Raw genomic sequence first — 60,257 nt, 5'->3', positions numbered from 1 at the left:
CTGCAATAACTGGACTGGACTGCACAGTGCACGCACTAACACACACACACACACACATACTCATTCACACACAGACCCTCTCAAGCAGCCACACAACCCCCCCTTGCCCCCTAACAGGCAAAATGCACAATTACACAGCAAACCCCAACATGCTGACTCAAAGCAAGTGGAGACACAGTGCCACTGATACTGTGCACATTAAAGCAACAAGCAAAGTTGTCATGTTGTCAAAAGATCACAAATCATCAGCTGTGATCATGCTCACATATATAAATTAGTGATCTGCAAAGTGTACATGTGCAAACACCACCTAGGCTGCAGGGTAATGCAATTCCTTTACAGACAGTTTGCGCGCGATGACATACCGAGCATATTTTGGAAGCTTGTGCTCATGATGTTTACATTCTGAGTGTGAAAGATCATCTCCGGTTTGTACACCAGACATGAGTGCACATTCTTGCCTGAGTGCTGAGCTGAACCACAAAAGCCAAAGGGAAATGTCCAAATCAGCATCTGGGTGCCTTTCTGTTTTGTTTTTTTCTTAACGAAGCCCTCTAAAAAAAAAAAAAAAAAAAAAATCTCGGCTTTTGTGAAACGGGAAGTTTAGCAGACCCAAATAGTGCAGCGACAAGTGTTCAGATATGAAAAGCAAAGCGAGAGTGAAAAGGACTGCTGAATTAGGAATCGCCGGAAGACGAGACAAAGTCAGCGAAAGTTCAGGCAGGCTGGCGAAGATGCGGTGGATCGAGGTGACATGGACAGACAGCGAGAGGCAGACGGAGACACAGAAACAGAGGGAGAATCGAAAGGAGAGAGGGAGCCACACAGTGACACAGCATTTGTAGTGTCTGTCTGACGCTCTTGTATGGCATGGGAAATCCCCTTTGCTGACGTCACATGGGCCACGTGTGTGTCTGAATGTGTGTGAGTGTGTGTGTTTATGTGCGAGCGCAGGCGTATTTGTGGTAAGCTGGACAGTGAGAGAGCGGCTGCTTGGCTTCATTGTGCTTCGTTACAGGTGGCTGCGGTTGGTGTAGTACTTAAAGCAGTAGTCGTACAAGCAGATCAAGTTTTTTTAGTAAAGTCAGCAGTAATAGAGTAACTGTTTGTTGATACTCTCTAATCTCTAACTGTATGAATAGAGATAGCAACGTAACAAGTCAAGGCTATAGAGAGAGCGAAAGGAGTTGTTAGAGTAGGACGAGGAATAATAACAGTGTTGGTAGAGGGGATAGTAAATCCTCTGTTATGTCTTTATTTTACTCCTATTTAAATGCCAGGCACCACCTCTCAAGGGAGGCATGTTCGAGATATCTACATTGTCTTTACGAAGAAACTACTTTAGAATCAGGAAGAAGAAACATCATCTAGCACACCTCTCAATTGATCAAACCGTCCCTCCTCTTTCAGACTTCAGTGGACACATGGCAGTCACTGACGGAGCGTAATCACACACCCAAATCCCATCTACTCCTCGACAGCGTCATAATCCTGAAGTACATTCCTTCATTCAACCTCCGTTCATTCACAAACATCCTGTCTGCTCTTTTCTACTCACATTTAATAAGAGCTCACAGTCTCCTCAGACCTGCAGACTTCTATCGAAAACACTTCCTCACCTGCTCACTGTGATTTTCAAACACACTCAGGGAGGCTCATTACAGCCGCTCTGATAGAGTGCAGTAAAAATGTTGTAAGAAGATGGGGTTGCTGGGGTTGTTTGCCTGCAATTAGACTAATTAGTCTAATTAGTGCCATTAATCAAGCTAGTCTTTCCTACTCTTTATACTGCACATCCTCCTGTTAACCTCACTCCTCTATCCCACACACATGAACAATTACAGCCACCTGTCTGAAGGGGTGTAACCAGGAAGAAAAGTGTACAACATACTAGGCACATTACTGACTGTGTGGAATCTCAACCAGGCTATGAAGTAATATAAGGTTACGTGAATGTGGAGGCTCGTAAGTAAAACACATTTTACATACATACTGTTCAGCATGAGGTTCAAGCTGCTGCACATATTCTCAGTGAACAACAGTGAGTTGCAGAGGAGTTGTCAGAAAAAGATGGAGGATGTGGTTGCCAGGCAATAAGGGAATCAGCTGCTACATCCATACAGAGGTCAGAGGGCAGGGATGGAGAGATTGTGGGGGATGGATATTTATGTCCTGATGCTCCAACTCACTACACTCATCATTGTCAGTAGAAATAGTGGACAAATGAAGATCTGTAACGGCCAATAGTGTTAACTGTGAACGTATTGAATATCTGACCTTTACACTTGTAGATTGTTTGGGATCTAAGATCAATAAGAAATATGACTGCATGACTAAACAGATCGAGTGAAGCATACTGACTGAACATTTGGTAATGTCCCTTTTTGCTCATGTTAGATTTACATAGTGATTACTTATCTGATATACACAGAGCAACTTGTGACTGCAACAATAGATGATCAGCTCCTATGTTGGTCTAATACAACCCTGATTCTAAAAAAGTTGGGACACTCTGCAAAAAACAAATATAGTAGAGTGTGATCATTAACATATACTCAACTGAAAACAGTGAAAAGACAACATAGTTCATGTTTTACCTCATCAGCTTCATTGCTTTTTTGTAAATGTATGCCTATTCAGAATTCGATGCCAGCAACATGTTTCAAATAAGTTGGGACAGAGGCAACAAAAGACTGAGAACGTTGCGCAATGCTCCAACAACACCTGCTTGGAACATTCCACAGGTAAACAGGTTCATTGGTAACAGGTGATAGTATCATGAATGTGTATGAAAGGGGCATCCCCGAAAGGCTCAGTCGTTCACAAGCAAGGATGAGGCGACGTAGACCACTTTGTGAAAAACATGATCATATAAAGGATATTATTACATGGGCTCAGGAACACTTTGTAAAACCATTCTCAGTGAACTCAGTTTGTTGACAGATGACTGGATTCTGTTTTTATTAATGTTTGACACAGCGTCCCGACTTTTTGGGATTCAGGGGTGTAATAGAAGCATGCAACTGTGCATTTAACCTCGACTAAGGGTCCTGACACACTCTCGGACCCATGAATGTTTGTACAAACTTTTGTGCCAATCCAGTGAGTGGATGTATCTGTGGAGATATTCAGTCTGGATCAAAAAGGTCGACTGACCAAGAGACCCACTGACAGACTTAGCATCCCTAGCTAATAAAAATATTTGTATCTATTATCTATATTATGCATATTATCCATTACAACATTGTGAGAAAAGCCTTTCTTTATGTGAGTTACGATGATGTACTTGAACTAGCGTAGTCACACTTTTTGGCAAATTAAAAAGATAGGTAAACTGAGATGGAGTGGATCTGCCCTAAATCTGATCTATCTTGAAACACACATTTCTGTGTCTCTAGATGATAACAATGAAAGACAGTGTAGAATGAAGAATGAAATGGGTAGAAAAGGTTTGGTTGAATAGGGGAAGAGTTCCCTCTGAGGTCAGGGGGTTTTGAAATATGGAGGCTGTAAACGTCTATTAGCCCTCAGCAACAAGAGAGCTTGTGAAAATGACAATGGTTTCAATTAGGAAACCTCTTAAAACAAGGCTGCTTCCCTCTCAGCGGCCAAAGTCACATGACAAACACATACTCCTAAAATTTCAAACTGGGATGTCCACTGATTGCAAAAGTGTGCATAAATATGTTTAATGATTCTTACTATCATGACATCAATGAGATTATTATTATATGTGTGAGTTTGAGGAGCTCTTTGATGTGCAATAGTCTAAGAGGATGTTAAAAGCGAGACAACTAGTTTTTGATGATTTAACACTGAATTACGTTCCTGCAGCTATTCTCATTTCGCAGGAAGCCCCCATGTCTCACTTGAGAAACCTCTTTGCAGACAGGACATGACAGGCTTCAACTATGCTGATGGAAGCCCTCATTTCCTGTTTGTGGTTATTTAAACAAACCTTGTGCCTTTTCCTCTTGATTTGACTTCTACTCTTCAACGCGAGCATGTCATGTCCTTGTCTGCGAGGTCCTCTACACCTCTGACATACTGAGCCTTGAGGAGGTTTTGTATATTTAATTGTTTAGTTATCGTCATAGTGGATAAAGCATGTGTTAAAACAACAGTAAAAACTATTTCACAGCAAGTTCTCATTTTGCAAATTGAACACAATGGCGAGTCAGGCAGTCAGTGCCTTTTACAAACTTGGACATCTGCCAGGCGATGCTACACTCCAAACACTAATGGACAGATCCCGTTTAATGATCCTTGCATTTACTTGATCAATACCACTCTGACATAAGAAACCCTCAATCTGAATTGATGCTCACAAGAAAATAAATGGATTCCACCCAAGTATGTGAAATATTCAAATATCATAATTATTAGCATATTTTAGCATTTTAGTTTCTTGTGATTGTCTATATGCTATTTCCCCACACTTCAAAGCAGTGAGGAATTAAAAAATCAGAATAATCTATCATGGAAATAGCTTTGCTTTGGAAACGGTTATACATGATATAAGACAAGGAGTTTCATTCAAAAAATCTGTAACAACCCTATTATTATCATATAACAGCTCCTGCACTTTTAGTTCTTGACATTACAAAGAAACATGAGACACTGTTGAGTCATCATGTTGTGTGAGATGGTTGGTTATTATGGGAACGTTGGTAACAGACACAGTGGAGCACTAAGTGTCCCCTCCTTGGTCACACTTGAGAAGCCTAGCTGTTTTTTCCTGCTTCTCCTGCAGTACTGCTGACCATTAGCTGCATCTTCCTGCCCTCCTCCTTGACTTTACAGCCCATCCCCCCTGCTTAAGATGCTGATGCACGTACAAACACAAAGAGCAACACACACGCGCGCACTTCCATTAACACACAACTGCACACTTTAAAAACATTCACTCTTTCTCTTTCTTCACACACCCACACACACACAAATAGAAAATGCCTAAGGTTAACCCCCACCCTCATTCAAGGCCTCAGAGGTCAAAGGACAAAGCCCAGGCAACTGCAGGAATTCTCCACTGCTGCTGTTTGGTAGCCGTCACACTCTCTCAGCCATGCTCACACACACAGTGTCCACTCAAACACACTCAAGCTTTTTCATCGGTTTATCTTGAGGAGAATATTTAATTGGAACATAAAACATTTGCAACATCTAAAACCACGCTGAGTAGAAGGTTACTCATCTCATCAGCACACATGGACAACAAGCAATTTATTAACTACATTAACTACATCTAGAAGGTAGATACAAGTGAACTTTTTAAACGGTTAAAGAGAAAATGCAGGTCTCTGCTTTAAATCATGAGGCTTTAGGTCCAACCTCACTCGCTGCTTTATGATACAGCTGCTACTCTGTTTGAAACGTCCACATGGTTTAGTTGAGTGTTGAGTGTGTGGACTCAAAAACCTTCAGAATATATGTAAAGATCAGTGACAGCACTCAGAGAAGGCTAGGTTAATCTAGAGAAAGGTAAGGTAACTACACTGCCACAACCACTGCTCATGATTCTACTGAGATAGCCCTGAATGTCACTGTGTTACGGAACAATGTGATGTGTTATAGGTGGTAAATGAATGCTGATATTTGGCTTTTTTGCTGAAAACGTCGAAAGAAGAACTCTGTTCCTTCAATAAACGTCCAACATTAGCTGTCTCATCACCAGCATTTGGGATTTTTCTCTACATTTATCAATCACTGATCATCAGACAGACATAAGAATAATCTTTTTTTGCTTGACATGTATGATCACATGTCGAGAGTGTTTCCCTACTTTTTGCTCTATGAATGCTCCCATCAGACAATAAAAGTAGGCACTGACAACAGCCTTGATTACTGGTATTTTTTAGGTTGAACTTCTATTATTTTCAGTGTTGTATTTTATAGTTTCCCTACAACTACAAAGCTCTTTCTTAAAACATAAATAATCCATACTGGTATGGTAGCACTAGTAAAGTATTCCCATAAACAATCACTGTAATATTATCAGACAATACACATATATGTACCTCACTCACCTCCCACTCGTTCCGTCTCTTCTTCAGCTGGTCACATTTGCGCAGCTTGCAGATCTGCTTGCCTGTCTTGCGGTTCAGACAGTTTGCGCAGGTACCGCAGTTCTCTCTGCGGAGGCAGGGGGTGCAGGCGCCGCATTTCTTCCTCCTTTTTTTCTGGAGGTCAAGAGTGGCATCCAGGGAGGCATCCAGGGGTGACAGAGAGAAGAGCCCTGCCTGCTGGTGTTCAGTCTCAATATATTTGCTTAGAGGAGACGTCGTCTCTAAGGGTTTCCTATGCAAGCGGAGAGACTGAGCATCCTCTGCATCCATGGAAAATTCATAAATGTCCTCAGGAGGTGGACCAGGCCCTGCCTTTGGCCTGGGCATGGTCACTGTCCTGCCTTATGCCTATTCTGTCTCCTAATTAGGGATTAAATTAAAAAACCTGGATAAACACAATCAAGTTTAAAAAGTAGAGCTAAAAATCAAGGCCACATACTTTCCAAATGCACCATGAATATTTGGCTGCACTTGGTGTAAGTTTGTCTGGTCCTACCAACAGTTTGGCAGGTTGATAACTCCTCTTGGATCAGACTTTCCTGTTGACTTTGTCTATCTAGATATTAAACCACACTGGAAAAGGCCTCAATTCCCTCAACACTGTAGGCTGTTGCCAAAGAAGTTAGTTTAATGTTCATCTTGTCTTCTAGCCTGAGCTCTCCAGGGACAACTTAATTATTATATTGTGTTCTCGGTCACCCGGGTGGCCTTGGAGAATCCGGGTGGTAACTTTCAGTGTGTAGTCCATCTTTCCCAACTACCATGAGGGATGGTTGGCAGTCCACCACAGTCTGGGCAGCGTAGCTGAAGCCTGGGGTGTCATTGCAATGTCTGCCCAGCCTGGGTGCAGTCTGGAAGCATGCAGAGACAGCAAAGACAAAGAGGGATAACACAAAACAATTAATCCTAGAATGCCAAAAAAAAAGTAAAGACAAAGAGTTATTAGTGGTGAGAGCAAAAACCACACCGGAATCTAACCGAACCGAAATGGCATTTGCAGGTATCTTTACATGCTGTTCAATGTACTCATTAGCCATCTAGCCTGCAAACTGAGGTTCACAGTGTGCTTTTGGCTGGTGAATGTTTTATGTGGTTATTATGGTGTATTTATAAATGTCTGCCTTTTGGTTTCTGATTTTGCTGACCTTTGAGCCGTGTCACATCGTGCAATTTTATACAACCTTGCCAGACCTAATAAGAAGCAACACAAGCAGTGTTTTCCTCTTCATTTCCATTTTCCAATACAAAACTAGCCAAAAGCCACCACACAGGAGTCACTATGCGAGAACTATCAAGCTTCCAATACTACTTATCTTGTAAGGAAATGCAAATACATTTTCTGTTCCACTTGAATCTGTGTCATTAATGTTGGATTTCTAAATTATCAGCAAATTTTGATTATTTCCATCTATATAGGGTTTGTTGGGTTAGCGTGTTGTACAGCCATACTTCTAAAACTGTGTAACTAAGACACAACTAAGACAGGGAGATATTATCAGACTGGGTTCTGATCATGCTGTAGGTATCAGGTACATAATGAAGGGTAATAAGGTCAACTAGGACAAAAAGATTAAGCTCAATACTTTATCGTATTACGTTTATCACCTATTAGACTGGCCAAATATTGTCTTGTTAGATGTCACTTCACAACCCTGCTTGAACTTGTATAGATGGCAAAACTAGCTGTGTAAAATCTTTTTCCCTATATTTGAGTTCACCAGATTGTTGTCTGCACACTGTCTGGTTTCCAAACACAGCTGTCAGTGCCATGCATCCAGTTGGCTCATAGCCACACAGGGCTACGTGAGCAGTTTGAGAAGATACTGTGTTTTAATGGCAGACCCCACACGGACGGGGGGCTTATGACTCCCTGAATGAAAGACGGGGGTTGATAAGTTGACGCCAGAACAGCCCTCTTTGTCTTGTGGTCACACGCTCCAGTCAACCGACAATAAAGTGAATTGTGCTGAGAAAACCCAATGTTTCTTTGCTATTGACTGGTTTCACAGCCTGCACTGAACAGCAACACCATGGAGGGTAAAAGGATCTAAATACAATTTTAAATATGACTTCAGGAAGTTTGTCATAAAACTAATGAAATATAAGGCACATAATTATAACTACACAGTCAACAGTCATATTAGTGACATCATCTCGTTGAATGCTCACCAAAACCCGTAACTTAAACCTTGTAGAGCTGCTCCTGTATATTAGCTCACAAAACTTTCAAACTCTCCTTTCACATAACTGCAGTTATCTCATGTCTGATTTATTGTGATTTTCAACTTTTTTAGTACTTTTTCTGTGTCCAGCTGGCGGCCATGTTGGTGTTGGTGAAGTGTGTTGAGTGAGACGATGTAGTTCACTGAGCGGTTTAACACAAAACTACAGAGAGACTTTCTTGACTTGAAAAATAATCTTCTAAATTAACAAACATCATCTGTGGAGTTCATGGCACAATTGCACATTGACTACTGTACAGTATTTTTTCTAAATGAGGTCCCATGAGGTCCACCAGAAGGGGCATGACTTCAGCTCTCTGTGGTAGTGCCTTTCAAGGCGGGACATTACAAATTAGAATTAACATGCAATACAATTAATTGTTGCCAATGTTTGTGGTAATTTTGCCTTCAAGCCAACAACATCAAAATACATTTTTAAAAAACCTTAATAACGTCCACTACTCAAAACGAGTTAAGGATATTGGGTTTTTGGTGCATATATGCAATAAAAGTCAAATGAAACGTGTTGCATCAACAAAAATGATCACAAAAACACAATAAAAATTCAGATGTCACAGAATAAACAATCAAGTGAAACAGTAAAATATCCCAATATCACTAACTAATTTTGAGTACTGTATATTTCTCCATAGCAATGGGATGTAACCATTTAACATTTAAATGTAACATTATACCCTAACTTTCAAACATTATAGTACCTTAAAATCAAACACTTTAACCACTAGCTTTTTTGCTGCTTTGCTAGCTAACGCACAGCCAACTGTTCAACATTTAAACTTTGAGGGGGGAAAACTCCTTACCACTTGGGGAGCCATGTTGTAGCTTGTAGTTTTATGTATTTAGTGTTAAGTTGAAACTGTCGGTTCCTAGAACACCTGTCCACTGTTTTAGCAAGGTAAATAACCAATATCTCAAGGAAATAGAAGATTATGGTTACAGCCTTGTAATGACACCATCCACCATTTGACTAACTGCTAAACCAAGTGGTGCTGATACAACATTTGACAACAGGTAGCCAGTGATGCTGCTGCAGTGAAATTTAAATACAGTAATGAGGGATTAGCATCAACATTAGCTGCATATTAAACGCAAATCTGGCTCCAGGTAATGTAACTGTGTAGGGACAGCGCGCGCTCTGCAGCTCCGCACGTGGTTTAATCAGCACCTTTTTTCGCGCGACACCAGCGGCTCTACATCCCACCTGCTCCTGTTGTTATTGTAACTGTACGTACACGTGGTCACCGATAGGACTCTCACCTGTATGACTAACAGGCATCCTTAGATAGACATTAAGATAAAGCTCATTATCTACAGCAGAATACACATCACACAGCGGGGCGGCGTGCGAGCACACTGGGCTGATTGCTGTAGGTGGCAAAACCCCCACTTTCACTCAGTGTGAACACAGTTTTGATTTTGCATCCACGCGACGGACCCGAACATCTGATGCAGATGTGAAGAGGCTGCTGTTGATTATCACACCGCCAATAAAAGTCTTATTGTTTTTTTGTTTTTTTTAAGCATTAATGGGTATTTCATATCGTATTTGCATGCAATGATTTATAGCCTAAAAGTCAATAATGCAGCTGAGAAAGTTTTGTTACTGCAAACAAACATAAAAGTGAGTCAACTGATACATTAATATAAAACAATAAAAACAAATTACCTACCTCTCGAGTCTTGAGATGGGTCGATATTCCTCCTCAAGCAAAAATAAGAAGCAAAAAATATAAATTCTAAGAAAAGATCTTGTGCTGCATGATTAAAGACTGCGAAACCTTCAAACTGCGCCAATAATAACTTTTCAACTTAAAGAAAAATACTCATGCACAACAGGGGAGACTGGGGAAAAAGTTGTGGCTCGATGACATAACTCTGACTCCAAGCTGCTGTCTGGTCTGTGGTGAGAGAGAGAGAGAGAGACCCAGAGAGAGAGAGAGGGAGAGAGAGAGGGGGGAAAGGTTGGGTCCTTTGGAGGGGTTAAAGTCCTCAGTAAATTATGGAGTGGAGTCCTGCCAGCTGGAGCAAGGGGGGAGGGTGACGTCACACACGAGGACGTTGGGGTTAAAAAGTGGCCTTTGTGATGCTGACTTTCACAGCCCACGATGGTGTCATGAGATGATTCACAATGCCCTGGAGATGATGGATTTGTGTCAAGGAGTGGGTTATGAACAGATTCCTGTGATGTCATGAGTGGGTTTTAAACCAGATGCTGTGACATCATGAGGGGATGGAGGGTGAGGACATTTTAGGTCTGAAGCCCCATTTCCTTCCTGGACACTTCCAGATTTGACTTGGTCCAGAATCAGTAGTAATTATAGTGGGAGTAATAGCAGTCCTAGGATAAGATGTAACAGTAAAAGTAGTTATTAATTTTAGTGACCCAGTAGTATTTGATTGTTGTCGTAGTAATATCTCACCCGCCAAACTCCGGCAAAAATTAGGGAAATACAGCAAGTTGGAAAACTGGTGCCGTCCGCTGTCCTCCAGAAATGTAGGCTAATAAGAGAAGAAGATGGAGGTGGAGTGGAGTGGCCCCAGCTGACAGAGTTCAGGTGTCTCAGCTGCCTTTTATCACAAGTGTGGGTTAGTCTCATGATCCTCAGCTGCAGAAGAGGATAGTTTAGATAAAGACATGATTCAAACATGAAGAAACAGTGCCTGAAACCTGACTGAGAAATAACTGAAAAATAAATATTTCAACTTTAACTTTATCTTAAAAAAAGACTCCATCATCAGCGATGGCTAACGTCTCTGTCATGCCCTAATTTTTAGATTACGTCATCCTCTTCAGCATTTCCCAGATCCTCCTTCTGTAATATTTATTTGAATCTAAAAACTATGACATCAGAGTCATCAGCCATCGCCACACTTAGCCCTCAAATTACTGCATATAAACTGTTTGGAAATTATTGTAGCAAATATAATCAGATGCAAGAACTAACAGAGTCTAAGTGATTGAATGCTGGCTCAGTTGAGACCCGATGCAGCCGTTGTAATTCACTGTATATGAATTTAACAGTCAGAACGAAATAGAAACAACTTTTGTGGTTTCCCTCTTCCCATCATCATGACTGCACACTAGACATATTTGTAATGCTGCGCTTTATCAAAATTCTCAGATGGACTCCCTAGACCACAATGTAATCTACTGAGGCCTGCAGCCCACTGTGCATATATTTGTGGTTCTTTGACAGGAAAATGTTTGTGCATTTAATCTCTAAAGCATCTCACCATTACTCACCATGTACTTGCAAATGTACATTTACATTTTTAAGTACTAATAAATTACATCTCAATAGGCTGACATCATACATATATTTGCCTATGCCTAAAAAACTTGCAAAAATACATATTACCAATATTCACAACTGTAATGAGTAACATAGTTATTCCTAATGGACCTTTGAGTGTTAACACAGTTTTTAAAGGAGCACTATGTAGTTATGGGGAAGACATTTTAACCGGAAGTGAAAGATCTTCATTGATTGTTTTTTTGTTACTAAACAATCTAAATAAACAAACTCTCTTTGTTTTCATGAGTGAATAAACAAACTGACCTTAAAGGATGACACAGTGTCATACTGTTTTATTTTGTTTATATTTGGTGGACCCTGCCACCTTTCTAGCCTCACACAGTGTTCTGGGACCTTATTTTCCTCTGAGAACAGCTTGTTTATTCAGTTAGGGGGCAAAATAATATTTCTGACTTTGTGTTATTACCTCATATATCTTGTAAATATCAAGATTCTGAGTTGAAATTTTTTCTCCAAAACTACACAGTGGTCCTTAAACTTAAAGCTGCAGTGTGTGGGATTTGGGGCGATTCTTGAGGATCTATTGGCAGAATTGGAATATAATAATCATAATTACGTTTTTATTAGTGTATATTCACCTGTAATAAGAACTGGTGTGTTTTCATTAACTTAGAATACGTTTTTTACAGCTAGCGAGCCAGTCTGCCATGTTTCTACAGTAGCCCAAAGTGGACAAACCAAACACTGGCTCGAGATAGAGCATTTCGTGCTTTTCAAATTTTATGCGGCCACCATAGGGGAGGGTGAGACAAGGGTTACTTTGCTGGTATCAATCTGCGATCTCACCACCAGATGCCACTAAATCCTACACACTGGACCTTTAACAGTATAAAACACATTGAGTAATTGGTAATATCACTTGGTTACAACACATCAAATCTTTATTTTTACACCATTATAACACTCCATTGGAGGCTGTTTAACAAACACACACAAAATGCAAACCTTCAACATTTCTTCTGAGGTACCTGGCCATTAACACAGCATTGATTATAACCTTTTTATCTTGAGTTGGTAAACAGATCTTTAGAAGCACATTATACAGTTTCTCTGATTGTAAGGGCTGTGATGGTGTGAAGAAATCTTATTGGATAATTTGGATCACAGTACTTAGCACCAAATTGCAACAAAACGGATCAATTTTTTCATATATTTTTCTTGGCCACGTGTTTCTATACATTGAGAACAAAAACTGATGAGGAATCAGCCGATGCAGCTCGGTCATAATATAGTTAAATAATGAGCTTCTTTAGAGTTAAAGCTTTTGAGAACTGAACTACAGTATACAGAAATGGGGAAATTGTATGCAAGACATTATCTTAGCAAATGGACCCTTTGTTTTGTTTAATAAATAATAATACAAGTTGAATAAAACAGGTGAAAATAAATGTTCCCAGAAACCTTCATGGTAATAAATAGCCTAAACAGCTTCAGTAACTCCTCATCTATCTCAGGAAATGTTAGTACCAGCAGATGTGAAAGTGCATGATTGAGGACGGCTCGAGTGTCACATTCTCATATGTCAGCGTGCTGACTCCAGTGCTGCAGACAAAATTACAAATCATTGGGACGAGGAGAAGAAGAGCACAAACAGAAAAGCAAACAGAAGAAGGTGCAGGGAAAGGAACCAGAAAAACTGGACAGGAGAAGAAGGAGGATAAGAAATACAGTGAGATTAATTTTCATTGGTAGGTTGCAATGAGGACTCGTTCTTCTTAAGGATTAGAGAAAAGTAATGTAGGACCATGTTCTGAAACATTTAGGAGCACATATTGTGGAAACATGTTTTGTTTCTTGACTCAGGTTGGTCCTACTGCACTGTAAGACTATGCTATTGTTTTATCTTGCAGAGGCCCCTTGACATTTGAAAACAGTGGGTTTCTATCATGCTTTACAGCTCATTTTATCACAATTTATTATTGGGGAGCCTCATTTTAATATAGTATCGGTACAAAATCCAATATCTCTTGTTTGGAGTGTGGAAAACAGTCACCAGCACACAATCCAGACAAACATGCCATAGACAATGACATACTGTGTGGAAGACAGCTCACTCTCAAACCTGATGCCTACAGATGAAACCGAACAGAACCAGATTGTGGCTGGTGTGCTTGTAGAGTTTGAAATGTATGTCTAAACTTGATGGAGCCTGAATTGACACAAACTGGCAAAACGTCTCATGTAGCTGCTTGGGTTTGGTTTGTCCTCAGGATTGAAATTTTTAGGGATACACCGAGATATTGGCTGGACATTCAATCAGCTGATATTCGCCTTAGTGACCTACAATTGACCTATTGGCAAATAAGACAACATTCACTGGTGGCAGTGGCAGATGTTTATCTGATGTGTCACATCAGTTTTGCACTGGCACGTTCATGAGCTACTGGCTCATGACGTCCCTGCCATCAGTTCGTTAGGCTATGTAAGTTCTATACAACAACTTTATATAGACTATAGCAATGTAAATGCTTTTGAAGCAGTTACTTTTCAAACAAAAATGGGATATCTCGCTCTATTTCGTGAGTCAGCTGTGTAGGAGACACGAGTAAACCAAAATTTGCAAGCAAACTCCTGCACAGTTTATCTGATGAAGATCTAGTATTGAAACATTGCAAATAAATGTATTTTTGGAAGTTAGACAGTGTGCAGGCGTTTGCTTGCAACTACATTAAAGTTTCTTTCCTAACTTTGTAAAATCTAATAAATCTAAAACAGTTATTTGTTTATAACGAAGATTTGGTTGGGCTCCCAGCACAAAAGGCTTAATACATAACAACAAAATAAATAAATGACAAAAAATCATCTGTATTGGAATTGGCTATCAGCCAAATTGTTATCGACCCTGAATTTCACAATCGGTGCATCCCCAAAAATTATCAGTGAAATATGCTGTGAACAGTATCTATCAGGAGAAATGTATACTGGGATCAGTCAGGTTCAGCTTGGATGGAGAATGTTTTATATCACTTGGTTCATACTCTCATCAAAGCTTTGATGTGATTACTTCAGAGGTTTTAATGTGCAATGGTCCATTCTTAACTGCTACAAGGAGCCTCCGATGTTTGTAGGTAAATCCTGAAATGCATATACACAGGGAATTAACAGTCTTCCCTTCCCCCGTCAGATCGCCCCTCAGTCTCATGGTGGTTTGGTCCAGTAGTCACAGAGTGGTAGTCTTTATGTCCGCACCTGGAACTTGCCAGCCTTCGTCATGTATTTGATGCCTTTGAAAGGTTTATACTTCTCACCATACATGTCCAGTCGATTCACCTTCAGTCCTATTGAGGGACAAAAATAATAATTTATCAATACACGCATACAGTCTGATGTGCACCGAACTTTTACTATTCGATGAGAACAAACACTGGCACCAATGCCAAAACAAAAAGTGGATGGTGGGTGTCTAAGAATAGTGTACAACAACTACAGAGATGTAGGCATTAGGCGACTACACCACTTCACTTTATGTCCACTGCATCTGATCTTCCCCTTTAAAATGCTATACTGGCAAGGAAATATCCCTGCTAAGAAAACCACAGCAACCTATGGCTAAAGATTTTCATTTAAGCAAATCATATAATGATATATGTAAATATGTCATGTGAGGAGGTGTATTTATTGCATTTTGCACCATCTAGTGGCTACTGGTGCTCTGTGACTGTGCTCACAGAATGGGTCAGTCAGGTGGTTATCAGCTGAGCAGGCTGTGTGATGAAAGCTTCTCTTATGTGTGGGGGTTGAGGTCAAATACCTCATGACTTTTGAAATATAAAGTTGAAATGATATTCATTAGGTAATAGTAAAATCAATCTGACTCACTGAGGCGGTGTGGTTGCGTTAAAGATTTTGAGATAATCATCAATGAAAAACTATCCTTGCAAAAAATGAAGGAATTCTTGGAAGGACACAACCGTGACTGTTTGATTTCAGCAGTAGTGGAATGCAACTAAGTGCATTTACTCAAGAACTGTACTTTACTTCTACATCTCAGAGGAAAAAAATATATTTTTTACTCCACTACACTGGACAGCTTTAGTTACTATTCACTTTACAAATCAGATGTTTACATACAAAACATATGGAGATCTTATGAAAACTGATGTATTGTAGTTTCAGCTGAAAAATTTGGTTGGACAAAAAGAAGCATTGTGAAGGTGTCACTTTGGGTAAATATGATTGCATTTCTCACAATTTTCAATATTTTTACAAACCAAACAATCAGTTGATAAATGGAAAATAATCAGCACATAAAAGAAAAAAATCATTTGTGTTACCAAATACAACAGCTAAATCCTTCTGTTATATTAATGCATGAATAATAGTAGTATTTAACCTTCACTGGGGCTATTTTCCTATATTGAGTACTTCTACTTTAAAGACTTAAAGTACATTTTCCTGATTATACTTAGATACTGTTACTTAACAGAGTATTTCTTCAGTGTTGTATTAGTACTTTTACTTATGATGAAGTAATTCAACTTCCTCCACGACTGGATATAAGTGGTGATGTAGTAAGAGAGTGTGTGTGTGTGTGTGTGTGTGTGTGTGTACCTGAGATGGCCATCTGTTGGATCTTGAACTGGATGTTGATGCTGGGGTTCTCGTCAGGTTTGGAGGCGCCGGCCTGCAGGCTCATGGTGCCTTTCAGGCTGGGAAGCTTCTGTGGGTTGATCTTACCAACATCCCATGACAACATCTGGCCAAGACACAAAACATTAAGATGACAATGATAAATTAAGATTACTTGAGTTTTTTTTTAGACCTGCCGCTTCCATGTAACAATACATACCTCTAGCCATAATTTTTCATTCCTATATGCAAGTAAACTTCCCTTTTTTTTCTATAAAGTGTGTGAACACTTACACACACTACAATGCGTAAGTACCTTTGTGACTGGGTCAAAGGTGTATGTTCCCTGGGAGGGGTTGAGGTTGGCATTGAGGACGCCTCGTGGCAGCTGGCTGCTGACTAGAACCGACTCCACAGCCTTTCCCATAGTCTGTTTGGGTCCCAGGGTCAGGTCAAAACGTCCCTGGGAGCTTCCCTCCCTGAATGTGATGTTGTGTTTGACGTACACTGGGATCGCCACCAGGCTGAAGATAAAGCAGGCCAAAACACAAGAAGTCAGTGTCATACGAGCGAACATTCACAGAAATGTTTTTTGAATCTGTTGTAGTACTCTAATATTATCGCACAGCACAGTATATTGGCATATACTGGATAAAGAAGACATGGATAATATACTGAAGGGTGTTGGGTTAGGGTTAGGGTTAGGGTCTTTGTGAGTGACATGAAGTGACCCTGAATGAAAAATCACTGACTTCTGAGAGCTGACGTGGTAGGAGAGCAACCGGAAGTTTCCATCAGGGGGGATGAAGGAGAGGATCCGCTCAGCTTCCCAGCGCTTGAACCGAACACACGGGTGGAAGCTGACATCATCCAGCAGCCGAGGATTCTGGGAGACAGAGGCAGAGGGTCAGGATGATTTGAGAATGATTAAATTAACATGTGCATAGTTATACTGTGAATATTGCACAGGTATATGAACACAGATCTATCTAGTGTATATAGTATTTCTATTCCATTCTACTTTATTTATCTATCTACTGAGCATATTTTTATTTTATTTTATTTTTGTCTTAGTCAATTTCTACCTCGCACTGCTACTTTTTGTATTGTTTGCGCACTGTTTGTTCTCTTTTGCTGCAAACCCAAACTGAATGTCTCCTATGGGGGATCAATAAAGGTAAATCTCATCTTATCATAAGATCGTTCCATTGCTTTTGCTGATTTTACCTCTCGAGTCTGGTGGAGCTGACACATCTGTGAGAACTTACAGGTACCATCTAAGTGATATATACATAATACTTTTTAGATTTTACTTGCAGTTCTTTACATATTAACAAATGTTTTATGTGAGTATTATAGTGTGGAAACACTGGGTACATAAAAAGAGATAGCACATGAGGAAACTCACCATAAATGAGAGAGTGAGGTCGGGCATGCCTGTTAGTTTTACACAGGCGTCAATGACTCCCTGAATTTCTGCTGTGATAGTGGAGCCTGAGCAGGAGGGTCGGGGGTTGATGTGAGAAAGCAGAGAAAACAAAAAGAATATAGATGAACAACAAAATCAATTTTGAGAGCAGAAACAGTTGTCCATACATTTGTTTTTATCTGACCATTTTCTTGACAACAGTAACTTACATAACTAACAAAGAGGCTAAATAATGACTTGATGGTGCAGTAAAGTGTTTGACCAGCAGTCTGTTGAGAGCTATACCTGATTTATCGATGATGGCATCGATCTCCTCCACCACGTCAAAATAGGCTTCATTGTTGGTATATTTGACTCCGGTGCGTCGCCAGGGAACCACTGACAGCTGGCCTGTCGGGAGCTGCTCACCAACATTGGTGCTGCCTGTTATACAGACATTAACCAAATGTAAAACAACAGGCACATTTACACAGTAAACACAAGCGGCTGATACTGATTCTATCCAGTATTATAAGGTACATTCGTGACCTCACATTTTCATTTTATCTGAAAGGGATCTCAGCTTTCTGTCTATGAGCAAAACATGAATGTTAAATTGCTTGATTTGAAAGGATGTGTTGCCTCTGAAACATTCAGATTAACCTCTAAATCACAAATCTAGCATATTACATAGCATTCCATGTGACTTTTCTTCATTTAAATATATGTATGACTTAATTTAAAAACTGTTCATCTGACAGTGAGTTAAGTGTTAATGGGAACACCTGCCTGGACTAATTTAGCCAGCATGTCATGCACACACCAACACTATAATGACTTGACATAATATTCTAAACATTTAGTTAACCTCTATAAGAGTCAGAATTCATTTCAGTTTGAATTTTACAGGTACTGTGGTTAACATGTACACTGACTGTACCTGTGATGGTGTTGACCATTGTGCGGAGGATGGTTGGAGGCTTAATGAGCTCTTTGAGAATGTTGGACTCTGTGGCCAGAGGAAAGCCGTTGTCCAGCATCTCCTCCAGTAGCTCATAGACCACTACCACATTGTCCTTAATAGCAGCTTCTGTACACACTCCAAAATAATCCTGAACAAAAAACACAGGCAGGTTATGAGTATTTAAAGTTAGATAGTAGTAATTTAAAGTAAACTAAAATCAGATAGAAAAATGTAAAGGAGCCAGAACCTGGAATGTGTCGACGACTCTGTGCAGAAACTCGATGACAAACAGCGGAGGCACCTCACTCTGGATGACTGCGACAAAGTAGATGCGATGCCTGAGCACACTGATAAGGTAGTGATGCGGCGTGGGGATCACGGGCGGGACGTTCTCAGGCTCAGTGGCGCGCTCCTGTGCCTCAAAGAAGTAGTCACACACAGAGCGGCTGACCACGCTCTTCCAGTGCTTCTCCAGGAAAATGTCCCCTGAGGCGTTAACTAGGAACAGGCTGTGGATCATGTTGGCTGGAGGCTGAGATGCGCATGATAAAAAGAGAAAAGCATTTCAATGAAATTTTTTTTTTTTTGCAAAATGTAATTAAATGATAATAGCACTATATAGAAGTAACATTTCAGTTATATATTAGTTGATGCAAGTATTTTACATATTGGCAAATGATTTGAATGCAGTTATTTAGTATTTCAAGGAGAACGTCTTTGCCGACATTGAAAAGACTTGCCATGTAATTTTATACATCTTTTCAAATTCAGTCACCTTCATCAAGTAGGCTAATATTCCAAGGTTGGATGACCAAACCATGGTATGTAATAAAGCTGATGAACAGCTCTCCTGGTAAAGTGCATGCCTCGTGTAGACTACTGAGGTTGAGGCTCGGGGTTCAAATCATCCCTGCAGCCTTTGCATTAATTTTGAACCACAAGAACTTCTTTAGACGAACCCTGTATGGATGTAATGTAGACATCAATAGTGAATGTTGAAAAGACGTCCAAATTGTCATTCTGGCTCTCCAGTGGACGTCTTTTCAACGTCGGCAAAGACGTTGAATAAACGTCTTTTGGATAGGTTTTGCTCAGTGGGAAGCTCAGTCTGTATTTGTTCAAGTCTTAGGACATAAAATAACTCGATAATAAACAGGAAGTCAGTGCCTGCTATTGAAAAGGTAGCCCTTCCTCCTCTCACGTGACACATTCTTGCTGGAAAAAAGGAAGTTTGAAGCTCTGGTCTCGCTGCTCATACAGTGTGCTAACTTCTGTAGCAGTGAATGGGTAGGTATGCTCAATATATGGATATTTGTCATATGGATACAAAGTACATACATTTGTTTACTATTATTTGTTATGCATTTTTATGTTTACTTTGAAACCCAGACGTGATATCAGCATTCATTCAAATTATAAATCACACTTCTACATTATTGATTAGTAAAATCACGGGTTGTGCAAACTTTTTCACAGCAACACGTGAATGAATGGCTCCTGTGAACTCTTGAAAATAAAGTGTATGTGGGTCAATTTTAAAAGTGACACATCTAATTTTATTTTATTTATTTATTGACTGATTTAATTTTAAAGGGGGTCTGGCGTACCGCTGTCTCCATACAGACTGGTCAGTGGGTATCCAGGTTTCACTTCATACTTTACCATTAAGTTAAGTCTTTTCTGGTTGGCGTCAACTTATGGTGCCTGAGAAATATGACACCGGGATATTCATTAAATATGCGACAACGATATCGAGTTCGGACCGGACAGAACAAGCACCTGAACCAGCTGCAGCTGGGTTACACATAATTATTACTGTCAATGACGCATTTAACTAAGAAACTAGCTTTCTATGTCGACACGGAGCAAATGAAGGCCTCAGTTTCCAGACAAGATGCTACATCAGTCCCACCTCCTGCCTCAGTCTCATGACAGAGGAAAAGCCCCGTCACCCGGTACAAGAGATGGAAATACAGCAAAATAACGATTCTGTTCCGACTGGAAAATTATCAGTAGCCACTCGAGACATTCATGAACTGCAACTGACTTACCGAAGGCAATTTTTGACGTTTTCGTCTCGCCTTTCACCCGTTTTCCCACTGAAAGATTAAGCAACCGTCGTCGCTTCCCGTTAGGTGGAGTGGATCCTGATGTGAGAAGCAATGGAGGAGCACAGAGAACCAATCAGAATCCAGCGACACTCTAAAGTCCCGCCCACTTGACAAAGTCATAGGTCACCAATACGGAAGCTAGTGGCTCGTGACTCGTCTGTGATTGGCCCGTGGAGGGAGGGCTACGGTAAACACCAGTAAAACTGGCCGCTGATTGGCCTCAGGACGTGGCTGGTCTGACATTTTGTTTCCAGTATCAGATTTCATCTTGTGAGTTATTCTCCATTCAAACAAACAGATGCAGGGACATGGATGAATGAAACTTCACTGAGAAATGCTTGAAGTCAGTGCTTTCCAAGTTAGTCTGCAACATGCAATTAATTAAACTTCTTTTTTGGTTATTTAACAGCAAATTTTATTTTAGAAATATTTATTTAAACAGGTTATTGGTAATTAGCAATATGAAGACTAGGGGTCAAGCGATATGACCTCTTCAGGGCTGATTATGATACCGATTATTAGAAAACAAGGAGACTGAAAAACTATATTTGGGACCGATATTGATTTGCAGTAAAAATGGAAATCTTTGTGTCAAAATAAACACAGTGATAGTGAACAACCAATGAGGAATTAAAAAAGAGTTAAATTTACCGCTTAAAAGCTGTTAATTGTGACATGTTACCAATCAGATATCATTGTAGGCGGGACATTGTGTGAGAGGATGTTGCATCAGAGCCAAAGTAGCACATTTTAAAATTTGTTTATGTTGTTAGCAATCTGACACACACACACAAAAAAGCACAGATAACGATAATTGGAAAATGCTGAATATCGGCCCTATAGTCAGTCTATGCCTAATGAAGATTGCATAGAATACCATGGGATGCTCACGCTGCAGCCACACTTATTTATATAAAATAAGTAACATATAAAGAGTCTTTTTTGTGTGGATATTGCTGCATGTTATTCTGACAACAAATAAAGGCACAGTATGTAGATGTCACAAAGGGTTAGGGTTGTGTTTTATTCAACTTTTAAAAGCTGTCCCTGTTGAAATGAGTTACACTATTTGAAACATGCCATACAAACCACACTTTTCTTCACATTGTCTGATGCACAATATACTGAATTTGAAAATTCATAACACTCTAACATCCCTTTCACCACAGTCTATAGCCTAACTTATATTGCATGTTAACTACTTGGCAGCTACAAGTGCCATGACCTTTGACCACGTCTCAGCTGATATGATTCAAAAGCAGCAAAAGAGCATTAACCAGTAGAGCTATATTTGTTTTGTTGTTTCATGAACAGAATAAATATAGAAATGAAAACTGACCGCACAATGAATAACATATCACAGAGTTCAACTCCACCTTCTTTCCAAATGCAGTTCACGCCCTTAAGATAAAGTTTCAACACATAAGCAAACAATGAGGTTATAAGAAATACGTTAACCTCGGTGTCAACCACTTTAATCCTTATGGCAAATGTTAGTGCAACAGAAGAGCAGAGACATCAGACAGAACATTAAACTGAGATGTGAGGGATCAGTTTTAGTCTTCAATCTGTTATGATCAAGAACTAGTTTTTTTTTCCAGTAACACAGGTGTGTGTGGAGCCAGTGTGATGAGGATTGGGGAAGCAAATAATCATAGCTGCTTCCTCCTCTGGTGTGACCTGCTCTGTGGGACACTGCTTTCACCAAGAACCAGCAAACCTATCAGTCCATCAGACAGGTGTTACAATGTTACACAATGATTACATTGGCATTATGGATTTAATGTAATGTAGTGAACTGATATTAAAGGAAAAGGTCACCCAAAAATGAAAATTCTTCATTATCTACTCACCGCCATGCTGACTGAAAGTCCACAAAGCTTCTGGAGCTTCACAGCGACACAGTGTTGCAGTATTCTCCTAAACAACTGAAGGAGATGGTGACTAGTCTAATAACATAAAACACATTCTCAAAGAAACATAAAATGGCTCCACACAGCTTGTCTGGTGTAATTCAAGTCTTCAGAACTCCCAAGATCCCAAATTGATTTAAAAACATATTATCATGCACCCACTTTAGACGGGGTGATTTTAGCTTGGTAGCTATGATGAAATAAAGAGTAAATAACAGTAAATACTGTCATTTCAAATCAATTTGGGATCTCGGGGCTTCCTTAGACTTGGATTACACCAGAGAAGCTGTTATAGAGTTTTATTTATTTTTTTATGGTTGTTTTTTTTACGTTTTAAAACAAGTCCGCCTCTACATCAGTTGTTTAGGAGAATGCTGCTACGCTGTTTTGCTGTGAAGTTCCAGAAATGTTTTGTGAACTACAAATCATCACCTGACTTTGCATCGGCATGATAGAATTTTCTTTTTTGGGATGAACAGTTCCTTTAATCATTGAATAAGTGTGGGCAGACACCAGGTGAATACAGTTTAGAGATCTCTGTTATTCAGCTGGACTGAGCATATTATTAACCAAAGTTCCTGTGGGTCAGAGACTGACAGAATGATCAACATGATGTGTTTTGTTTCCATAATATATCTTAAAGGGAATATTTAAGAAGAAAACATTTAGCAATGTATTTGACAAATGTGACATGTTCATTGAAAGTGAGACCGTGCGATTCTAAACTCAACAAAATCCAAACAGTCAGAATCTTACCTGGGCTGAGCAGAGGACTTTACATCCATGATTTTTGACATGACACACTCATGACTGCTCTACAGGGACATCTAGTGGCTACAAGTGGTCAAAGCAACTCCATAAGTGACTGAAGTAATGACGTCATTGTTCATTTACTGTGGGCTGAAATTAATCAACTAATTACTAGTGGTGTGAATCTTACTGAAACTGAACTGATGGTCTTTCACTGATCTATTTGCAACCTTTTAGAATAAATGACACCCGAAGCTTAATATATTCCTACTTTCTTTCCACATGGTACTGTTCAGTACAGTACCGACCATTCATCGTTCCTTTACCATCCTTATTTCTTCAGCTTCTGTTATCCTTGTCCCTAGTTAAAAGCCTATTTATTTGAAAGCACACCTCATTTTCTACTCTCAACAAGAAGGTGGAAGATAAGACCCACAAATTAATTTTCTCAGTCAGCCATGAGAGATTGTTCCGACATGAAAACACCATTTATGTCAGGGTTGGAACATTGTTGGTTATTTTGCACGAGATTAAACTTATGTTTGTGTTCGTCCTTCCTTTTCTCATTGGGCAGGGATCTGCTGGAAAATTGTGATGTCACAAACCTCTGTACACCAATCAGAGAAAAGCATCAAACCACACCCACACAGTTCTGATGAAACAAAGTTAGTCCAGTTTTTAAGTTGCAGAATCATAGAAAATTAATACCCAAGATGATTTTTTTTCACACTTGGTTTGTCACTTATTTAGTCATGTTGCCATGTGTTTTGCCATCTGTTTGCCATGTGTGAGCAGATTGTAATGAGATGTAAAAAATGAGACCTTCCCCGTCTCTCTCAGTTGTCTATACAAGCCTGTGGATGATTTGTTTTAGTTTTTTTTTAGTTGTTTAATGCTTTTGGGACTGTGGAGTTTTGTGGCAAACGTTGGTCCGCTAACATAAACGTACAACTGGCTTCAGGCACAACACAGACGTTCCACAGAGCCCCTTTTAAGGTGCACTGAGCGCTCTGGAGAAAGTTAGTAGACTGTTGAGTCACAATCCTGCTGGGAACTGTTCAGAATTGCTCATTGCACCTTTAAAAAGGTGCACTATGTAGCTTTGTGGAAGAAATTTCAATCAGAAGAGAAAGATCTTCATTTACTGTTTTTTTAAATGGCTAAACAAACTAAGTAAACAAGCTCTCTTTGTTTTCATGACTGAATAAACAAACTGAAGTTAAAGGACAACACAATTTCATACTGTTATACTTTGTTTATATTTGGCGGACCCTGCCACCTTTCTAGCTTCAAACAATGTCCAGCTTTGATTTAACAGCTTGTTTATTCAGCTATGGAACAAATAAATATTTCTGAGTTTGTATTATTACCTCATTAATATTGTAAATATTCAAATTCTGAGTTGGAATTTCTTCTCCAAAACTACATAGTGTCTATTTAATGTTATGAAGAACACTCAGGATATAAAGTTTTTGCATTTAAATAAACACCGTTGGGAGTAAACTTGACAGTTTGTTCTGCAGTACACCACTAACTTGTCTGCTGTATGTACGGTTATGACAATTTGTCTAGACCTTTAAATATCAATTTAAATAAAAAAAGATTCAGTTAATTCAAGAAGGTAAACTATCATAGAAAACGTGTATGGTAATTAGCATAATTAAAGCGTCTTCTACCCTTTTAGACCACTACGATTTAATTGTACAACTGACTTAAAGAAAGGAAAACATGAATGGCTCAACATAATTTATTTTCATTTTATGTTAAAATGTACAGAGTTCTTTGAAAGTACTTGCTAAGAAAGAAAGAAAAAAAAACAGAATAAATGGAAATACATACAGGGACAGAGTAGAGAGTTGAGGCTGCTGAGCGCAAATCAACCTTCACTGTGCCCAGCTGTCACTCCTCTCTTTATTTTGCGCTCTCTCTTAGCATACAACGCAACATGTACAATTACAAAGGATACAAAAAGGGAAGCGATATAAACAGACAGAAATATACTGAGCTCCTTTTTACATGCCTCTTAAATGTAAGGAAGTCATCCTATACACACACAAGAAGTAAAAAAAAAAAGAAAAGAATGCCAAGTGACCTTTAGATATTTGTAGTCCTTTTGTTTAAAATAGCATTAATATACTACACAAAGATAGAAAAACTCTAGAGATGAGATGGAATGGAGAGGTTAAAGGCATCTTAAAGTCACTAAAAGTGAGTGGTAATTTTTTTAAATTTTGAATTTCTTAGTAATTATTACCCAAGAGGCGAGCTAAAAAATATGTATTGTTTTTTTTCCTGAAACAGAAGTGAAAAAAATGACAGTACCAATATCAATGTCAGAGTTTCCTTTTATATTATAGAAAAAACATTTTCTCTACAATAGGTTTTCTAAAGTCAAAAAGAGTCAGCTTGTGTCATAAAAGAAAGCTGCCCAGTCTGATAAAATTCAGAAAGAAACACAACAAAAAATAAGTACAGAACAGAACAATACACACAAATAAAGTATGCAATGTCAGGCCTGTAAGAAAATGAAAACTCCTCTTTTGACTTTGAATACTGGTACATGGACCAACAAGGTCAACCGTTACACCCTCCGCCAGTTGAACGCCATTACCAACAGGACCTCAAACACTTACTCACCTCCGACCCTGCTTTCATATGAGTGTGCCTCTATGTGAGGGCCAAACCATGCACTAGATCAGGCATTTAGGCACACCTTTTAGAAAGGCTAACTGTCTACTGCCATTTTTCTAGCCAATGGGAGTGCAGAATTTTGCAGAAAAGAAAAATACAAATAATAATAATAAACAAAATACAGAAAAAATACACCATTCAAAAGCAGACTCCTCGACCTCTTTGGGTCACTAACACTTAAGGAGGGGAGGTCAGCTCTAGTTAACCGACTTTCCTTAAAGCAGTTAAATGGAAATCCCACTGTTTGTTCTGCATTCCCTAAACTGCTAAAAAAGGCTGACATAGTACACCGTCTGTCAGTGGAGTGTGGACAAGAACAGCTGAATGTTTCCTAAGCTAGCCACCATTTGGAGACAGCTAGCCAGTGTGTGTTGGTGTGTGTGTGTGTGTGTGCTGGATATTGGGAAGTACCAGAATATTTACATCTAAACGTTTCAGAGTGGCGGCAAACTGGAAAATAATGCTACTTGTTTCATTTATGGACATTTAATAAGACAGTAATGCGCTCCTCTCTTCTCTGTCTTTGCTGTTTTTGGTACAACACCGTCCATCCTGGAAGCCAGAGACTCTAAAAACCACTCAACACCTCAAACACTGTAGGCCGCACTCTTCGGCCTTTCTGGAACTGGGTGAAAAGCTGTCTGTGGCCACAGAGATGTTTGGGTATTTCTGAGAGAGCAAGAAGGTGTATCACCATTTCAGAATGCCACACATATAAAGACCAAAGCATATAAGAGGTCGGACTGCACACGAGTATTTCAAAAAACAATCAACAAAAACAACGACAACAAAAATAGGATTCAACATTATGTTTAACAAAACAAGAGTCCGCCTACAATGTTTCATTGTCTCTTTTTTCAAGGTAAGGCTTCCCATATCAATGAAAAGATTGTGTGCATGGTTGAATATATTCAGTTAACCACTGTTTTTTCATTCGCAGTCAGACAAAGCAAGGTACTCCTGTATTGTCTTTCTCTGTGCATCTTCCTCGTCATTCCTGTCCTCCCCTGCTCTCCTCCTGCGCATCACGAAGAGGAGGAGACTCCTGGGCCTGTGAGAAACCACATTACACAGGACTGTGTAGGCCTGGCCTGCAGCAGATTGGTATGGCCGAGGTCCATGTACACGCCACAGCCCGGAATCCTACCGATTTGCTCCCATTCACAGCCAGCTGGGAGGGGGAGGGGAAACGAGCCCAAATGAAAAGGGACAAAATGACAACATAGAAAAACAGGAAACCCAAAGACGCTCTCTGTCTCCAATCACCTCAACTCACTTGTGCCTGCCGTGGCACTGGAGAGGGTGAACAGGAGTAATGGACATTTAGAGTACAGCGAGTATCAGCTCTGGCCCCATGTCTCCTTTTTTCAGTTCTTGGCTGCTCATCTGCTCATGTAAGGTGACTGTTTTGGGACACCAGCATAGCTGTGATGGGAGGGGCCAGTGTACATCATGTTGCCGTGGTGATTGGGCTGCATAGGCTGCTGCGGGTAACCCTGTCCTCCCATCATACCCATCTGCATCTGCATGGGGTACTGGGCTGGCTGATTCATGTAAGGGGGATTGCCGTGATAACCGCTGTTCATCATGGGCTGGGGCATGCGGTAGCCAGCTGACATAGCATTGAGGGGTGTCATGTTCATGGAATTGTACGGTGCCGGCGTAGGCATGAGGTTTGGCATCATACCGCGCTGCACCGCCAAGGTGCGCGGCGTTCCCTGCATGGCCACAGCCCCTGAGCTGCGGCCATAGAGCTGCTGCTGGTGTGGGGCTGGGGCCAGCTGCTGAGTGGCTTTGGACCGGATGGAAATATGGCCTTTGACTGCCATCTGGCCCTGTAGCCGCTGTGTGTGCGGCGGAGGTCCCAGACCAATGTTAGTGGTGGGCATGTTGCATTGCAACTGCAGGGAGCCCAGGTTCATGGAGCCAGAGCTGAGGTTAGGAGGTGGGGTCATAGTGGGCTGACCCTGCGGAAGGGGAGTATGGGGTGACGGGGCCAGCCCAGGGTTGGAGAGAGATACACTGGTGGCGTAGGAGGTGACAGAGGCTGAATGGGAGTAGGGCATGGCGTGGGGGTCCATGATTGTGTTGGTGAGCTGCTGAAGTTTGGCCAAGCTGAAGGTAGCTGATGGCTGGGGGTAGCCCCCTGTGCCAAAGTCCTGACCCATGCGCTCATACAGGGTGCGGCCCCCTCCTCCGCCTCCACTCTCTGGGATCTCCATGATCATAGGTGTGGAGGCGAAGCCATTGCCCATGCTACACTGGGACAGGGCCTGCTGTTGTTGCTGCGGTGGCGGTGGGGGGGCTGATGGTGGAGGCTGTGGGTTGGGGGCTTGTTGCTGTTGTTGTGGAGGCTGCTGTGGAACCTTTTTTTGGGGCTGCTGCTGCTGCTGCTGCTGTTGTTGCTGCTGGTTGGTGCTGGGCGGCCTCTCGATCACACCACAGCTCTGAGGAGACTTGATGCCACAGCTGGGGGTGTTGGACGGCGGTGGGGGTGGTGGGGGCTGGGGCACAGCACTGCCTACATTAGTAGCACCTGGTCCACTGTTGGGCCCGGGTCCTGTTTGCTGGATGAGGCTACAGCTGCCCATTGCTAGTTGGGATCCCCCAGTTCCTGTGGAAGATGTGAGGCTGGGGGCCGGTACGAAGGAGCAGCTGTTAGACTGGGAGGAAGAGGACGGGGTGGCCGAGCTTGAGGAAGAAGAGGCTGATGATGAGGAAGCTGTGGAAGCTCCTGCGACTACACCTGCTGACATTCCCCCTCCGTTCCCACCATTCCCTGTTCCGTTACCCCCTCCACCCATGGTGGAGTCATAGCTGCTGGGGTTGTCGTAGTTCTCTGTTGTGCTCTCTATGCTGCCGAGGTCACTGAAGCCACTGTCCACCACCTGCTGTGAGTGGTCAGACACAGAAGGCACGTCCATCATTGGTGACGTCTCCATGTTCTGCTGGGAGGGCGCTGATAGAGAGCTCGGATGCTCTGGCGTGATCTGGGTGTACCCCCCTCCAGCACCTCCAACACTGCCTCCTGCTCCAGTAGGGCCAGGCGTCCCTCCCCTCTGCCCTGCTGGTGTTGTGTCCATGATGTTCGAGGGCAACCCCGGACTGTTCACCGAGCGCACAGACTGACTGGGCAGGGGTGGCACTGGGGGATTAGGCAGGGGACTGCTGTGTTGGGAGGCCCCACACTCCTCCACTAAGGCCAGCGCCTCCTCCTCGGCCTCCCCTGTGTGGCTATAGCTCTGCAGGGTCCGGCAGGCAGCTAGGGTCTCTTCACAGTCCTGGTATGCCCCATGATGTGACTGTGGTTCAGTCTCTTCGTCCTGGGCTTCCCCCTGTGTCAGGGACTGGACGGCCTGCATAGTCTCCAGGTCCAGCTCATTGGAGTGGTGATGGGGGTGGTGTGGGTGGTGGTGTCCAAGCTCCTCTTTAAAGTCAGAGTGCTGGTGGGGGTGAGAGTGTGGATGCGTGTGTTGGGGTTCCATCAACAGCGTGACGTCCTTGTCGTCCGGGTGCAGAGGCTGGAGCTCCATGGGCTCAGAAGGAACAGACATGGCCGTAACTGTTTCTACTGCCGCAGCTGCTGCAGCAGACTCCTCCTGCTCTCTGCGCCTCCTCTCCTCCTGCTGGGGGTCAGCTGAGGAGGGTCGACATTTGGTCTCCTGCAGCTCCTCCTCACCCTCCTCCTCCTCCTCTTCTTCCTCCTCCTGCTTGCTTACATAGTCTCGGGCCACGCTGTTCTCCATGTCTAAAAAAGCCTCTCCACCTTGGGGTTCTTCTTTGACCGGAGGAGAGCTTGCACGGGAGGCAGGCTCCTCCTCCTCATCTTCATCATCATCATCATCTTCAGAGTCCTGACTTTTTCTCTTTTTACTGCCGTTGTTGCTGCTGTTGCTCTTGTTCTCCAAGTGTCCGTCACCTTCGTCGTCTGCGTCATGGTCTTCACTACGCCTGCTTCCTGAGCCTGGTGTGACCGCTGCTCGCCTGTTGATGCTACCGCCACCACTGCCCATGCTGCCACATTCCTCTTCCTCCCTCTCCTCATCGTCATCGTCTTCTTCCCTGTCACCCATATCTGTGTCCTGAGGCCGAGACTGTGGGGCCCGGGGTCCTGAAGTGGAAGAGGAGGAAGAAGGGGACAACAGAGGGCGAGATGGTGGACGGCTGGGTTTGTCTTCCTCCCAGGTTCTTTCAGTCTCCTCCTCCTCGTCCTCTTCCTCCTCTGGCTCAGAGGTGGGAGGTGGTTTGGGTGCAGGCTGCGGTGGCGGGCGGATGGCGCGGTTCTTGGGCGGTCTCCCTCGCCTCTTTGGCACCTTCTGCTCGACAGGCTTAGGGAGATAATCGTCTTCTTCATCAGAGTCTTTCTGTTTGTTGTCAGTGTTGGTTCTGGATACTCGCTTGCGGTCATCTGTCTGGAGCAGCTGAGGATCTTTGTCCAGCTGCTGCTCCAACAGCCTATGTCTTTCCTGCTCCTGCCTCTCTGCCTCCTCCTGGGCCCGCTGCAGATACCAGCTCCGGGGCTTGCGGCCAGGCTTCATCTTGATTTTCGGGGGTGGAGGATCCCCACTTTGGGCCTGGCTGTCTGGCTGATTGGGCCCACCACTAGGAGGTTTTCCAGGTCCCCGCTTCTTCCAGTGCAGCGGTTTGCGGCTCTTTCCCTTGGGCCAGCCTTTCTTTTTCTTGACTGGAACCTCTGGGTTGGACGTTAGGGTCTCCGATGGCGCTACTGGCAGAGCAGCCACAGGCTTCAGCACAGGTGTTAACTCTAACAGGTGGCAAGAAGAAAAGTCAGTGTTAGATAAAGACACACACAAATTAATAATCACAATAAGCCTTGCCAATTTTGGCATCAAAAGTCTGTCTGCTCACCGTCTTCCTCTGAATCTGTGAGGTTGGAGTGCCTGCCCCTTTTGGGTGCTGGGTCAGACAACCTCAGAGCAGAGCGGGCTGGGGGGTAGCGGTGCAGTGGGTGTCCCAGTGGCGTCTCCTCCTCTAGCCTTGGCATAGGTCTCTCTGAGTCCGAGTCTACGAAGGGCTCATCCAACACCTCTGTGGTCTCAGAGATGGTCTCCGTCACCACGCTGCTGTGAGGGTGGCTGCGCTGGCGAAAGCGACGCTTCCTCAGTGGCTTCTAGAAACAGGATGAGGAATTAGTTGTGCCTTTGAAATTTTGTTTAAAATGAGAAAGAACAGATTTAAAGGACCCAGACAGTCTGAGATCCAGAATATACAGTTTAGGGCATGGACATAAATCCAGTTCCAAATACAACTGAATGCCAATTTATTTTGATTATTAAACTCTAGAATATTTTGTCTGAAGGACAATGAATCAATCTGAATTCACTTTTTTTTAAACTTGATTTCAGTTTACCAGTAAACCTAAACATGTTTTTTTTTACCTTGCATTTGAGCCCCATGGCAGGCTTGGTGAGGATCGGTGGGGAGCATGCCCTCCTCTCGTCATCGTCTTCATCATCATCATCCTCCTCGTCTTCACTGCTCTCACTGAAGCAGCTCTTCCTGACAGGCGGAGGCTCATTTAACCTGGAAACCACCGGAAGCTGAACCAGCCCCTCTCCAGGCCCTTCAGTCAGTCTGGGCTTAGGGCCTCTCTTTTTCCTTGGGGGCCGCCCTCTTCGGTTAGGGGTTATGGAGGGGTGCCTGGCCATGTCAAGTGAGTGAAAGGCTGTGGACTCTGCTTGTCTGTCCAGGGAGAAAAGAGAGGGAGGGCTGCTGGCAGAGGCTGCGGTTTTTCCTCCACTTGTTCTCTCCTCATCTTCATCGTCTTCGTCCTCAGCTGGGCGGATCTTAGGAGGCCGTCCTACCCGTGCACTGTCTTTCACCTTTCCCCAAGGCCAGTTTTTGGGTGGGCGTCCCCTTGGTCTGCGTTCTCCATTTGTTGGCGGAGGGGGTCGCGTTGGTTCTGGGGCAGGGGGTGGACAGCGAACAGGAGGGGGAGCTGGAGAGCTTTGGCTAATGGGAAACCCCAGGAAGCCCTTTCTTTCCTCTTCCTCTTCCTCCTCTTCTTCTTCCTCCTCCTCATCGTCCTCATCCCGCTTCTTCCCTTGGCGCATGTGCCAGGACATTGATGGAACCTTGTGACTGGGTTTGATCTATTTATAGATAAAGTATAATACAATCAATTATTAAGCAGCAACTTTGAGATCAATCTATTGTGTCATTTAAATAAATTCAATGTTTTTACCTCCTTGCATTTGTCTTCCTCTGGTTCCTCATCTTCCTCATCATCGTCATCATCTCCTTCGGCGTCAGAGACCACGGTGTTGGTTACAATGACGGGAGTCCAGCGGAGACACTCGGGGTCCACCTCTAGCTGCCGTGGCCGGGCCTTGAGACGAGTCATGTGACTCACCACCAGCTTCTCCCGTCGCACCAGAACCAGCCTGACAGAACCACAGCAAGGAAAAACAGGAACATTATCACTCTGTATGGATGTCTTTCTACATGCAAGTATGGAGAAATCACATGAATAACACTGTGTATGTCAGAATATGTATGTGTGCATTAGGGATGCAACGGTACAGTTTTCCCACGGTTCGGTATGCATCACGGTTTTTGGGCCACGGTAACGGTACGGTTTTCGATATCTTAATATAAAACTACTCACACTAGCAAAGGCAATATTGCATGTAAAAATAATTAAAAGCAGATATAGTCAAACCACAAACCTTATTATTAAAATTTAACACTTATCTTAATTGCCTTCCATAAAAAACATATGCAGTATCCAATCAAGTTAAACAGCAAACATTATTGTAGTATTGTACTGTATTGTATTGTATTGTTTGCCTTTGTGTATTGAACCTAACAGGGCTTATTGAACGGTTCGATAAAATATTGAATATTGTTGCATACCTAGTGTGCATCCATACCTAGGTTCATGTTAGATTGCAAAGCTTGTGAAGGGTTTTTAGCTATGTGTATGGTTACTTGTGTGACTGCAGATAGCCATGTACATACACATGTACAGACTTTCTGTATATCTGTGCCTACTTCCATTATGAGTCTTGACAATGTGTATCGTTATAAACTTAAGCCTCAGAATGTAAACATTCTGTAAAATGTTGTTACTTTTTCTGGTGCTGCCGCCAATTCTGTTTTAGGGTTTTTGAATATTTAACCAGTTTCACATGTCAGTACTATCAGACATTGACATTCCCTTCAAGGTGCAATATGTAAGAACAGGCCACCTATCGAATTCATACTCAAAACAAATAGGGAGCAGCATATCAGCAGTTACCGCTAACTGCTGCCAACAGTAGTTGCCTTAACTAGTTAGCTCAGCTAGCAGTTTGGACTGGGACTGGACCAGGGGAGTGTTGGTGTTTACAGTGCTACTACAGGAGCTTTGGACCAGGACGAGTCAGGGCTAGCTGGTTAGCATGCAAACTTCAGTAGATACTGCTGCCATTTATTCACATTATGTTGATAATTTTTGTTAATTTTCAAACCACTGATGTAAACTGAAACAGTACTCAATACACTTAGCCAACAGCCGATCATGCTTCCTACTGTTGGTAGTGTTACCAGGGTTTAAAACGTAAGTCAATTAATTAAGGCAGCAGCAGGACACTTAACCTAAATTGATGTTCAGTGGAGCTTAAATGCATCAGACAGCATCCACTGGTTATCGTAGCGACTATGTGAGCAATGATCCCACTAAAGCCTAATTTAAAACCTGGCTTTGTTTACACGCAAGGTGTAACCTGGCTACTGGCCATATTCTGTTTCGTTTGGGTTAAGCTTCACAAGAGCCTTTAATACTTTGTGACTGAGCACCGATCCTCCTTTCATCTTTCACTATACTATAGTAAGTTATATAGCATGCTAAAGGAGGGAAAATAAGGATGAAAATAATAAAGCAGCTATAACAAATTGAGAATCTCATTCAGTGCACTTGTTACACGATGCAATCTGGAGGAGTTTGTTTGAACCACTGGAGTGCGTCCTTCACCCATTTAATAAGGCACTAAATAATGTGGTGTTTTTTTGAGTGTATGCTGGTCGCCTCTCTGACCTGTCTCCTCGCTGCTCGAGCATGTTGAGGCTGTGCAGGGTGGTGGTGATGTCCTGCGGGCAGATCCCGGTCAGTTTGCTGAGTAGTCGTATGGTGATCTGCCGGTCACGGACCTCATGGAGACACTCCAGCACCACGCTGCGCCAGTAGGCCATGTAGGACAGCCGACCAAGGTCCGACAGAGGCTTCTCTGGAGATCCTGGCTGGCCCTCGCGCTTGGACAATAAGTAGCCTGCAGAAAGAGAGGGAAGAAACAGACACGACGAGTCAGAAAATATGTACACTACAGTATTTTTCTTTTTTTGAACTCATGCATTTTGTCTATTTAAAGGAGTCAGTAGTGTCTGTGTTGTTTAAGGCTGAAGCCCTTACTGAAGTCGATGAGAAAGCGTCCATAGCCTTTGCGCTGGTACTGTGGAAGAATCATGATGCATGATACGTTGTACTTCTGTTGACAGTGCTTCTCCTGGAAAAGACAGACACATCCCGCCATTAGAAAACAAATCATGGAAACTACATCACAGAGCAGGCTTGTGTGGGTGTACAGCAGGGTGTTGATGATGCTGCGTCCGCTCACTAACTGCTGTGTTTTGGCAGTGAGGCGGCATGTTAATGGGAGCACCTGCGACTGCAAACTCCACAGAGGGGCAACGGAGCTCACAGCACCCAGTGTTTATCTGGGACACAACACGAGCATTTGTATGTTTGTAGGAATGCTCCAGTGTGGGGTGATGCCAATGCATTTCAATGTCGGTTCATTTGAATATATTTTCCTCTATATTTCAGTTCATGTAGTTGTTGTACTAAGTTTGTGCAGGGTGATTAGCATAGAAGTGCAATGAACTATCAAATGATCAGATTTCTCTGATTCCAGGTTCTTAAATTTGAATATATTCTGGTTTCTTTCCTACTTTATGACAGTAAACTGATTTTTTTATAGACTGAACAACTAATTGAGAAAATAATCACCAGATTAATCAACAATGAAATGAATTGCTATTTGCAGCACTAGATCACAGTGCGTATTGAAGATGGTGAAGGCAGCATGGTGAAACAAAATTCCAAACTGACATCCAGCACAGGGATGAGGCTGGGAGCATCATGGCCATACCTTAGAGAAGTAGCCGACCAGGTGGCAACCTTTGTCGTCGTTCTGGGTCAGGACGTAGAAAAGGAAGGGCTCCACATCGTAGTAGAGGGTCTTGTGGTCCAGGAACAGCTTGGCCAGCAGACACAGGTTTTGACAGTAGATTGTGCTCACATTCCCATCAACCTGTTGTGGGATTAGAGAGAAAACACATTAGTACAACACAAATGACAACAGTTCAGCCAAAGAAACTCTAATGTCCAGGAGTACATCTTAAAGATGCTGTTAGAGAACAGGAACAAAGTGAAGGTGAATAGAGTAGAAGTTAGTGTCAGCCAATGATCTCAGCCGTGTCTCTGGAGAGCCCGGTAGATCGAGAGGGTGGAGGAGAGAAACAAAGAGCTGTAAAGAGAGAGAGAGAGAGAGAGAGAGAGAGAGAGAGAGAGAGAGAGAGAAGGAGGGAGGTTCAGGTTGGCAGCTCGCCAGTTATCTCTGCTCTCCTCCGAGCGACGATGGACTGCAGAGCGAGGGAAACAGGAGCTGCAGTGGCCCTGGCCTGCAGACAACAATCCACTGAATTAAATTGCTGCTGCGCTATGAGACCCAGAAGAACTGCTCCGCTGTAAATTGGTAATTATGAATTCTTCTAATAATTACACTGACTTCTCCCTGATGACATAAACAAAAGAATATTGTCAATTAATCACCATCAGGAATGTGACTGATCAACACACTGTATATTCATAAAGTTGCCCCATGCATGTAATTAATCTCCCGCAGTCTTAAATAGAAATTAGTGGGTCATGGTTAAAGTCTATGGAAATCATAGAATACTTTACTGACAACTGTGTGTAGTTGGAGGTGTGCCAGAGTGACAACATTAGGTGTAATTTTCGAGGTGAGATGAAGAGAAGAAGAAAGGCGTCTTTGGTGAAGGATGTGACTGTAGCTCGCTGTGGGTCTAGTCTTTCTCTGTTACAGTGTCATCCACCATCACTCACTTACATCATTTCTTTTACTGACAACGTTTATTGAATTTCAACTTTTCAACACAAAGCCCCATGATAGAAAAACACAACACAGTCCTGTACCAAACCAGACCATAGAAAGAAACTAATGAAAATAATAATATAAAAAAAAGGTAAAAGTAGGCTCATTCTAAAAGGTAAGTTATATCAGTTCATTAACTATCAGCATCATTCGGTCCATTTTTCTGAACAGCTCCTCACCTCAAATACAGAGACCTCTTCCTTCCTGTAGATCTCATTAGCAGGGGGGTGGAACCAGTTGCACTTCTTCATGTGCTGGTAGAGGATGCTGCGACTCTTCATGTAGCGCAGGCAGAACTCACACAAGTAGAGCTTGGGTAGTCTGGAACGGGAAAATATATAAACATATAATATTATAATAAGTCAATTAAAAGTCCATTAATTTATAAGTTGTCAGAATTTTTTGTACATAAACATTTCTGGCTCTAGTTCCTCAGACGTGGATATTTTCTGGTTTTCTTATTCTTGTGCGATAATTATTTGTTATTTGTTATTATTTATTTGTTAATTATTTGGGTTTTGGACAAAACAACAAATATGTTACCAAAGGTCTTGGAAATTGTTAAGTACATGTTTCCGCTATATTTCATATAGACCAAATGATAAATAATAAATTGATTAATAGCAAAAATTGACCAATTAATCAATAATGAAAATCGTTTTACTCCGATGGGGTCAGTGAGCTTTTTTCATGTTTATTATTGTTGTTATACAATTTCCAAATACCCAATGAAAGCAGATTTGATAAGCAGAACAAGTAGACCAGATTTTATTCAACAGCTTCATACATACACATACATGAAAAATGAATACGCCCTCAGGAAATCTGAATCAAATTAGCTCCTTGGCTCTGGCTGGTTATGTGCCAGAGTAGGTGGTACTGTAAACAACCTTATAATGAGCTCAATTACGCTGCTGGTGATTTCTATGCCTACGAGCAGGACTGGGAGCTAAGTACATTAAGCTCTTGTGCTTCATTATGGTGCGTTAGCTTACCTGCTGTACTCCTGTGGGTAGGGAGATGAGTACCACGTCTGGATTTCAAACTTGCCGAATTCGATGACTGACGGACAGCGCATCTGAGGGTCAGGTGGACCCGTCACACCGACTTTCTGTTGGGGTGAAGAAAGAAAGGGAAGGTCAATTCCTGGTTTACTACACAAGAGATTAGCAGACAGATTACACACCAGGGACTACTGGTCTGGGATCTTACACTATAGTGTGGCAGCTAGGGAGAAAACTGGGGATCTTACAAACAAGATAACATTAAATCTAAAATAATTAATTCAAAAAGTCAGTGACCAAAAGCCATACACCTTCTTATTACATCTAAATTGACAAAGAAACTAAGCTGCCTGCCTGCTGCAGGATGATTGAGCTTTAAGTGGAGCTGTCAGAATTTTACAAGACCAGTTTGCACATCCCTGCCTGTCTTTTATGAGAATCATGTACTCTGATCCACTGCTACCCAGCCTAGATAATAACGCCGACCCTTTTCACACATCATTAACTCTTACTACTCTGCAACATCCAGCGCTTAAACACTGCTGTGGATATTCCTGTCTGAATCTGGAATAGCATTTTTATATGACTCCCATGTTGCTGGCCAAACAAACCACTCCCAGGTCAATCTACTGCTGCTCTGCATGAAAAGGGCTGTTAATGTTACGTCTCTGCCTTAGTGTTACTACACTGGTGAGGCTGACCTGTCATTACAGCTGCCCTGCTCAACGTGAACTCCATCAAACAGGATGTTCCTCGACACCAACACGATCTTTGTGTGTCTGAGTTTGCCATCAATCATAAGGAGAATGCGAAATTTAAGCAAATTTCCAGTGACAACACTATACGTTAATCACCCTGCAGTGAATCATCATCATTTACCCCTTGTTATTTGCATCTACTGGTCATTAAAAGCCAAACCTTTGATCCTCACTGATTCCTACACTCACCGTCCTGGCCTGCATCTATAACAATAAATGATTTTAATATACATGCTGATTCTGGCAGCTGTTTCACAGCAAATTAATTTCTCTCAGTGCTGAAATATAAAGGGCTCTCACAGCTCATTGACTTTTCCACCCACACACGTGCCTACATCCTACAGACCTCGCCTGAGCCAGTGACTTCATCCTTTACAACCTGGCTGTTGTTGACTCTGCTCTCTGACCACATTCTCATCACTATTGAAATCCAGCTCCACCGCTGCACGCTGTGGCTTCACATGATATCACCAGTCACAGACTCACAGGTCTCCCCCAGGTTCCCTGGCTGATGCCATCTCCCTCCATTGCGCCTCCTTCCCTATCATCCCATGTCTGTTTATTTACCACATTTTAAAGAAAGATATCTCATATTTTGTGTGTGTACCTGTAATGCCAGCTCCTGAATGTGTCTGAACAGTTCGATGTCTTTTTCCGTCAGATTCTCGTGGCCAGGCAGTTTTTCATCTTCATCACGCCAGTCGCTGCCTTCTTGATTGTCTGGGGGTCGAAACACAGTAGACATTAATGCAAATCTAGTAAGAAGCTTGCTAGACGGGGTGCCAAGATGTCTGCTGATTGATTTTTTACGATGGTGCCACAGCGGGCAGACATTGAGACATTTTTTTATGATCAACAGCTCTCTTTAAATTAACCCTGATAATCAAACAATATTTTCCGTTGTTTAGGCTTCCATGTTAACCAGTGAATGACTTTTTTTTGCTGCATGAATGTGTTTGATGTGTTTTTGTAGACACGTTTGCTGGTTTTGAATCATTACTTGTTTTAAAATTCAAGCACTTTTAAGGTTCCTAAGCCAAATATATCCAGACTCTCCAACCCTTTATCATCACATCTAAATTGTTACCATAAATGCAATGGGAGAAAAAAAAAGTTTAAATAATTCCTTTATACCCACAGAAGTCCCTTTTTATTTTATCAGCTGTTCATATTCACCTTGATTATGTTTTGATCACAATTATGTAATGCTTGTTAATTTCAACACCAGGAGACAACAAATAAGGTTGTTTCATTTAAAATATTTATCTGAGTGACTGTGTTGATTAAATACATGATTATGTGGAAAATCAGAGTACATTTAAATTCTGAATAGGGCTGTCACGAAATGAGATTTACACTACATGATTATCGCTGCCAAACAAATTCACGATAACGACATTGCCACGATATCTATAGAATTTTGGGGAAAAAATGCTAGCAATCAAATCCATCTTTAACTTTGTTTACTGTGTGTTTTGTCCTTCTGGCAAATAAATAACCCTCAAAATACAAGTAGAGGGAGGTGGAGAGAGTCCGTAACTATAACTGTAAAAGAAAGTGTACGAAAAGAAGAATTACCACCAACTACTCAATTACAAGCACCAGATGGACTCAACAACAAATGATGGACAAGGCCAAACATCTTTGCTGGATTATTCAGACGATATGATCATATGTGTATCATTAACACGATAACAATATTTCATTTCTTAATATCACGGTTATCATCAATATCGTGATATTGCAACAACACTAATTCACCATATTCCTAACACTGAAAACGTAACGGTTGAAATTAAGCATTTTCCAAACTTTCCCACTCTGTGTCTTTTGAAAACTTTGAGAGCATGGATGAAGCTGCCAATTGGTTGTACAACATCTTTAAAGTGGGTCAAACCCAGACAATGGTGCCAGTGAAATTTGAAATGAACGTTCATCATGCCTATGCTCTATCACAGTTATTGTCTTCTACTGTGCTGTACTTAAGACTCCGTGCGTGCCTGTGCCTGTGTGTGTGTGTGTGTGTGTGTGTGTGTGTGTGTGTGTGTGCGCGCGCGCGCGCACGCGTGTGTGGCCCCTGAAATTTCAGAGGAAATTAAACTGCAGGAGGCCACTTCACATTACAGAGCAATTTCTTTTGATGCATAAGCAACAGTTTTCTGTGGCCTAAAATGACAAATCAATGCGTAAGATCAAGGCTGGATGAGTTTTAAAATGGGACACTGAAGCGCAGTCTCTGCATCGCGATAATAGCTGGTTGTACAGAGTCTGTTTGTTAGCGAACCATCTAGCTGACAACCTCTAATTGGGTCTGATAAAAGCACTTGGAAAGTATGCATGTAGATACACCATGTTTATCATGCAATGATGCTGATGGCTCATTAAGGTGCAACTAATGCCAATTTAGGTCGTAGAAGCTTGTGAGATGTTAAAAGCTAAGCTGTTGCTATATACATAGCTTAAGTTGCTGTTCAAAAGCTATTCATGATCTATGTCAAATACACAGACTTTCAACATATTGTACACTGCCAACTTTTCATGGAAATTCAATACTTAGATTTAAGATAAAAAAAACCATCATCAGTTTTATCTCCAGTGTCAGTGAAGTGATGTGTGCAAAAGCAGAAACATAATCCTCACCCCCCCTGTCATCTCCTTCTCCTTTGCGATGGGCCTTCTTTCGGATGCGGCACTGCTCAGAGTAGTCCACAACTTCCTGCCGTGCCTTGCGGCCCTCAGGCGACGGTGTGAAGAACTTTGTGAGGGCGTCAATGAGGCCCTTGGTCTTGTTGTTGAACCGCAGGCCGCTCTGAGACAGGTCGTCGTCGTCTCGCAGCGAAAAAAGCAGTCTGTCGTCACCTGGGTAACCCTCGCACGATGAGCTGGAGGATGAGTTGGCCGAGGCCGAGCGCTTCCGCCGACCACGCCCGCCCAGCTTCTTGAAGGGCCGCCCCGGCCTGCGGATGAAGTGAGGAGTCTGGTTAAGACTGTGTCAGGAGGTAATACAGCTCTGCTTATGGGACCACAACTGAGCCTACACTACGTTGTTATATATAGATATTTCTTAAAAGAGAGGAGATAACAAGATAAAACAACAAGAACAAGATAAAATAGCTGTAAGCTCATTCTAGAGAGTAGGCGTTGTAGCTGTTAGCTCGTCTGCACTCTGGTGAGGCAGAAACATGGCATCTTGCTGTGCCTCTCCTCTGCGCTGACATTGAAGAAGACGCCATTAGCTGAAGGCAGTTCTTTACCTGTTCTTGGGCCGCCCCAGCGGTGCGTTGTAGCGCCGTTTGATTTGTGCTGCCTTTTCATGTAGAAGCTTCTTTCCCTTTTTCCTGGGTTGGCAGATTTGACAAATCCACATGCCTGGGAGAGAGGGAGAGAAAAAGCACAGCTTCACTTACACTGAGGTGGATTAGACAAGACAGGCTTTAGCATAGATACCAACATGCTCTGGGACGTATCGAATACATTAGCACTTAATGATGAGGCATTAGGTGCCCTATTAGAGTTAGAAGCAACAGCATAAGAAATCATTTACTACGACTACAGTGTCATTTGCAATAGTAATGTATGAGCCTATACAAGTTGACTTCATGTGGGCTGTAAATGGGTAATGAAGAGGTCGGTGATGAGTTAAAGGGGCAGTTCTGTTCATTTACCTTTTGGCATCCGCGTAAGGGGAGGATCACAGCACTCCATGTGGAAGCCCCGGTCACAGGAGTCACAGAACAACATGTTGTCCTGTGCAGAACACACACAAGTATCGATTATTATCAAAGTCTTTAGATGCTTTTCAGACAAGGTCTGTCCCCATGAGCCGATTCAACAGGAAGGTTGCCACAATACCAACACAATTTTACACTTAGAAACTTGTTACCTCTTTGGATATCGTGATGCACAACTCTTTTTTTTTTTACAATCCAATTGTCTGATTGAAGAACAGTTTTTTTGTTTGTTTTTTTTAGCTTTGGTACTTTTGATACTATCAAATGCAGACATTGCATCATTATGTGGCACTGACTTAATTCAACAGTGAAGCACTGGATCTGATAAAACAACTTGAAAGCTACAGCACTATTGGGCCAAGTGTGTTTTTATTTTATATTTATATTTTATATGTCAATTTTGATGCGCTTAACATATCAAAAGCTTTCCATATAAAAATGCATTCAAATATTTTATTACTGTGAATTTAACAATTAAAGTCTAATTACACTATGAAAACATCCATCATGATTGGTTTGGACGGCTTCTTTGCTTCCATTTTATTCTCCATGAATTTTGTCTCACTGTTAAATCTCCATACAAACACTTGAATAACAATGATTCCTCACTTGACAAGTAAGAGAAAAGAGTAAAATCATGCCGAGGCTGACTAAAATAGCTCAATCCCAGGACCACAGATATGTCTATCAGCATCTCTATCTGGCACTTAAGCAGAGAAGAGAGCGTTCACAGACACTGTTAGGCTGCCAGTCCGCCATATTCGCTCATCCACTCACCGCATTCTTTCCTTGATCTTGACAGCTGCTGCAAGTCTTGCATTCGATGCACTGCCACCACAGAGCCTTGACTCGCGCTGTGAGCTCTGGGGAGAACTTGAGACAGGACGGGTGGCCTGCAGGTAGATAGACACGCATACACAAACAAGTGCGTCAACGTCACAGGCTTTTTTTTGTCGCTGCTGACTGACAGCCATGACCCACTTGCATCATTGTAGGAGGAGAAAAAAGAAGCTCCTTTTGGAATTGAAAGCCCTCACTGAATCAAACCTGGTTGCATAAAGAGTGTTCAAACATAAATGACAATCTGTCAGAGCAATGCTTTTGCTCTGTTTGAAGACTAGCAAACAAGGCGGCATCGACTGGGACAGAAACCCACTGAGGAAAGAGAGAGGAGCAACAAAATCTCTGCTCTGCTTTCAGGAAGCAATGTCAGGCCTCAGTGAGAGTATTACAACTTCTGCTAGAGAAAAGGAGATTTTTCTGAAAACATAGACCAGAGACAGTATCTGTGTATTGAACCTCTGTGTTCATCAAGTTTTAGTATGGCATCCTGAGCCCAAAAAAGGGCACAGGTGAATATAGAGTACATTTCTTGCAGCTAAAAAAATTGAATTTGAACAATCGGAAATGGCTGAAATACAAAAAAGTTGGCAGCTTAAATGCAATTAGTGAAAAAAGTTCAAAAGGCATTGAAAGTGTAAACTTGCTTCCAGCACAAAAACTTCAAGTATCAGTTGAAGTTAAAGTGCTGAGAGGAATTCAAATTGTGTGAGGGGGGAAAAGGGATAAATTGAGATGCAAGTGTCAGCTGAAGTGTAATCACTGAAAGCAAATGAAGTCTAAGTAAAAACAATAGGAGATGAAGTGAAGTGTGTGTGAGCACAATGTAGAAGAAAGAAAGTGTGCAGCTTCATAATAATACAATATAGCAAACTTTTTACACCTCCAGGATGTGTGCTTATCATTGTGCCTTATCAACTGCCTATAGTAGAAATTACCAGACACAAAGATTTGAGATTGTATTTATTTTAACCAATCTGTGCTACTTCTTCTTCCTCTGTGCTTGTTTCCATCACAAAGCTATTGAAGTTTAACCAAGTCGTAGACTGAAACAGGTGCTAAGGTGTTTTTAAAGGTCTTACTGGTCACAAAGCAGCACTCACCACTATTGCCACAGTCGGCGCAGGAGATGAGTTCCTCTGGCCTCTTATCGCGATTCTGCTCCTTGGTCCCCAAACAGAAGCTGCAGATGGGGATGGGCTCTGCCACCGGCTGGCAGACGGACAGAGCAGACGGGAGAGGGGGACACAGGAGAGGGGAGAGAAAGTTGAGACTGTCAGTCAACTTAACAGCTTAATTGGACAAATGAAAACAACAAAGTGGCCTTGTGTGTCCTGCCACAGTGGCTGACTGTGGCTGTGTGTATTACAATGACACCATACAGCATGTGGATCTGTGAATAGAGAGTTTAGGATAATGAAGAGCATGAGAGCTTCTGAGATGAGCAAGCTTGCATAATGTATGTGACATGTCATGTTAGAGGCTGCCATCGTGTGTCAGTGTCTCTGCTGACTCGTGCGTTGTTTGATCAAACGCTGTAGCTCGGTTCCTTTGGTTGTACTGGCTGAGGAGTTTAATTCCACTGCACCGTGTCCTATTTTGACACTTACTGTGAAACATGCCATCAGACATTCAGTTCTGGGGCTGCATAAATCTTTTAGTGTGTCCCCGAAAAACACAATCCATGTCAGCAGGTGTGTACTCAAGACAGAAAACAAACACATTAACCTGATACGCACACAAGCACAAACCTAAGCCAGGTTTGTGTCCGGGAAAACAAAAGGCAGGATAACACTAAACATGATGTTAGACATCAAATAGGACTTGTGTGTCCAATAAAGCTGAAAAATCACATCCCCGAAGCACTGCAGGTGCACTTCACACAGGCACTAACACAGGAGGGAGGGGCCGTGGGGTGACTCTCCTTGAAAGTTGCTGGAGCCCTGAGGGGGAAGTGGTAGCTCACTGCTACCACAGAGTACACCGCAGTGACAGCAACACATTCTCTTTACTGCTAGGCAGCATCCAGCAGATACAAGTCAAATTTATATTATAGTCACAATTTAACCAGAAAAATCTTCATACTTTGGCTGTGATATTAACAACTCGCATAAAGGTGCTGTATACAAATGAATTTTAATAGCATCACATGCCAGGATTGTGTTTTTACAATCTGTGATAGTGTACGATGACCTTTTCTTATCATATTTTGTTTAACAACAGTGGGTGGAATTGAGATTGAAAACAAAACAGATCTCTTTAAATTGATGCAAATTTAAAGCGCAAAATCATCAACAGCTCAGGTAACCAGCTGCTAATATCATCACTGGTACAGCCAGTTGTTTGTACAACCCTGATTCCAAAAAAAGATACGCTGTCTAAAACATTAAACAGAGTGTGATAATTTGTGAGCCCTTTTAGACATACTCAACTGAAAACAGTACAAAGACACCATTATTTAATGTTTTCCCTCATCCACTTCATTGATCTTTATAAATATGTGCTTATTCTAAATTTAATGCCGCAAAACATAATAAGATGGGACAGGGGCAACAAAAGACTGGGAAAGTCCAAAAACACCTGTTTGGAGCATTCCACAGGTAAACAGGTTCATTGGTAACAGGTGATGTATCATGTTTGGGTATGAAAGGGGCATCCTTGAAAGGCTCAGTTGTTGAGGTTCACCACTTTGTGAATCACATGATTGTGTAAAGGATATTACAACATGTGCTCAGAAACACTTAAACCCGCTAAAGGTTAACACAGTTCATTTGCAAATGACTGCATTCTGATTTTATTCACGTTTAACACAACGCCTCAGCTTTTTTGGAACATGGGTTGTAGAAGTCACCCTGCGTTGAATGAAGCACATCTGTGTGTAATCAAGGTGAGAAGAGTAAATTACTTTTAAATAAACCTGCATCTGGAAAGTTCAACCAATGCAAAGTCAATGTTGTTACAAAAACCATGTCATGAAGCCAAAGAATCATTCTACCAAACAAATCTGAGGTCAACAGTGCCAATCAAGAGAAAAGTGTAAGAACATTTCCAAGGCACAGAATATCCTCTATAAGCACAGTGTGTTCACTGGAGAAACATGTTACTGTGGCACAGGCTGCCGAGAGCAAGCTGTCCTCTGTGTGAGAAGGGCACAAGTGATCGCCACTCTGACAGAGCTAAAGGGCTCTATGGTGGGAACGGCAGGCACAAGGGCTGCAAATCAGAGACAATTTTCTTATATCAGACAGAATTCTTTTGTAGAATAGCTATGTGTGTTTTCTTTCCGTAAAAGTTTCCGTAAAAGTTGTGATCTATAAGAACAAACTTGATGGGAGAATGTGTGCACCTGTAAGAAAAACCCTGACCCATGTGAATGGTGAGGTGGCGGATTGAAGCAGATTGTAGAAATTAAATGTGAGACGCGTTATTATTCTGTGCATAATGATACATTTCAATTGATTTCACGTCATATCAAACATTAATGATAGATCCACGTTAACATAAACATTCAAACCAGAGGTGTCATGTGTACTTGCACATGTAGAAGTATAACTATTCCATAAACACCTTTTAAATATAAGACATCAGCCAACTGCAATCTGAAATCATACTTCTTCAGCGCTGTCTCATCATCACATTCCCACCCCCAGAGCGCAGCGGAGAGGGCTGGACTCTTTGATAACGAAATTATCATTATCGGTCATAGAAATCCAAGATGCCATCAGATACCATCAAAGAATGAACACTGTACACATATAGCATAATTACAATAATTACGACGTAGTTGTGTGTACAATCGCTGCAGTGAACACCATCGACTGTGCTATCATGCCACACAGAGCACACTGGAGACAGCGCCGTGGCTGCCACACACAGCCTTCTGCAGTCACCTCACTAGGTGCATCTTCACAACCAGCACATGTGAATTGTGTAAATTGTGTAAATTAAGAACACGTGGAAATAAAGTCAGTGACACTCCATATTATAATAATGTAGGCCACGTTCACCGGAACTAAACTTCAATAAATAAATTAATTGTGTTCACGTGTCAAACTTCCACCATCAATTGATATCCTAGGGTGGGGGATAACACAAATTATATCACAAAAATCATTTTGGCAAATGGAACAGTCAGTTGAATGTTGGTGTGGAGAGGGCGGTATATGAGGCGGATCCATGTGCGCACATTTCCAGGTCGATTTGGGATCTAGAAAAAGGAAGTTGCGTATTGTTGGGCGTACGCCAGGTTTGATAAATGTGATTATTTTTTGGCCCATGTAATTTTTTTGGTCACAGGTACACTTTTAGTATAGATCCTATGCAATGTTTTATAAATGATACTCCTGGGCTTAAAGATAACATAAAGCTTAAAAACAACAATGCCCTGTAAGGGTGCTCCAATCAGGGATTCCGGGGGCCAATCACCGATTGCTGGAAGCAGTACCAGTCGATACAGATTGCTGATCAGCGATCGAAAGGACGTTTCTTTACTTTATTGTCATCTACAGTTGTTAGTTATTAGTGGCATAGTTAAGTGGCATTAAAAAATTCTGTGTCTCAGTCTTTGTAGTGATGCATTTGTGACCTGAAGCCAGTACTCGCCCACCTGGTCACTATTTGTAAATGTTAACATTCATCTCTGACAGAAGGTTGGTAAAATGTACACTGATGTAAAGTGTCTGTAACTCTAAACTCAAAGTCAGCAAAAGTAGTCTACTTCAGTACATTTATTTAGTGTTAACTTGTTGTGTTGTCACATTAAACTGCAGTTCACTGTTTAACACTTAATGTTCCTCTGAACAGAAACTCTGTCCCACTGTGTGCCTCCGCTGTAAGCCATTAGCTCAGTCACCTGTTAGCTGTCAGCTTAGTCAGCTCTCATGCTGTAAGACTTAAAACAACCATCATTGCTTCGTCCTCCCACACAGGCATCAGAAAATATGCTTATCACAAACAGACAATCTCAAATGATAAATTGAACCGACTTCTGACTCCAGTGGAGCGCGTCTTCTAGTTATAATCACTGGCTGGCCACTCAACGCGAGACCTAACGTTACAAGAATTGTTCCGCGGTATCAGTCCATCTATCCCCTCAGTCACAACCGGCTTACTGGCAGGACCTTGCTAATATGTTGCGCTGGTTAAACCAATAGGGCACTATTGCTATTGGCAGGAGGGAAGTAAGTTAGCTGTTAGCAGCCAGTAAGCAGCACAGTCCTGTGATGTGTGTGGCTGTGATATTTGAGCAGCGCATAGAGAAACTGTCTCCTGTGTTTATCTGATCGGCTCTTCTGATCGGGCTCTATAGAGACCACCGAATACATTTTTCACAATGTATATCGGCTGATAACCATTGGTGCCCGGTCAATCGGAGCACCCTTACTCTCCTGGGGTGAATAAGCTAGACTCCAGATCTCAATCCAATTCAGAACTTGAATATTGCTGTTCACTCCCAGTAGTGCCACAACTCTCACAAGACAAATTAATCTGCACAGATTTGTTTTCACCTTGACCTCCTCTTTTTGTGTCAAAAAAGCCTAATTAACCCACTGTTTATTCAAAGCTGTAACACGATATAAAAAGCCCGGGGCAGATGAATGCATTTAGAGACACAATAGAGTGGTTTTCGCTGTTCATACTTAAGACGATTTACTGACCCGATGTTAACTTTCCGTTGAGACCAGAGATGAACATTCTGAGCATGCCTAGAGATCTTATTTTCCTTTGACTGTAATAACTTTAAGGTCCACTTTGTAAGAAAGTAGATTTTTGAGTGTCCTTCTCCACTCATCAAATTTGATGCTTTGGGATTGCAGGTCATGTCAGACCTGACCTGCAATCCCAAAGTGTCAGTGTTTGACAAGTTGGGATGGGACTAAGAGGACCTTTAAAATGCAAACAGCAGCTAATTTTTTATTTGTCCATAATTATTTAGCACTTTTGTGCCAAATGTAGCACCTAACCAAACATAAGCTAACCAGTAGTCAGCCATTGATGTTGTTTCAGGTGCATGTGTGAATTGAGGTGAATGTTATGTTTCCCAAAAGCTCCGTTTTACATGAACAGGTACATTTAACATTACATGTGCACACAGATACACAGAAACTGGAGTCTGCACCTTAGGACTAAGGTTGTTAAGACACGATACCAGTAAACCAAATGCCTCTGATGCTGCCGAAAATGCTGGCAATGGCAAGAACAAATGGGGCCGTGCTACTTCCCAGCAGCAACGTTCAGGTTTTAGGAGGGAAAAATGGTATTGGAACATCTCTACTTAGAGGGTGTTTTCAACAATCTCTGTTAAGTGAACTAAAACCATCTGCATGTGGACAAGATGCTAAAACATTGAGGAAAATGGCTAATTAGTTCATAACAAGTTTGTCGTTCGCCTTCAAATTTTAGCTGGCCGAACGTGCGCTCTTAGCAGAAAGTCGGCCTGTGACCTGCAATAATGTGGTATTTTAAGAGGCAGATACTTAATTATCACACTGTAACACTAATATTAGCATTGAGTTTGTTTTTAGGAGAGCTCAAATAACACTTTTCTCTCAACATCTCTCAAATTAACATCATTTCTATCACTATCATTAAAACTTTGTACGGGGGGGACATACCAGTGGTCACAACATGCACCTTGACCCACATGGACCAATCAAATCATTTTTTTATTCATTTATTTTTTTAAATGGGAAAAACAATAACATGACATTCGCTATGGATGGTGTTGTGAGGAGGACAACAGTGTAAATGCACATAGCTGCAGAGAGCTGGGCTAGGCAGCAGGTCCTGGAAGGGAGGAGACAGGGACAAGAGCTTGATTTATTGGGTTCATTTCCTTCTGAGTCAGGCTGCTTCCAACATCCCCCGCTACCCCTCTACCCACCCACCTAACAGCACGGCGACACAGAGAGAAAGAGAAACAAAGGTACAGAGTGAGTGAGGGAGGGAGGAAGGGAAGAAAGAGGTAAACAGAGGGCAGAGGGTTGTAAAGAATGAGAAGTGAAGAGAGGCAGATAAGCAGAGACATGCAGGGTGCAGAAAAGAAGATAGAGCCTTACTGGAGGATAAATGTATATCAGCAGCAGCTCTCCATTTCTGAGCCCATTTTGCATTCTCACAGGTTCAGTTACATGAAATAGTGATCATGTACTGGGTTATACTGCAAGATTCCAAAACAAACCATTATTCATCTCCCTATGCACAATGAAAGTGGCTATATTGGTCTGCAAAACAAACCAACAGTCAGTGAAGAGAAAAGGAAGTCAGCTGCAAGAAGAAAGGAAAGAGGAGGAGGAGAGGAGTGTGAAAAAAGACAGAGCGAGGACAAAAATAAGAATCCAGAGGGCAGGAGAGCGAGGGAAATGGAAAGTGTAAAGAAAGAGAGAAAATCTGCAGCAGCGGTCCTCTGAGCAGCCTGCGTGCGACCAACACCTCAATCATTCCTGACGCTTAACCCCTTCCCTGCCGCAGGAGGTCAACTGCTCCCACTCGCCCTGTGAGCGCTCGAGTAAACACGAGCCAACAAGCGAGCGTCGCCTTTCACACGCACAGACACCTTGTATAGAGACGCGTGTTACAATGAGGCTTCAGTTACTGGCTGCCACTGTAAATTAATCCCCAACAGATACTAAAAAATGAAAAGCTAATCCTCCCTCCATGACAGGGATATTGGAACAGCGAAACACAATCCTCAGATTCCTCCTGAGAGCTGTTTTTCCTCCCTGTTTCAGCCTTTTCTACCTCAGCCAGTGCTGGCTGCCAGGACTGTTCTTAAACCACAGAAGTGCTCTAGAAATTTCTCACATCGACTGACTGTTTGAGTTAAGTGTCATGGCCATCATTTGACTTGAGATGTGTGTGTATGTGTGTGTCTGTGTGTGGAGGCGTGCATGTCTATTTTGAGCCTGTGTGTTCATGCTTTGGCATGTGCTCGTTTTTTTCCCCCAACGTAAGGAGGATTCAGGAACAAAATCTTGTTCGGAGCCAAAAAGACACGCCTTGTGGCAACTGTTAGCATCTAGCTGCAAATGACTGGGTGGACTTGAAATGCCAAACAAACATGTCTTACAAGTTACAGGCTCCTCTACAAACACACGCCTACATGCTAACGGACAGGTGACCCAGCTGACACACCCACCCATGCTCGATCGCTTCAACACAACATTGTCAAACACGCTCCATGTATCCTGTACCATTGTACTCCAGTGTTGGCCTAGTTCTCCGTTTCGCTTTCAAATGGTTGAAATTAATACTTGAGGCAACATACAGCATTGTCTGAAACATTGTACAGGGAGATAATAGGTTATAGAAAACAACTAGCGATGGCCCGGTTTCCCCTTTATAAACAGGCTTCTGTTATCCAAAGACAAGAGGACATGAGAGTGAGACAGGAAGGAGGGAACAATGGAGGAAGGGCGAAAGGAGAGGGAAAAATGTTGGAGGAGGAGGAGGAGGAGGGGAGAAAGGATAAAAGGCAATGGGCGAAAAGAGAAAGAGGGAAAAGCGTTGCTGTTGTCCTTGTCTCGTCTCAAGTCAAGGATCTCATTAACATGGGAGCCCAATCTCAGCAACCCCCCCACCACCACCACACTTCCCTTATGGCCGCCCCCACCTCGAATACAAACTCATTGATCACTGTTACAGGACATACTGTGCTAGCAGAGACAACACACAAACACATGCACTGCAAAAGTCTTTAAAATGTACTCAGCACTGGTCATCATGAGACACACCTTGACACGCCAATTTAACATTTTCCTATAAGAACGCACAATCATGCTTGCATGGATGTTCAAGTGACATCAGCTGAAAGCTTGAAGAGGACGCATGACATTTCAAATCGAAAATCCCTGTAGCCCCACCAACCTGGAAATGAACCGCTCTACATTTCCTTGTGACATCTACAACAACCTGAGGAAGACCTTGTGTTGTGCCAGCATGCCCTCCCTTCAGCCAAGCATCACTCTCCATTAAAATTGAGGTTAGCCAGGGAGCACAAAGCTAAATCACTGCATCAAACCGAGTGGAGCCTGGCTGTGCTCCAGCCGTCACTTCCACAGCTGCTCAACACATTGGCTCTATTTGTGGGGTGGTGAGGTTAGCCATACGCAAGGCCTCACACAGCTACACTTCCCGTGCCAAATGCCATTCACATCACAGTCACTGGTGAGCTCGAGGTAACTGCTCCCCCTGGGCTCTGACACTGCTGCTAATGCCGTTTCTATGGACTCGTGGCTAGCAGTGTCTGTTCCTGGTTGTTCTCCTGCGGGCAGTAGGGTCAAATTGGAACACCTTCACTGAAAAGACAAATGACTGCTAAGAGTACACACAGGCAGAGCTTTGGCACAGTATAAACACACTGTCTGGCATCTCTTTTGCATGAACGGCTGCAACGATTTGTCAATTGATCGATAAGTCGATCACAAGAAAATCAGCCGACAACTATTTTTGATAATAGCTTGATCGTTTGAGTCCATTTTCAAGCAAACTTTTCAACATTTGCCATTTTAAGCTTAAATGTGAAGATTTGCTGCTTTTCTTTTTTATTTATGATGAAAATGAAGAGTCTGTGGGTTTTGAACTGTTTCTTGGTCAAAAGAAACCAGTTGAGGACATCACAAGTAGTCGGTAGGGGTGTTACAATCCTTCGACCTGGATCAATATATCGATTCAACGATCAACAATCCAATGTGATCAATGAAAACATCAATCTACATCATCATTTTTAAGCTGCGCCTTTACTTGGAAATTCCCCTTGGCACGTCTGTGTCACCTTGTCTGTTGAAGCACACCTCCATCCTAAACATTCAAATCGCCAAGAACAGCCTACAAAGTGTCACAGCCAAGGAAACCCGAGTAAGTGTCACAGCTTTTTCTGTTACCATGTTAAATGGGTATATGATATTGTATCATATAGATTGCAGGCCCCTGAATTGTATCAAACCGAAATTGTATCATCGCAGACTGTGATATTGGCAAATATATTGATTCTTTGGATAACCATACGGTATCTTGAAAATATAATCACGACCAAATCTGATATACACCCCACAATAGTCAGTGTTCTTTAAAGCTTCAAAAATACCTTGCGTTGTCCACAAAGATATTTAATTTACTGTCATCGAGAGAGGATTTTCACGTTTTTCTAAAAAAACATACACAAGCGATTAGTAAAAATAAATTGACCAATAACAACACAAATGGCGAGATTAAATACCACCAAAGCTATGGTCATCCTGATTTCAACCCTTTCAATAAACGAATGCTCTGCAGTTTCTCCATTTCTCCGTTGGTGTGTACTGCTAAATGTCAAACAAGAACTGGGTCTGTGGTAGCAGCGCAGCATGAGGTTAAAGCTGGCGCCTTCAAAGACTGAAGCCTTTTTAACTTTTTAAGCACTAATAATGGGTCAACTGAGGCCAGGGTTCTGGCAAAATGGAAACTGCCTGTCAGGGAAATGGAGGCAAATAAAAGAATTTCTTCTCCGAAAAGAAAAGTAGCAGTCCAAAATCTGAAATTCAAGAAAAGCTGACAATGGAGTCAGTGTAGACCATTTCATGGCACCAAACTTAGTCATTTTCCCAGCATTCCTGTGGTGTCGCACTAACCCTGAGAATGCCTCCATCCAACCAGTCAACACACAAAATCATCTCCTGTGACGACACGACATGATGTAGCAGCAACGGGGGATGGGAAGAGAAGAGAGGGAAAAAGACGAAGAGGCAGGTTGCACACAAGGCACATAATCGATGTCTGAGGGCATTTTGTATTCACAGTCCTGAGTGACGATACATGATGTCTTCACCTTGAGCAAACACACACGGAGGTAATGTGTGATGTCAGAGAGAAGGGGGGTCGATCCAATACGGGCAAAGTGGAATGAATTACAGTGAATAAATATATCCATTACGTTTCATAATGAGTTGCCTAATGTAGCTGCTACAACCACTACCAGCAAAGCAAACATTAGCTGCAGGATGGCAATCTGTTAAGGGGTCAGTGGGACATTTTTGGAGGGAAATCACTACCAGTGTAACACCATGTACGAGCAGCAAATGCGACTGCGTTGCTTTTTTCACACGTCCTCACCATGACACTGCACGTCGACATCGAGAACTCTGGCTCACCCCGCTCCAGCTGTTGAAGAGAGGGCAACCGCGGGGCAGGGAGATTGCTCTTGCCTATTATGATGGGATGAACATCACACACACACACTATATACTCACACAGATACACACACAAAAGCTCAGCGTCAAGCCCATCCCACCTAATGGCCATAGCCTCATACTGCTAACGGGCGCTCAGGGAGGCAATGAGGTTTGCCATCTATATATCCGTGACCCCTGGTTGACTTCGCTCCCCCATTTGCCTCCCCCTTCATGACCTGGCAATGGTACCCTATTAGGGTGAGACGGGGGAGACAGAAATAGGGTCTGGGATCCCGTTTGAATGGAGCGCTCTGACACAAACACCAGCACGTTGAGTACACAAATCTCCCTGCAAATGGGGTCAAAGCCAGTGCTTAGCCATTTGTTTTGATTTTCCTCCCCCCCCTTCTTGCCTTCACTCACACTCTCTCACACTCATAACTGTTAGCAATCATGCGGGGCAATGTGGCGATGATGCATCAGTGGAAGAGCAGGAGAACGGAGGAGAGTGATCATGCAACACCAAACTCTGTCTTCGGTGTGCAGTTACTATCTCTTTGACGCATATGCCACTCGCACAGGCACCGACTAACATACATCAGCGACACACAAATAGGCACTCGCAAGACGAACATGATTGAGCTGCAATTCGGTTGCATCCTCTGGAGAGATATATGAAGGCAACATCACAGGAAGGAGAGTAAACAGGCTTGTGTGAATGCCAGACACAAATGTCAACTTCCTCTCTGCAGCTCCTTCATGGCTGATGTGGCCTGAAGACGAGACAAACAACAAAACCTCCCCATCCACTGGTTTAATCTATAATCTTTGACAGATGAATTATTTCACTGACGCAACAGGGTGGCCTTCTTTAAAGTTAAATTGCTTGCGTTTAAATTCACTTTCTGCCAGTGTTGAGTTTTAATTTAATGTGTTTGAAAAGAGATTACTAGAGATTACATTTGGTGCCAATGCCAATACAGATACTTTTTTACAATGATCCCTTAAAAGTGATGAAAACTTTACTGTCTGAAATGGAAGTGCAATGAAAACTTCACTTGTAATTTAATAATTAGAAATTATCCAAAGCATCTTGTTTTGCATAATAATCTCTAAAAAATAAATCAGTTTTCATATCGGGCAACAGATCCACTGATATATCAGTTCTTCTTGGAGCAAAATGAAGTTGAATCAAATATATATATTCACCTGTATAGGAACACTGTTTTCACACTGAGGTATGCATAACTTTGTGTTTTCCTTTGTTTGTGTGAGGCAGAGTAGCAGGCCGATCAGTGGCTGAGTCAGAGGGAGCGAGGAGGTTGATCGCTGCACGTCTTAAGAGGTGGACCATCTGCAGCCAAGCAGGTCACTGTGTTAGGCAGACCCCATGTGACTCCAGCCTGCTCTCTAGGCTAATCCTACTTTGTGTGTATGTGTACGGGAGCCCTTACCATGAGCTTCTGTGGCTGCATGGCCTTCTACACACACATGTGCGCACACACACAGACACACACAGGGGCCAGATAAAGCCAACAGCCAGGCAAAACAGTGTTTAGAGCCTGTGTAGTGTCTTTCATGTCTACTGGCTGCCTGATAACCTGAGTGACATATGATCCAATTATGGGCTACTAGGCTGGCATATAGTAGTAAGTGGTGCCAAAGGGTTTATTTACAAGCTGCTTGTTGGAATCGGAAGTAGAGGATTTATGACATGTGAACTGTGTGTGTGTGTCAGCAGGCCCTCAGTTTGTGTTATGTCTGTGTATGCCAATCTGTGTTTCTGTCTTTGAATGCAGTTGTATGGTTTCATATTTGTGTGTGTGTGTGTATGCATGTGTGTGTGTACACATGTCCGTAGCCCTTAGAAGCAGAGGGTAACAGCCGGCTGCTCTCTCTGATCAGGTTACAAAAGTGGGTGTGTTCCTGCTCTCCTCTGTCGCCTGCATGTCTGCCTCTCCCTCTTTCTTCTCCCTCTCTCTCCCTTTCTGGTTACAGAGGCCTGGAGCTTGCGTCATCCCGGCCTCTTCCTCTGGCACCACTACAGACCACCTCTCTCTCACTTGTATGTGTTCCTCCCCTTCCTTCTCTTCCTTTCTTCCTCCAATCTCCTGACAGGTCCTGACAGGGAGCAGCCCTGCAGCTGGTCCACACTCCCTGCAGGAGGCTGGGAGCCATGTGACTCTGACCTCTTCCTCCACCTCCACCACCTCCTCTGCTGAAAACTGGCCCACCAGCCGCCCACCCAGCATCACTCTGGCATTGCTTGCCTGGACCAGAACACACACACCTGGGATTCTGTCTCTCATACATCACCCAGCAAAGCAATGTGATGCTGACCAGCTGGGTTCAGTGAAGTCTTTCTAACTATACTCTGACCGGGTCTCCAAAACACACATTGAAAACATCTTCAACACAAAGAAGCACACTCCAGTTTGTGGAGAGATGCTCACCCTGGCATCTGCCCCATCCCTTGTCAGCCACTTCTAAAATAACTGCAAAGTGCTATCTGTTGTAAACCACGACACCATATTCTGGATGAAAACTCACAACTAACATTCGCACAGTGAAAAGACCTGACTGAGCTGTAGTAATTACAGTCTTGTAGTCCACAACCAATTTGAACAAGCAGAGAAAATGCAGTGCAAACATCTGGGGTTCTGCCAGCTGATAGATCTGGACGATTCTCAGTGTGCAGCAACTATTGTGTAAGTGGAATGTGTGTTTTATGGCCAGCAAAACACCCAGAAAGGGTGCTCTGTGTCACTTTTTTTTTGTTGCTCCAAAAAGTTTTATTTGGAGGAGCGCATAGGATTTGATTCTTGTTCTCAAGTGACTCAACTACAGTGACTGTTTCAACAGGATATTTGTGATTTTAGCAGACATGTGTGATGCCAAAAGACCAAAGAACCATTTCCATTTGACCTGCCAATAATAAATGTGTCCAAGTGTTTACTATTGAATAAATTGTAACAACGTGTGTAAGTCTGAGATGCATGCACACAGTTTTTCATGTCCGTTTGTGGTGAAGGTGCATTAAGAGACAATACCTTGTCTTTCTCATGGGGCAACAATCGGACAGGTGGGAGTGATTCTAGAGACACTGTCCCAGTCCCGTCATCCAAGGAGCTGCTGCGGCTGATGAGCTGGAACAGTGGACCCTGCTTGACCACGCGTCCATGGGCCACAGCCCTCTTCAGGGCCACCCTCAGCTGCTGGTGGAAGAGGCCAGGCCCCATGGAGCCGCTGCCTGACAAGTAGGCCGCCACATCAGCCTGGCACTTGAGAAAGCGTTCAACGTTCTTTAAGGTGGAGCCGCCAGGCTCATGGAGCCCCTCCAATGCCCGTTTAATCAACTTGTTCCAGTCAAGTCCCGGTTTCTTCCCTGAATGGGAGTGGGAGTGGGAGTGGGAGTGGGAGTGAGAGTGAGAGTGAGAGTGGGAGTGGGAGTGGGAGTGGGAGCTACCACCGCCACCACCACCACCACCGCCGCCTCCGCCGCTGCCGCCACTGCTGCTGCTGCTGCTGCTGCTGCCTCCTCCTCCTCCTCCTCCTCCTCCAGAGCTGCCACTACCTTTGGGCTTGGGCAGAGCTATGCGCCCAGGGTTGTCAGGGTCCTTGTAGGAGTTGAGACCTTTGTTGGTGACCTTAAGGATAGTACCATCCTTGACGCTAAGTTCCAACTGCTCCAGAACCGTCTTGCGGTCCAGGCCATGGGACATGGAGACAGCATTGCAGATTCGCTCCTCTGATGGTCGCTGCTTCTGCTTCTTCACCTTCTTGATGGCCTCTAGGATCCATTGGGTGTACATTGGGTTGGCCAGTTTCACCATAGCTGCGGCCTGAGTGGGTGCGGGGGCCCTGAGGCCTTACCGCAATGACCACAGACGAAAAACAGGAACTGTAAGCCAAGGAAACACCTGGCCTGCGCCGTAGCGCCGCCGCCTCCTCCTCTTTGCCCACTACCTGCTTACTATCCCTTGTCCTGGGGTCGCACAGAGAGTCCCTCAGAAGCTGAGTATGAGCAGCCCGGTAATGAGCAGCTGACCATAGCACAAACCCCCAGAGCCAACCCTCCACCCGGTAAAAAGCTGTCTACCCACCACCTACTCCCAGCCAGGTGAAGGTCCCTGGCGAGAAGCAGGGGGAGTGAAGAAAGTAGCAGGTGTATTAGCAATTTAAACTCCCAAAGCAAAGAAGGTAGAGTTGAATAGATGTTGACACCAAAAAGGGGCTTTCACAGAGATGAGGAGATTCCCACTTTGGCTGTCGCAAAACACCTATGCATGGACAATGGCAACCTCGCCAGTTCTCAATGTGAGGCGTGGAAGATGATTATGGTCTCCAAGACGTGGAATTAGTGTTTCAATGATCAAGGTGAGGGCAACACAGTAAATCTGCTTTCCAGAGTATAAAATTCCACAAGATTTTTCCCGCATCCACGTTTCCTCGTCTTAACTTGTTCTCTCTCGCCGTCTTTCACTCTTCAAGCAGTCAGGACCTCTCAGCTCTGGGACGGAACAGATATCTCACCCCAGGGAGCATCCAGGGCTGATCACCTTCATGCCTATTGCACTTCGATAGCAGAGGAATCCTGCACAGAAAAAGAAAAGAACAAACAGAGACAGCGGTTAGCAAAACTTTGCAGAAAGGGTGAGACATTATTTTAATAAAACAGGGGGAAAAAATGGCAACAAAGATGTCTCTAAACAATGATGAGTTTGATGATGAGGTGCAGAAACTTTAAAGCGGGTACTACAACACTGGCAGATCATGAAGTGCCCTCACACAGATATAAACAATGCAATGCATGCCCTTAGAGAGCTCTGCAAACACAACTGGAAATTACGAAGAGGTGCACTTCTTCTACTACTATGCATATTAACAGCTTGCAAGACATTTCCGTATACATCCATGCGGTTTTCATAATAAATGGCATTCAGTGTCAATAACCAAAGCCAGTCTGACACAAGTAATGCCAACACATAAGCATGCCCACAGCCTCCAATAACCGCTAGATATGGCACAAATGTGTCAAATAAAGACGGAAATGAGGAGGTACAAAAAGCGTAAACATCACCCTAAAAACTGCACGAGCAAGCTGACCACTGGGCTACTGGGGTTGCTAACGTAAACATGATGCAGTCAAAACACAGACTGTTAGCAAACATTAGCAGAGAGGCTAGCTAAAAATCACAACTAAGTCAATTGCCGCATTGCCAAACAGTCTCCTGCGGTGCTGTTTACGCTCACTGATATAATATTAGGCAGCCAAGTATCTGACAACAAGCCTTCCCGCTAACAGCTGTTGTTTAGAAAGCTAACATTAGGAGCTAGCCAACGAGCTAACGTTACGATTATGTTACTAACGTTACCCGCTAACCCGAAACGTAAACAGCATGAAACGAGAGGTTAGCCAGCGCTCCAGCTCCAAAACACAACATTTCCTCCTCCGGCCGACATTACAGACAATACAAACCAGCACACCGCAGCAAACACAGCGAATAATCTCATTTTGAATGTCATTCAGATATTAACGTGAGATCGCGGCCTTGTAAAAGGCACAATGCAACTTGCAGACGGCCATCTCGGCTAGCGGGCAAGTGCAAAAATGAAGATATCATAGCCGCGGATTCTGCAGTATTACATGCTTCGCGGCCTTCTTCTCAGCCTTCGGCATGGGCGACGAGCCTCTGCCCGCTCAGACGCGTCCCTGCGAGCGGTCCCCACCTCGCTGACTTCCTCCCTCCACCAACCGCCCTCCCACGTAACGCTACAGCCTGCGGTGCGGTGAAGACAAGGCCGCTGGAGCGGAGTAGCTAGGCCTCGGCTCCCCCCTCCGTACCCCCCACCCACCTCCGCGATCATCATCCCTCCGTACCCCTCTCTCCCTCTACCTCTCGCGGTTCCCCAGAAAGCCCGAGCTGGTCCGGTTCTGGTTTCCGAGGGAAGCTCGGGTAAAGCAGACCGTGTAAAAAAATCTCATATCCCCCCATCCGGCTTCCGCTGCTACTCACCGGAATTTCGTGTCGAGCCGCCGAGGAGAAGGTGCCAAAACCGTGCGAAACGGAGACAACAACAAGCCTAAAAATGCAGCCACAGACCAGGGGTTCTAGAGCCGACGCCATCTTTGAGTGAAACAGGAGCACGGCTGGTGGGGGAGGGGGGAACACTGAACCGTCAGGCAGGGCCAAGGGACCGTCTGCATGGTGCGAGGCGAAGATCCAGGGGAAGAAAAATCCACTGCAAGGCGCGGGGGGCGGCGGCGCTGTGCTGTTGCTATGAGAGGGGTGTGGATATTGCTTGAGCACATGAAATGGAAGAAAGGGACAGATGGTGGTGGTGTTGGAGGAAGGAAAAAAATGAAAAAGAGAGGATAGGTGTTCTCGCATTCTCTGCTGTACTACAGCCTCACAGGAGGGAGATTCAAGGGAGCGTCTGCATTTTGCCCAGCGGTTGTAAAAAAAAAAATAAAAAAAATCAAAGCCAATGAGCGTGCCTTAACGTTAGAGGGTATTTAAAGATCAAAGTGAGACACCCCTCCACACTGCAGTCTATTGTAGCAGCTGTG

General features: G+C 43.0%; 2 protein-coding genes across 3 annotated transcripts; both read right to left on the bottom strand.

The window, feature by feature from the left end:
• Positions 1 to 12,484: 12,484 nt before the first annotated feature.
• Positions 12,485 to 20,717, bottom strand: ap3m2 (adaptor related protein complex 3 subunit mu 2). Its single transcript, XM_084358853.1, has 9 exons — positions 20,618 to 20,717; positions 18,814 to 19,098; positions 18,543 to 18,714; positions 17,909 to 18,046; positions 17,603 to 17,688; positions 16,947 to 17,080; positions 16,511 to 16,718; positions 16,177 to 16,321; positions 12,485 to 14,903 (listed from the first exon to the last, which is right to left on the bottom strand). Exons 2-9 carry the CDS (start codon positions 19,084 to 19,086, stop codon positions 14,803 to 14,805), a joined length of 1,257 nt encoding a protein of 418 aa, XP_084214979.1. The 5' UTR covers positions 19,087 to 19,098; positions 20,618 to 20,717; the 3' UTR covers positions 12,485 to 14,802.
• Positions 20,718 to 25,071: 4,354 nt separating this feature from the next.
• Positions 25,072 to 59,925, bottom strand: kat6a (K(lysine) acetyltransferase 6A). 2 transcript variants are annotated; one of them, XM_084358803.1, is made up of 17 exons: positions 59,704 to 59,925; positions 56,737 to 58,280; positions 43,643 to 43,751; positions 42,477 to 42,592; positions 41,634 to 41,715; positions 41,223 to 41,337; positions 40,609 to 40,925; positions 38,576 to 38,688; positions 37,202 to 37,317; positions 36,386 to 36,527; positions 35,181 to 35,342; positions 34,442 to 34,535; positions 34,070 to 34,301; positions 32,237 to 32,435; positions 31,431 to 32,144; positions 30,901 to 31,162; positions 25,072 to 30,796 (listed from the first exon to the last, which is right to left on the bottom strand). In XM_084358803.1, the coding sequence occupies exons 2-17, from the start codon at positions 57,517 to 57,519 to the stop codon at positions 27,414 to 27,416; spliced, it is 6,939 nt and encodes a 2,312-aa protein (XP_084214929.1). In that variant the 5' UTR covers positions 57,520 to 58,280; positions 59,704 to 59,925; the 3' UTR covers positions 25,072 to 27,413. The 2 variants fall into 2 exon arrangements, with proteins under 2 accessions (XP_084214929.1, XP_084214930.1); XM_084358804.1 differs by lacking the exon at positions 59,704 to 59,925 and adding an exon at positions 59,334 to 59,430.
• Between the last annotated feature and the right edge of the window lie 332 nt (positions 59,926 to 60,257).

Source organism: Pagrus pagrus, assembly GCF_965226575.1.
Source record: "Pagrus pagrus genome assembly, chromosome: 8".
Classification (NCBI taxonomy): domain Eukaryota; kingdom Metazoa; phylum Chordata; class Actinopteri; order Spariformes; family Sparidae; genus Pagrus; species Pagrus pagrus.
The sequence above is the reverse complement of the archived record's forward strand: the minus strand, read 5'-3'. Positions and strand labels throughout refer to the sequence as shown.

What these genes read in the sequence shown, in the direction of transcription:
- ap3m2 (XM_084358853.1), bottom strand. Translation starts at nt 19,086, where the DNA reads ATGATCCACAGCCTGTTCCTAGTTAACGCCTCAGGGGACATTTTCCTG. An exon ending in GAGTCGTCGACACATTCCAG is followed by an intron (nt 18,715 to 18,813) that starts GTTCTGGCTCCT and finishes TTTTTTGTTCAG; the next exon opens with GATTATTTTGGAGTGTGTAC. An exon ending in TACCACGTCAGCTCTCAGAA is followed by an intron (nt 16,719 to 16,946) that starts GTCAGTGATTTT and finishes CTTTATCTTCAG; the next exon opens with CCTGGTGGCGATCCCAGTGT.
- kat6a (XM_084358803.1), bottom strand. Translation starts at nt 57,519, where the DNA reads ATGGTGAAACTGGCCAACCCAATGTACACCCAATGGATCCTAGAGGCC. An exon ending in TGGTCGGCTACTTCTCTAAG is followed by an intron (nt 34,536 to 35,180) that starts GTATGGCCATGA and finishes TGTCTTTTCCAG; the next exon opens with GAGAAGCACTGTCAACAGAA. An exon ending in CTCGAGCAGCGAGGAGACAG is followed by an intron (nt 32,436 to 34,069) that starts GTCAGAGAGGCG and finishes TGGTTCTGTCAG; the next exon opens with GCTGGTTCTGGTGCGACGGG.